The 64,011-nt window shown below is 36.8% G+C and overlaps 1 protein-coding gene across 1 annotated transcript; it reads left to right on the top strand.

Moving 5' to 3' along the window:
- Nucleotides 1-3,270: 3,270 nt before the first annotated feature.
- Nucleotides 3,271-56,232, top strand: LOC104613987 (calcineurin-binding protein cabin-1-like; the record flags this gene model as incomplete). The annotated part of the gene is given in 29 exon segments (XM_010290404.1): nt 3,271-3,363; nt 3,699-3,812; nt 3,988-4,122; nt 4,382-4,562; nt 5,507-5,636; nt 7,355-7,504; nt 8,605-8,897; nt 9,923-10,091; nt 10,526-10,662; nt 11,076-11,084; nt 11,087-11,286; nt 13,163-13,241; nt 13,495-13,682; nt 14,996-15,145; nt 15,905-16,099; nt 17,233-17,469; nt 18,947-19,100; nt 19,338-19,453; nt 26,105-26,266; nt 27,865-28,071; nt 28,454-28,599; nt 30,549-30,810; nt 32,935-33,195; nt 33,853-34,004; nt 34,557-34,735; nt 46,430-46,612; nt 48,649-48,986; nt 54,990-55,103; nt 56,092-56,232. Coding segments are annotated over 29 exon segments (4,875 nt in total), but the record flags the coding sequence as incomplete, so codon positions are not given.
- Between the last annotated feature and the right edge of the window lie 7,779 nt (nt 56,233-64,011).

Raw genomic sequence — 64,011 nt, 5'->3', positions numbered from 1 at the left:
TTGGCCCTGCCCCTGCGCAGGCCGTCGGTGAGGGCTGCGAGAGCCTGGCCCGCCGCGGCGGGGCCTCGCCTGCTTCCCTCCACAGAGCCACGGTCAGAGGCAAGCGTGGGCTCTCTCCCTCCCCCGCCTCCTCCCGGCCCTTTGTGCCACCCTGTGGGAAGTGGAGCCTGGCAAGCGGCGTGAGAGGCGTCCCTGCTCCTCTTGGTGGAAAGTTACCGTATTTCGGTAAAAACGGCTTTTGCTAAAATGCGGCGGAGGTGATCTTTGCAATGTTAAAGACAAAAACCCAAAACAAAACAAAAATAGATTTTTTTTTTTTTAACAAATGTGTATTTGCAGTGTATGGATCCCAAGTGTAGCAACAATAACAAAGGCCAGGAAAGCCCAAGTCACTCCCTTTGTTTCTTATTTTGAAGTTGAGAATCACACAACCTCTGCGAACAAGAGCTGATATTTGAAATTTTTACTTGAGTTTTAAGCTACAAAGATAAAGGGAGATAAGAATTTGAAGGCAAAATGCTTTAAAGATGTATTATTACCTTTTCAGGATGTGCTTACCTGTCATAGCTACGGGTTTACAACTGAGACACTCTTGTAACTGAAAAAATTCAAACCGGTTTGTAGTACTTTATGTTAAAGACTAATTCTTTTTTTCCTCCCTAATTGATGTAATTCCTCTGAAAGTGCTTGTAGTGATACACTTAATTCCTAGATGTTATGACACTGTTGTAACTCAGTCCACAGATAAGTTTGCAACCATGTACAGTACCCGGTTTAAAAAAAACAACCACAAAACAACCCCCCTGCCTGCCTGACACACAGTATAAAAGCTGTGTGGAGGCAATATCCTTCTGTTTTTCAAAAGCATTACACTGTTCTGTTCAGTTATGCTCTCTCAACTTGTGAACACCAGAGAGGAGAAGTGCTAACTATTTGTTACAAACTTTATGTCCAAATAAAAAGTAGAATTAAAATTGTTTCCCCACCTTTTATGTAGTTTCAGTTTCACTGGCAGTCTTAACCATGGAAGTAAACTCTTGATTGTAGTCTGTGTCCTGTCGACATCCTCTGCCACCTTAGGCAAGATTATGTGGATTCAGTAAAACACGTGAGCATATTTCTGAATATAGGCATATCTGTAAGTGAACTTAAAACCACTACATTTATATATGTAATTGGTTTGGGATCTTACTTATTTAGATGTCATAAGTATATGCACTTTCTGTCAAAACCTGGGGCGTTCAATATTTCTGAAAGAGATTACCATTAATCTCTGTGCATATATTTTCTCCATATGCAAAGTAGGCAAGGAATCCTTGTCTTGAAAGAGATTTGAGGTCTTATTAATGTTTATTTAGTGACTTAAGGAGAAGAGTGCTGTATTGCTATGCAGTTGTCAGTCTGGTTTATCTGCAAGTGAGGAAAGTAAGTGGTGCATGGGCAAGCAAAATACCATTGCTGCATGAATGAAATTCCTGTCAAAGCATTATTTTCTCTACATGCAGAACTAATCATGATGATGTTTGCATTAATTCAGCTTATAGGTTAAAACTCCCACTGCTTCCTGCTGTGGTTAATTTGGGACTTACTTTCTATTAATGTAGTCTTCAATATTAAAGACTGTTTTTAGCCTGTCTTGCATGTGTCATCTTTTTGTTTGAGTTGATGGGAAGATCTTATCATATAGCAGTGGAGCTTTTCTAAAAAAGCAGCACAGAAGTCTTACATATTTTTTGCCTTTACTAACATAATGTTTCAAGCAGCTAATAGAATACAAATTACGCGTTTAGTTATGAGGAAGTACGATTTACAGATTATAAATCTGTATTTTCCCCTTTAAACTTTTTATCAGTGGTAGAAAGACTGGAAATATCAGTATCCTTCCGTGAGAATGAAGAAACAGTAGTTAGGAAAAGCTCAGTTTCTTTTTTTTGTATAAATCTAATAGATCTAAGTGCATATGCAGTAGCTATAACTTGGTTTTGCATTAGAGGCAGTCTGTAGAAGTCAGTCAACATACTCAGAAAAGACAGCTGTTTTATAAACACTGGTTCTGTTCTAGCAGGGATAGCACTAAAGAAAACATTTTTTATCAGAGGAATTTCCAGGCACAGGCAGCATTTTGAGCAATGGGTTGACTAGCCACTAGCCACTGCCTGCTGCAGAGGCAATCTTACACAGATAGCCTTCCATTTTTTTTTCGTTTCCTGTTCTGTTAATATTCATAAGCGCTGTGGTTTCTAGACATGAAAGAGCACTCTGGTTTGTGCTATAGATAAAAGGTGCAGGAAAACTTCCATAATTTTTTTTTTTAAGTAACTGAAGATAAACTCATAAGCTATCATGATTCATGCTCATAAAATGTCAGAGTATTCAAGAAGGTTTTTTGAGTTTAGCTTCTATCATTAAAGGGATTAATATTGTAATGTTGTTAATATAATGTATGTTCATTAAATATTATACAGTAACCTTATAGCTGTAATTACATTGCCAATACTTCCACTCCCCCCTCATTGCCAGGACTAGAGTCTTGAAAGCCATCCTGAAGTAATGAATATGCTTAACTTCGTATTTTATTCTCTGTCCCTAGTTAAAATTCACTTTAATGTTACTGTTCCTATGTGGTAGGGCAGTTTATCTCTTGGCATGGGGTGGTGGGTGGTGACATAAAATTATTGACATATTGATTAAAGTATTCTCAGCCTGTCCTTTACTTCTGAATGCTTTCTTTATAGACAGAATAAATACTCTAATCCTGTTTGCTTTCCAGACCTGTTTGTATTTGGCTGTTCCTGCTAATCCTGGAGAAAGACAGTGTGAATAGCTGTGAACATGGTAAGGGCTTGCTGAGATCGATTTTGAGATGTTTTGGTAGAAATAAAATTGAAAATTTTCTCTTTCCCCAGAACTAAGAATAAATTGTCATAATGAGAATATTGGCTTTGAAGTGATTGTAGTTAGTGGTAAATTTAAGAATTTGAAAAAAATCACTGTGATGCATGCATCTATTCTAGGGAAGCTGCTGCTTGCAAGACACTTGAAATTTTGTTTTTTCATCTGATTTTGGAGGAGAAATGGTTTGGATATTTTATTATTTGCATAGTTATTGATGACTAAATTCATTATAGTTATTGCAACTTTATGTAGAGATCTCTTAGTATTGTCCATTTACCAAGTAAAGTTAAAAAAAAAAGAAAAATCCAGTTTGCAAGGGAAACTGTAACACATATAGATGTAATGTTTCTTGTCGCGACTCGACTGTCGTTCTAGATTCGAATAGCAGCACTGAATGCCAGCTCCACAATTGAGGATGACTATGAAGGTACCTTCAAAAGTCATAAGACACAGACAAAGGAAGCTCAAGTAAGTAAACCCACAATTTTCTTAATGAAGTTTTGTCTTGATGAGAGTTTTGTCCTCTCCTGCAGGAATTGTTCAACGGTAATTTGTCTTTAAGAAAGTTGTGTTACTATCTTATCTCTTGAACCCTCCTTTAAGAAGCTAAAACTTCACTCAAATGAGTTGTATTAGGTCAGTAAGGCCTAATGTTCTGCTATACAGTCTGGATGTGGACTGCTATATAGCAGAAAGTATTAAAAGTGTGAAACCACTGATATTCATAATAAATATAAGTATATTGGCATACATATATTTAATAAAGTTGCCTGCAAAATAGGTTCTAATTTTTTAAACCACAGGAAGCAGAAGCTTTTGCTTTGTACCACAAAGCTTTGGACCTTCAGAAACATGACCGATTTGAAGAATCTGCTAAAGCTTATCATGAGCTACTTGAGATTCGTCTTCTGCGAGAGGTCAGTGACCTTGAGAGAATGAAACTCTAGAAGCTATTTTTCTTGTATCTTGTATTACTTCATTTCTTATTGGCTAATTAGAAATAATCAGTGTTATAAACTGGCAAGTTGTTTGCTGTTCTTTTTACTTGTCTAATTCCTAATGCCCACGTTGTATTTATTTTATCATTTCTAGGCAGTTCTTTCTGGTGATGAGAAAGAAGGGCTGAAACATCCAGGCTTGATGTTAAAATATTCCACCTATAAAAACCTAGCACAACTGGCAGCACAACGGGATGACTTGGAGACAGCCATGGAGTTTTATTTGGAGGTACAGTGCAGCTGAAATAAAACACTGGAGCCGGAATGTTTGCAAAAACTTGCGAAAATATAGACGTACACCTTTCAGCATACATCATTTGAATGTATGTCTGAATTGTGTGTACTTTCTGACCTTGTATGCGATATAACTGGTGCACCGTTCAGTGGTGACCCTGCTGAAAACTAAAGCACTGTCAGTCTATAATGGCTGTAGAAAAGTGCATATACATGTCTGAAGTGTGAATAATGTTGTTTGTTATGCTTTCTAGGCTGTAATGCTAGACTCTACTGATGTCAACCTGTGGTATAAAATTGGTCGCGTGGCGATAAAACTAATCCGTCTACCTTTGGCTCGTCATGCTTTTGAAGAAGGTCTCAGGTGTAATCCTGATCACTGGCCTTGTTTAGATAACCTTATCACAATCCTGTACACACTCAGTGACTACACAAGTAAGTACAGTACACCAAAAAAATTCTGAAGATATGTGTAATTTTACATATCAATAAAAATTATAATGATGCAGTCATATAGGAGAAAGCGGACCTTCTGTAAGCAGTGCATTATGGTATGATAGAGGCTTTTACTTCATGATTGAGATTTTTTTTATTTCATGAACATATGATGGCTTGTATCAGTTCTGGTTACCCTAAAAATAAAGGCCTGTGGTCTCTTAGAGCCTCTGCGAGAAGTTTTCATGTAGACTGTTCTCCTGCCTTTCAGTGCATATTGATTTTGCCTTTCTAGTAATTTTCAACTGTGTAGTTCCAGGATTTGGGTATAAAATGACAGTCTAGTTCATAGCCTAGTATAATTAATTGTAGTTACAGCAGTTGATAGAACACACCCTAAGATTTTACATTTGAGTAATACCTGGTGGATGAACTGATTCCAAGAAAGTTTGGGAGAGAAGTTGCAAGATGGCAGAAATTTTGAATATGATCCCTTAGGTTTGTTCTACTGGGATGGTCCTAATTCTCTTCACATAATTGCCCATGCGAGCAAAAACCTGGTGGGATGCATTGCTTTTTACACTGATGGAATCTGCAGTTAAGATATTTGATAACATGAAAATGGTGAATGATTATGAATCTGCTTTATGATTCTAATTTCTTCTGTGCAGGAGTGGAGTCTTGAAAGAAAGTAAAAGATGTACTGCAAAAATCATTTAAACAAAATTAATGATATTCTTTTTCTGGATATAATACTTGGGAAGACATAATAGGTTGTTTTAACTGTATGCATGTAGTTATTTGACAAGTTATAAAGCTATTGGTCTAATTTATGTAAATGTCATTTTTAGTTGGAATTTGGTGGTGTATATGAAGCCCAGAAATGGGAGATTTTGAATGAACCAAAGCAGCGATTGACCACTTGATTTCTATTTCTCTGTCAGCATGTTTGTACTTTATCTGCAAAGCTCTGGAAAAAGACTGTCTATATAGCAAAGGATTGGTTCTGAAGGAGAAGATCTTTGAGGAGCAGCCTTGTCTCCGGAAAGATTCCTTAAGGATGTTCCTCAAATGGTGAATGTCATTTTATAGTATATACTGCATTTGGAGTGCAAATTTTGCGTTTGGGGTAGTTCAGAAAAGTTGGTGAGATATAATGCCTTAAACTATAACGGTATCTTGCTGACCTGCCTTCTAAATAGTAAATCAATGTTAAGTGTTGGTGCTGCTATAGAATGTTCTCCAGTAATTACTTTTGGAGGGAGGTAGAAAGCGGTAAAAAAATCTATTTGCTGCTGCTCACTTATTTTCATACCTAAATCATTTGTAATCATCTTCCTTTGTTTTATTTTACTTATTTGCAGCTGATATCTGCAGTATTCATTTTAGTTTTCTTTTCCTAATTAACAAAACCAACCAAAGAAAACCCCCAAACCTTCACATATTACTGCTTTTCCAAGTAGTTACAAATTTGAGACTTGATACAATTTTCTCGTATCAGTAGGTTTCAGGGAGTCTTACTGATTTTTATTGACAAATGAATACAGTCAGAAGACTGTATGTTTCATTAGTACCTGAGATGCAGAAATTCTTAGTTTGTTAAGCTTTCAGACCACTGCAACTCTGAAAATATTTTGCAATACTGTGTTTGAGATTTTAGTCCTTTATTATTACTTTTTTTTTATTGCAGCATGTAAAATTTTTTGGTGTTTGGTGTCATGTAGCTCTGCAAAGTAGACAACTGTCTCATTTCTGTGTGGATTTTATAGTATGAATGGGCAGGAAGAAAGTGGGAAAAGAAAGTACAAGTCTGTACAATTTACAGGATCTGTCTAATTTAACTGACCATTCACCATCAGAGCTGCTTCTGATACTGTAATATGTTGCTGTGATGGTCAGTAGAATTCAAGAAAGAAGTTAAGTTTTTAGTTTAATTATAGTTCAATCTTACCGAATATAGTAATCACTGCATGTGCAGATAACATCAGAACCCTATATAAGTTGTATGTGGTAAATGGAAGTGAAGTATGCATCCTTAAGTTATGCAATAAATCAGTTAAAAACATGTTTAACATTTTAGACTACTATAAAATGCAGAGTACTTAGTAGATATAGAAGAGAAAGGATAACTTAAATTTTAAGGCTCTAGGATTCTATGTATAGCAGTAGATGTTTAACAGAAAGTCCTGTTTAGTTGTAGAAACCCTGATTTATTAAGCTGCCTTAGGTCTGGCTCTTAAAATCAGTTACATGCTGAATTAAGGCAGGGCTTTTAGCCACTTGTTTTTTGTTTCTGGATTGTGATATCTCTGAAAAAGTGGATTATTTTTCACTTTCAAAAATTCAATCCTAGACTCAGACTATACAAGACAATTTTCAACTTCAAGTTTTATTTGTGATGACATGAATTCCTCAAAATAGCACTTCAGAATGAAAAGAATTTCATTTCAGCCATACAATTTTTTTCTGAACCAAAAACTTCTGTCCCAGAAAGAAAACAAAACCTCCTGCTTTGCTTTCATTTCTCAGTGTTTGGAAAACAGAATAGGACAATCTACCTTTATGTTTTGATTTTTAAGGCAGAACAAAGATTTTGGATGGTGAACACTTCTATATGCGTGTTACATAATTTGTAAAATAATGTTATTTGAATGCTTGTTTTAACACTGTGTATTTTTGCTACATTGTAGGAAGATATAAAATTAATCTCCCCAGGCTTCTAAAAAACCTAAACAACAAAAAAACCAATAAACAAACACTTTAACTTGCCTTCATTTCTTATTATTTCTTAGTGACATGTCTATCCATAATGTAAATGTGAGTGCAGCTGAAACAGGAAGAATCATAGGTGAAGCACTGGAGCTACGTAAGAAGAGACAAGCTTTGCTAGTGCGTGACCGAGAACCAGACCTCAGACTGGTCCAGCCGATTCCCTTTTTCACGTACGTCTTTGTATTTTCTCTTTTTAAAAGGTTTCTCTGAAGCTACTTTTGCTGACAACTGTGTTGCATTTCGGATTTCTTCGGAACATTTTTTTTCTTGTAAAAACAAACAAACAAACTCCTCAGTGTTTTCATATTTAATGAGTTTATACGTGGGTTTAGTGTGCTTATGATTTTAGCATAAACCCCATATCTATCAGTTTTCGACCTTTGAATTAAAACCGGTGATATATATATAAAAAAAAAAAACTTAACTAAGAAGAATTTGGCAGCCATTCTAACTGTATTATTGAATTTTTAATATATGGCTATTTTGTATATGAACTTCAAAGTAAGTTTTAGTTTTTAAAAGATGTTTTTACTATTGGGATAATGGAAACTCAGAAACAAACGACAGTTCTTTATTTGCAGCAAGATACAAGGATACTAGTAAGTTGTTATATATGTCTTTATTAAGGCATAAAGGATTGGGTTTTGCTTTGGTTTTTTTATTGCACATATTTTTCTGGAATGTTAATGGACTCTCCATGTACATCCTATTGCAGAGAAGTTGCTTGTACTTGTGGGTAAGGGTGAGATTTTTTTAAATATTTGTTGATTGAATACAGAACCTAAAAAAGGTTCCTTTGACACTACTTTTTTTAGGTTTTAGTATAGAGCAATTTCCTCAGCATCTGCTGCATAGACTTTTTTTTTGTTAGAGACGTTTTTTGAGATCAGGCACTTTATTGACTCCCATTTCCTTCCTACTGCAACCATGTCACCAGTTTCCTCTGAAAACTTTTACCTGCTGCCACATTTTGTTCTTGTTTTTGTAAGTGGTGTATTCTAGAAGAAAAGCTCCTGAGGACCTCTGTTCCAGGCTGGAAATTGTCAATGGTCCATATGACAGGAAACACAGAAAGATATTCTCCAGCTTTTCTAGTCATGGGACAGATTTTGACATGCAAATGTGTATTCCTCTCCCACTGAAGAGCTGCTCTTGCTACCTCTAAGCTATTGGAGAAAATGTTGAATGTTGTTAGGTTTCTAAATATAATTTAGAAAATAATGTGACAATAATTAAGGAAGTTGTGATGCCATTGTGTTTCCACATGCAGGTGGAAGTGTTTAGGAGAAGCTTTACTTGCCATGTATCACCACCTCACAACATGTGATCCTCCTCGACCCAGTCTGGGAAAGAGAATTGATCTCTCAGAATACCGAGACCCAGTTCAACATTTAATTCTTTCTCCTACCTCTACTCCTGTCAGTGTTATTCAGCCAACTCCTGTCAGCACTAATCCAGTGGTGACAATGCCAGATCCTGTATTACCTTATACTCCAACGACACCCAACTTTCCAAGTCACAGTCAGAATTCGTTGGAACCAGGAGCTACTGTAGGTGAGCAAGGTACTTCAGTCTAAGATTCAAGATATCTTTCCTACCTATCTGGGTATTAAAAGCACTACAGAATTCATTGGCAAATGCTGTCTTTAAACTGCATGTTGGTGGATTCAGAACCCTTTCAGCATGTGTATAACATCTGGTAGAAAAGTGAAGTTGAGGTCTATAAAATTAAGTTCTGTTAACCCTTCACATTAGAAAAGGAAGGCCACCTAAACTGCCTTAAAATCATTGATTCTTGACTAAGACATAGGAGCAGTGTTCAGCAAAGTGGACTTACTTTCCTATCTGATGGAATGGAGAGTCATGTTGATTTGTTGTTCTTAATTGTTACTCCAGCACAGGAGTATCTAACCTCTTCTGGTTTTGTGCTATTGACTCATACTTCAGTTTTTTCAGTCTTTAAGATTAGAAGAATCATGACTCTGTTCCAACAGTGATGCATATTAAGCTTTTAATGTTGTGAAGAGTCTTGAGCTCCTTCGAATGAACGAGCTGTTAGAGAAAAAGATGACTGGATTATTCTTGTGCTTATGTGTAACTTTAAGAACATGAGAGAACCAAGCTGTCAGGTATATTTATTTGAAATTTGTAGCAAGAGGTTTGAATATTTTATACTGTAGCTGTATATGTATTTACATATCTAAAAATATTGAGGAATTATCAGTACTTTGTTGATATTCATGGGAATTTACAGGTGTTTCTGGAGTTAAAGGTAGACTCCTCTGATTCCCATTTCAGAAACTTCTTGAAGACTAAAATAATGAATTCTAATGAATAATGAAATGCAGAATTTTCAGTAAGTCCACTTGTTGCCATAGCCACTTTATATTAAAGTGATTTTCAAAAAATTATTTTAAAATTTTTGGCACTGTCTTCAGAAGGAAACCAGTGAATCTCAAGTGTTGCTGTAGAATAAAATAAAGTGCCAGCCACAAATAACTTTTTTTTAAAAATGTGAACAATTATCTACTTTTTATTTGGCAATTTTCAGTATCTTTTTCTTTTTTTTTTTTTAATTCTGTTTCTAGGTGACATATCTGCAGGTGATAAATCGAAGAAAGGTGTGAAGCGAAGGAGAATTACAGAAGATAATGGTGAAACAGCAAAAAGGAGATCTGCCAGAGTCCGGAACACCAAGTGTAAAAAAGAGGAGAAGGTTGACTTTCAAGAGCTGTTGGTGAAATTCCTTCCTTCCAGGTACTGTACAGCAATAACTTTCATTATGAGAGTATCAAGAGCTAATTGGGGTTTTGTTTGATTGATATGCCCCAACCTTAAAACCACTGGATCCATGTTATTTTTTGAAGCAGGAGTGATGCATTGTCTTCTCATAAATTTAATGAAACTGTTATTAGTGAAGATTACTAAAAAACTAATTGAAAAATAAGAAAGCCTTTATTAATGTGAAAGTGCATTAGAGGACAATGCAGATGTCAAAGTGGATAAGATAAACAAGATAATCTTGGTTTGGGCAAAATTTGAGAACTGGATGTAAATCTCTGAATTTGCTTCAGTTAACGCACTTTCATTGTTTCAATACAGACAACGTACCATGTTCAGGTTTCGCTTACTAGTGAAAGAAAGAATGAGGATTTTGCTGGTATTGTCATTTTTGCGCCCCTTTCACACAGATTAAGGAAATTAGATCCGGAGGAGGAGGAGGACCCTTTCAATAACTATGAGGTGCAGTCAGAGATCAAAGAGGAGAATTTCCAGCATGTTGGACCCCATAGGATGTCATTTGATTCTACAACATTTATGGAATCTGGTAAGGGTTTCGTTATAGCCCCCACTTTTTCTCTGTTGTTTCTTACATATTGTATGCTTTATTTTCTGTATTTTTCTGCCATACCTAGAAGACACAGAAGTATATGTTATTTTAAAAAGTATAATTTTATGGCATAGAAATATCTCAGTGTGTAACAGGTGTGGTGGTGTGATTTTTTTTTTTTTTTTTTTTTGGAAGTCTTGGGGACTGCTTAATTACTGTGTGCAAGAGCTCTATTGTGTGGAGTTTCCCATTTAAACAGATTGGAATACAGTAACTTAATTCTGCATGTATGCAGCACAGGAGAACTGCTGCAACATTAGTGCATAAAACACTGTTGAAACTTACTTGTTTCAAGTTATGGTCTGCCTTGACCTTAAACATCTATGTCTTTGTGTTTATTTGATTTCTAGAAAAGCAGGATTTTTCCTGCTGGATAACCTGAACAATGGTGGGATCTTGGAGCTGATGATGAGATATTTAAAAGTCATCAGCCAAAAGTTCCTAGTGAAATGGCCTCCTGGCTTGTGTGAGGTGGTCCTTAGTATCTATAATAGCTGGAGAAAGCACAGTAGCAGTCTTCCCAATCCATTACTGAGGGACTCAAGTAATCAGCATATCAAGGTAATGAAACACTTTTCCTTAGACTTCTGTTTGCTGCTGTGTTGGTCTCTGTGTACCAAAAGTACCAAACTGAAATCCAGCAATGAGACGCAGGTTTTGCTTAGCCCTGTCTGGGAGCTGCTGGTCCTAGCTGTTGCATCTTTCATAAACTGTGATACGCTGCAGATCACGTACCTGTTTGTTCCTGAGCTCCTGAACATACCTGGGTGATGCTGTATGCAGGTATACCCTGTACATAACGTGTGTGTGCATATGTATACACACACATATGCATATAGATGTAATAGAAATACTATAGGCGTAAATATATTTTACTCCTTTACTCTGTTGTTGCTCTTTCTCTTCCCTCCCTTTGCTTCTGATATGACACAAAGTTTTGTTTTGTCATCAGGTGAGTAGAGAGGCTGCTCTGTTCCCACTGACTGATTGACGGTCAGCATTTCTGCTCTAAATAGAGTAAATGCAGTTTAGTTTTAAAATAACCTGCAATTTACAGTAAAAACAAACAAACAAACCCACAACACAAACTAAAACCAACCCTACCCCCCAGCATCAGCATTTTGTTACCTTTATAAATCTGTAGATTTCACAAATGCGAATAGAAAAAATGGCAAGTTCACTAAATTAATGTTAAACTGGCTTAGTGACACAAGGTGATATTTCTTGAATTATAAAACCAGTACCGATACTTCTTGTCCACTGAGCCTCCCTGTCTTATCTTTTCAATGCTAGCAATGTGTATTCATTTGGGAAATTATTTGCATTTGGTATGACTGCAGTTTGAAATTTTTTTTTTTTCAGGTTAACGGTGTATCTGCTTTTTTGCAAATGAAAAATGAATTCTGAAAATTATGTTTCATTGACTTAGTTTACAAGCAAACAAAAGTATCACTATGTAGCAGATGCTAATTTTTTCTACATCCTATGACTCTTGTATTTCTGTATATTTTTCATATATATATACACACACACCCTTTTTTAAACAAATATAAACATATATATAAATGTATTCCCTTGGATCTCATTATGACTGCTTAACTGCTTGCTTGTATGTAAAATTTAAAAAGTCAAGACTTTGTAGCTATACTATCCCCATCCTCATGCTTGTCTATTCTTTTTCATCCTTGAATTTATTTTAAACTTGATCTGCAAGCTATCCTGAGTGTAATAAGTTCAGGTTTCTAAGATTGTAAAGGGTTATTCTGGTAACACATATGGACTTTTGAACCTTTTCACAAGTACCTGGTTTTTAGAGCTGGACCTGTAGCCCGTATTCCTGTGAATTTAATCAGAAAACAGTATATTCTTCATTGCACAGAAGTACCTAGCAGAGATCTATGGTGATGTGATTTTTAATCTACTCCTGAACTTTATCCAGCAAGCATTAATAATCTGGTAAGATTAGAGTACACACTCAGTCTCATGGAGATAAATACTGAAAAAATTATAGGCTATAGACTTTTTGTTTCTCAAGTATCAGTACTTCTACTATATTCTGGAAACATGCTTTTAGCAGGATTTAGCAAGTTAATATAGTTTTATTCCAGCCAGATACAAAAATAAGGATGTCACTTTTTTCTAACGTCAGGCAATACTGTTCTGACTACCTTCTTTTATGAGCTGAGATTTTCTTTTTTTTTAATGCTCCTTCCAAGTATTGTTTTGTGCCTGTTGATTTGTAAATCCTATTATACACTTTTAGATGGAGGAAGAAGTAGTTATAGCTAGGGAATAGAAATCCCAAGAGGACAAGTTGGAAGTTTTCTTTGAAGTAAATTGCAAATTTAGTGGTGTGTCTTTTTTTTTTTAATTAATTCTTCTTTTAATGTATTTCTTCCTGTATACTCTTTTTTCGTACCTCCATACTTTTCTGAAGGATATGATGTTGATGAGCCTTTCTTGCATGGAACTGCAATTAGATCAGTGGCTACTGACGAAAGGGAAGAGTTCTACAGGTGAGAACCAGATGTTACTTTCTTCAGACTCTAAAAACACTCAAGTTATATGAAGAAATGTTTCCAGGAATTCATTGGATTTTGGAGCTATTTTTTCTTGATGAATACCTTTCAGATCTGTATTTTATTGGTCTGTCAACTGTTTGCCTTAAAGTAGATCAGAACTTTTGAAATACTCTTTTGAATAGTATGTGGGACTCTTTTCATGGGATGCTAGTAACTTTATGATAAAATGTAATTAATTGATTTGCAGTTTCTCCACGAAATTGCCCTGCTGCCTCTGTGAATGGAAAGTTTGGTCCTGACTTCCCAGGAACTCATTTTTTAGGAGACCTGTTGCAGCTGTCATTTGCATCCTCACAACGAGATTTATTTGAGGAAGGCTGGATGGAGTTTGTCACTCGGGTATATTGGCTGAAAGCTCGCTTTCTGGCACTGCAGGTTTGTTTTACTTCTGATTTAACAAATAAAACTTTTCCCAAATTAAAATCAATGTTCAGAGACTCTACAGCTGATTCTGGAGTCTCAGCTCATTTAAATGTGTGGATAAATCAGCTCAAAACATAGTGATTTCGTTTTACTTTTTAATAGTATTAACTATTATATTAAACAGTTAATTTAGATAATTAAATAGTTAATTATAATTAACTATTATATTATATAGTTAATAGTTAAGGGTAGAGGTGGAAATGAAGTAAGAGGTCTCACATGCCAAGCTAATATTCCGATATGTTTAATATGTAAGTCTTTGTTTAAATTAGCCTGTGTTCAGCTTAAAAAAATACATTTGGACCGAAGTTATTTGGAGTAGTATTGTGTAGCTGCAGAACATGAATTTTTTTGAAACCTGGACTATTGGATGCTATCGAAGTCCCAGACAGTCCAAAATGCAGCTTTTCATGAAGCAGACTGTATGTTTACACTCCCCTTTGCTTTTTCAAGGTAGCATGATTCTTCTTTTGGAGATGTTTAATTTAATATGCAGATTTTGAAGCAGAGGGTTTTAAACCTATCACTAGGGGAGTAATTTGGAAGAAATGTTGTTTGATCCCAGACTTTTTTTTTTCCCCTCCAAGCGTTGCTTCCTCAGGATATCAAAGAGTTTGTTTATGCATCGATTATGTTTAAGTCAATTGTCAACTAATAATGTGAGTCAGCTTCATAATTGTGAACTAACCAGTTCCTTCCATTTTTATTTTTTGCATCTATGCATTCCTTTCTAATAAAGTTACTTTAGAAAAATAAGAGTTCCTATATAGCTACTGCCATTTTTTCTTTAGATATACAGAGTTATATTTTGCCTGTGCAGCTTGCATTCCTCTCCTGACGACTCAACTTCATTATCTACTTCGGTTGGACAGAGCGAGTAGAATGTATTCACTTTGAGTCAAGACACATTCTCACATTCTGCAATGTTTTTATTTGCACAAATGGAAGAGCTATTTCTACTGTTTTACTCTTCCGTGTTTTTAAAGGAAGGGGATTTTAGCAGTCTAATCTTTCGAATTTATGCAAGCTGAATTCTATTTCTCTGATTTGTTTTACCTGTTATTAAAGTTACTGGTAAAATATACTGCCTTTTTTTTTTTTTTTAATTTGAGATTGTCATTTGGATTTGTTTTTTATTTGTGAGGATGCACAGTAATCACCACGGCAGTGCCTGCACTGAATTTAAACATTTCCTACATGCTTTAGAAACCCTTGCTGCAGACAGAACTCTAGGGTTTTTTGTTTTCTCTGATCTGTTTCTGTAGGGAGACATGGAACAGGCACTTGAAAACTATGATATCTGCACTGAAATGCTACAGAGCTCCACTACAATGCAAGCTAAAGCTGGCAATGAAAGCAGTATTGTAATACGGTTACCTAATCTACATGTTGATTCTGTTGTTTCTTTAGAAGAGGTAAGAATTAATTTGTAGGTGTATTCTCCCCGCTCCATCCCTCCCAGTTTCAAAGGTCATCTATTAATTGTCTCTTTTGTGATGGAAGTTTACCGTATCTGTCCCAGAATTTTTCTAAGAGTGAAAGGACAGGTTCATAGTTTAATGATGATGTCAGGGCTATCATCTCCTTTCCAAAAATACACCTTTTGGATCTGTTGGTCTTGTACAGCTTAACATTGCCTTTATGCAAAGTAAAAATATTAGAGCAGCTGTATGTAGAACAGTGGATTATTAGATTAGTGTTTTATTTTCTGTTTGTAAACATAAATTTCACCTTTGCTTAAATGAGCTCTTTACTTCAGCAGTCTCTTTCCTGATTTATGTTATTACATAACACCTTTAAACAAAGGGGTGTCCATCTTCTAGTCTTTCTATTGCTGTTTTGGGGGATGAACTCCAACAAAGGAGAAGCCATCTTCACTTTGAAGTCCATCTGATGGATCTATTCTTGCAGTGTAAAAAAGTGTGTTCTTTTGGGATTTGAGCCAAAAAAGTTTAAAGTCATTGTAGCACTAAAGTCATGTACTATGTAATAATTAAAAATCTGTGGAATGGGTGAAGTGTTACATAGTAGGTGTTTTCTTCCTGGTTTATATTCCTGGATGGAGCTGTAGAGTTCACATAGCTTTACAGCTAAACTGCTAGGAGAAATGTCAGTAATCAAATGTATGTGAAGACAAAATGAAAGTTGGATTGTGCCATCTGTGATATTTGCAGATTGAAAAGAACCTGAAATCTCTGGAGAGATGCCAGTCTTTGGAAGAGATCCAGCGACTGTATGAGGCAGGGGATTATAATGCAGTGGTACACCTGCTTCGTCCAACGTTATGCTTTAATGGTTATGGCAGAGCAAAACACCTGGAATTTGTAACATCCATACCAGAGAGACCAGCACAGCTGCTTCTCCTACAGGTTTGTTTTGTTTCTTAAAAAATCTTTTTTAGTAAGGGATTAAGACTTATTCCTGAAAACAGGATGAAAGGCTTTCTGGAGTGGGTGTTAATGGTTAACAACTCTTAGTTACAGAGCACAATGTGTAACCAAATCTGTAAATGATCTGAACAGCATAGCTTCATCGTCATCGTTAGCAATGTGCCAGCTTTTGCTGAGAACATGTCTAAAGATACAAGATGTCGGAGACCTACATGAAATGTTCAGAAAAATTGTAAATTCAAATAAACTTGAATGATTTGCAGAGATGACTTATGGATGGATTCATGCTATCTGCATCTGCTGTAAATACTTCCTGCTTTTTCTGATACTGGTTATTGATATGGTTATTTACAACAACAAATAAATATGATTATTTACAACCATTCTGAAACTTAAAAGTTATCTAGGATATGAATGATTTTTGTGATGTAGTGTATCTGTCCTGCATGAAGGACAAACTGTTGTTAGATATATCTAGTACAATTGCTATAGATTTAGTCCATTTGACACTGAAAATAAGTATACAAATTACCTCAGCTATAGGAACAATTTCAGCCTATCAGGTTCTCATGAGGGGAAAAAAAGGCTGCACAAAAAAAGACTGATGCTCTTTTAACTGTACTGAACCAAATCCTACAGCCTCTATGCCATCCTGTGACCCAAAATTGGCAGAGTAGAAAGAAGCAGGAGGATGTTGCTATAATGCTAGCCTTATAGTTGCTGTTTTGTTATTTATGAAGTAATAAACTGTTAGCATAAGATTATAAAGATCCAAACCCTGTTTCTGTAGGGCCTCTATTCAACTGCATATCATAAGAATTTTAGACCTACAGACATCCCTTTCCTGAATTTTTTTTTTCTTGCATCTCATTAAAGCATGAAGATTCAGTGATGATTTTTTTAAAATTTAGATCTTACTTGTATATTTGTCATCCAGGGTCCATGCATCTTCTGTTGTCCTTTTTAAATGTCCTATATAAAGGTGTTCTGTTAGCGTTTCTTTAAAGTAACCATATTAACTGTGTATTGCTTTGCCCTACTGTGAATTCATGGTTTAAAATAAACCCTTCATCCTTATAATAGATTTTTTTTTTCATATTTACATTCCCTAGGACTCCCTGCTCAAACTCAAAGATTACAAGCAATGCTTTGAACACTCAGAAGTTGCCTTGAATGAAGCAATTCAACAGACGATTAATATGACAGCAACCTCTGCTAAAGAAGAGTGGGTTGCTACGGTAACACAGCTGCTCACAGGAATAGATACTTCATTATCATCAGTCAACAGCATCCTGAAAGACTCTTCTGTAACACCAAGCCTTGTTCGATTAACAAACAACTTGATTCAGGTAACTTCTTCACTTGCACTAGGGAAGAGCTCTTGCATGCTACAGACCTTCAGACATGATACAGCTGCGGTCTGAATTGCCACCCACTTGCAATGACGTTTTGTGTTACATTTTTGTTGGGGGAAGATGAGCGTTACCTTCATAGTCTTTATCTTCATTTCAGTATGTTAGAGATGCACTGAGAACACCTGTGCTAGGATCAGTAACAGCGGCTACCTTCAAACACCAAACTGCCTAAAATAATCAAAGAATGGTAGTAGATAACCCAAGGAACAACACTATTTTCTTATGCTGTTTGAAATTGTGATAATGTGAAGACTAACTTGGCTGGGTGCAGTTCATAAGTTATGGCACTGATCTTGGTTGTATATGCTTTGAGCTAGACGACAAGATCCTGTAAGCTTTACTACGTGGTAGAGTTGCTTGCAAGTGCTGGCCAAGCTAATGTTTTTTTCCCGTAAAAACAGAGAGGCTCACAAGAAGAGGGCAGGAAAAAAAGTAATGTGCAGACCGTTTCTAGCATTACACATACAGCTAATTTTAGCCTTTTAGAAGAAGGTGCTTTCAAACCTTAAAACTACTAAATGAATATTTTTCAGTCCAAGTAACAAATGGCAAACTCTCAGTTCTGTTAAGGAGCTAGTCTAGTTAATGTCAAAATCCAGTGTGCTTGCAACTCTCAAATCTCCATTTACTTCATTAAAAGCCAAGGACCTTCACTAGTCACAAAATCATACTCTCATTGTGTAAAGTTGTATGTGTGTCACCATGTTACGGAGTGTAATGGAATTTTGGAGAACAGAGTATTCATTCTAATGTCCTAAATGGTTTCTGTAGTAAGAATAAATATGATTCTTTGTCTATATAAATACCAATAGAAAAACTTGTATGTGTGAAAGAATGTGAGAAAAGTGTAGGAATTCAGAAATTTCTGGCACCGTGGCAATAAAAAGGGCAGTTGTCCATGAGAAATGCTAGGACAACGGTTCCATGACACAGCATTGTGTTGCTCAGAATTTATTCAGTTATATCACTTATATAGCACCTGTTAATGATTCTTTAAATGGTCTTTAACAGTTGTTGTAAGACCTGGTAAAGAATTCAGGAATTCTTTTAACTAAGTTCCTCTTCCTTGCTGATTTGTAGATAAACTTCTTGTATAGTTATGAGGCCTGCTAACACCAAGAATTTATGCTGCGCATTTGCTTACTTTGAATTGTTTGTATGTGGTATTAACAGAGAAATAACTGGTTGGAAAATGATGATGCAAGAGGAATGTCAGGCTAGGGGAAATACCTTTCCCCATACCAGCTGATCTTATTTGTAGGACTTTTACTACTACTCGTTGTGACAAGCTGAGACTCAACTTTAGATTATTTCCTTAAGTGCATTACCAGCTTTGGATTCTTTGGAAAGTATTTACATCTGACATTTATTTTGTATCACTTTGTCTGTATAATGTCTGTTTCTTTATTAGATCATAGACTGCAGCATGGCAATCCAGGATGAACCAAAAGAACCATACATCTCCTCAGTGCTTCCATGGATTATCCTGCACAGGATCATCCAGCATGAGGAAGATGCTTTTCGATCCCTTTGCTGCCAGCAGCAGCAGAACCAGGGAGAAGAAGGTGGGTTAATTATTCACTTTCACTTATTGAAGCTGAGCTCCTTACCATCTAGCTCTGGAATATAAATAAGAAAATACTTGTGTGTTGCCTTATCTTGCTGGCTGGAGGGTGTAGAGAGGTATGCAAACATCACTTTCTTTTCACTGAGGAAACTTCTTTTTGCCTGATGAAGCATTGGCTAGTTGATTTTAACTCAGTTCTGTGCTACTTAAATATTTACCAACTTCTTTCTTCCAGTGAGTCCCGATACCCCTATGTTGCCTTCTTCACTCATGCTGCTGAACACTGCTCACGAGTATTTGGGAAGAAGATCCTGGTGTTGCAATTCAGATGGTGCTCTTCTCAAGTTCTATGTAAGTGGTAGCATTGTAGAATAGTTTAGGTTGGAAGGGACCTCTGAAAGTCGGTCTGGCCAACCCCCATCTCAAAGTAGGGAACAACTTCAAAGTTATATTAGATTGTTTATTGCCTTGTCTTCATGTTAAAAATACACTTTTAAATCCACTTTCCTTCTTCTAGACAAACGCATGAACATTTCAGTCTGTTTAATCTGAATAGCAAAAGCTTGTTATTCCAGACCCCTGTCCATTGGTATGCTTTCTAAGCAGAACTTTTTGTCAGTTAAGAGATGCCTTTGGATAACCGACTTGGTACTGTAAAAACATCTTAAATGGGAATTAGTAAATGATCAACCGTGCCTTGAAAGAGAAAGCACTGGAGAATTGTTATTATTCTGAGTACTTAGGAGAAATGTGGACCTGTATCAGCCACTGATCATGGTAAAACATCAGTTGAATGACTTGAATTTTGTGGTGCTTAGCTTCAGAAGATGCATCTTCTACTCTTTTTAAAAATAAACAGAGGCAATGTTTGAAGCTAGTAAAAATTTCTGGCACTCATCAGCATTCATCCAGATGACTGGTAATATGGTAATTTGTCATTGTTGTATATTCTTTCCTGTGGTAAAGTCAGAGGTTGTTTGGGTTTTATTTTTGGTAAGGAATGTATAAAACTGGTTGCAGCTTGTGACCTGTGGAAAGGGAATACCTGAATACTGAATCTATATCCAGTTTTATCTTCTCCTTCCGTGTCTGGTAGCTCAGCCACACCCCTGTCTTGCTTGCAGCAAAGGTTTACTCTGATGTAAATTCAAAATTTTATTTTAGATATTCAAATAACATTTTGCTTGGTAATAACTCTTAATTTTCAGCTGTCCTCTGAGAATTAAGGGCAACAATTCTAAATTCACAACTGAAGGTGAATGATCACCCCAACTCTATCTCCCAAAGAGAGGGAGAGGGAGCATGAGGAATGTCAGGAAAAATAACAGACAAAACAGAAAATCCCTTCTTTCCTGCTTATCGCTCAAATGTCTTGCTAGACGGTGAGCTGTATGTGTGGATGGAGCATCCTTCCTGCTCCAGTAGTCCAGCAGTGACTGTGGCTTTTGTCCCCCAAACAGGAGGTAAGTTAGGTAGGATAGAAATGGCAAACTTTGGGCAAGAGGCATGTGTCATCTCAGCAGTGCATTCTCGTGGGTGCGTACTTCAGTCTTTTAGACAGGAAAGCAAGCAAGTGGGCTTAGCAGAGTTTGCTGTAGGAGCAGAAAACCCTGGTTCCCCACAAGGAGTGTGATGCCAGAAAGTAACCAAACCATAGCATGGAGAATGAGCCAGTTAATTTGCCAGAAATGAGTACCGAATATCTTGAGTGGAAAAATGCTGTTAAAGTGATTGCCAGTAATGTTGCATAGCTCTTCTTCCTGAGAGAGACCAGTTTTCTTGTATACCATGCCTTTATTTCCTCAGAGCTCAAATACTTGATAACGATTTTGCAGTTAAGTAGATTTGACATTCATAATTGATATTAGAAAGAGAATTCTACTCAATTATGCATAGGTGAGGCAGACATGACATGACAATGTAAACTTTTGTTTCCTCCCATGTACTGTTAATCAGCCACAATTATATTCAGGTCTACTTTTCTTTTTTTTCCCCAGTCCAATAACACATGGATAAAAGGGATTTAAAATAATGGACTGAAGGAGGAAAGGGAAAGGGAAATACTTTGTGTCATATGTAGCCACTTTAGATGTTTTCTGTTGAACAATGCCGAGTTCATCATGATTTCATTATAATGTATAGTACCTCTGAAGATATGCAAAATTTAGATACCACCAAAGATAACCATCTTGTGCTTTGAAGGATAATCTAATCATTCATATGAAGTAAAAATGCAGAAAAGACTTCTTTCAAAGCTTTTGTAAAGCATTGCATAACTCATTTTGTTAATTGTAGGTTTTTTCCTAGGTTTTGATTCTTGTTCTGTTGTTCTCCAGAACATGTTGCTAGTTCAAGATACAGAAGGAACTTGGGTGTAAGTCTTATTTTGTGCTGAAACCTTATTGTGTTGTCAAAGATATTAGATATAAAGATGGATGCAGCAGAGATGTGGATAGTTGGTAGTAGAGACATGGATAGCTGTCAGCTACTCAGTACGTGGACTTTTTTTTTTTTTAACCAAAGATGAAGCTTGAATTGTTTTAAATTCGTATAAAGCAAAATTAAATTTTTAAGGACATTTTTCTGTCATCACAGACTGTGAGACCAAGTTTCAAGTATTAGGGACCTTTAAGTGGAAGAATGTGGGTGTAGTCTTTGCTTTTAAAAATATGTTGAAGGGTGGTTTCTTCTCAAAAAGACAAGAAGTCAAGAATCGTGCTCATTTATGTTCAGTAATCAAAATTATATTCAAAAGCCTTAATTGTGAGAACTCTTATGTTAAAGAAAAGAAAAATAAAGATTAGTCAATGTGAGAAGAATTACAGCATACCTAAGCATTAGAATAAAGAAGTTACATTCGCTGTTTGGAAATCAGTTTTCTAAAATCTGGTGAGTAATAGAAATGAATAAAAATGAAAATAAACCTGAGAACAGTTTATTTCCTGTCATAATTCCCATTGTTCTGTGGACTTACCTTGCTGAGGAGAATAACTGTTTTCTCTGATTTTCTCCTCTGTTTTGCTTCTTGCACTAGTATTTTATTTTGTTCCTAGGATTTGAAAGAGAAGTAGGAATAACCAAGCGGTCTGATAGTACTGTACATCATTCACAAGCTGAGAAAAACTGTAGTGTTGCTTCTTTAAAATTGCTGCTAAAATAACCCAGTGGGATTCCATATTCATCTTGTCTCAGTGATTCTAAATAAGTTGCTCACTTCACAGAACTGAATTTGTCAAGTGTTATGTAAAGTTTTCACATTTTCGATATAGGTAAATACTATTTAACATGTTAAAAAGAGCATATTTAACTGTCATCCAGGAAAATTCAGGTTTGAATTTTGCAGCTAAACTTGGTTATTTATGTCTTCCAATTCACAAGAGCAAAGATTTGCAGGCCATCGTCTGTCCTCAGTTACACATCTGGAATGCTATTGATCCTTCACAGACTGTGTGGTGTTACCCAGATTTGGTCCTGAAGCTGTGATGTACTTGGCTGTTCTGCTATTGATTAACTTGACTTGTTTGATTATACCTGCCTTGATTTTTATACCACAGACTGGGGAAAAAAAAAAAGTAATTCTATTGTTTTCATGTTATTAACTAAATGTAACTTCAAATATACATATAAAGTTCATCTATTGAACAAAGAGGATGAGAATGAAGAATTACTTCAGTCCTTCACTGCCCTCTGTCTGAAGGCTGTTCTTTGCTCTGTTCAGATGGGTGTGTTAGAAGATCTAATATGCTCCAGAAATGGGTGATCTGGGCAGTAATACTGTAGCATTATTAAATGAAAGGAGTTACCCATTCATCGTTGACCTTTTTAAAGATTCCTTGAGGTCTAGTTGTTACACCAGAAAAGTAATTTCCCATGGTTGAAGGAGAATATTTTTATGTTTATTTCTGTTTCCTCACTTTATCCTTAGCTTAGAAACTGAAGAGCAGTCAGCTTCTCACTGTGCAGAGTACTGACAGTCTGGGATAGCCTGGCTGTTGGCAAGACACCAGGTAATTCGGTGTTGTGGCATTCACTGCGCAGTGCTCTACAGGGATATTTAAGTGGCACCTTACAGATTCAGCTTGGCTTCATCGAGGTTTATTACCTTCCGCCAAGAGAAAATCGTGATTAGTTCTGCATAGAGCTACTCAGGAATCTCTTAATTTCCCTTCTCAGCACTCCCCGGAGCTTATTAACCACAGCTCAGTGCCAGACCCCATCTACCTCTGCATTTGAGCAGCAGTGTGTCTCAGGTGGTAATTTAGACAGCTAGGAAGGATGGCGGGGAAAGCCTGAGGGGTTCTGCAGGAGTCTGCTCACCCTGGTAGGACTGGAGCTAACGAACAGTGTTTGAAATGAGGCTGATTCAGGGTAGGACCGTTAGACTATCTCTGCATCCTACTCTCCTCAGTCTCCCTGGTATTAGGAGCATAATGCTGATACACCTGAGTTTCCTCTGCATGGATCTGCCTTGGGTCCAGAGGGCTTACTAGCTCAGGCACTGTGCTTCATGAAAATAGCCTGTTTCCAAACTTGAGCTTGCCCTCAGATGCAGTGCTCCAAAGTGATGAATCTAAATTGTGTCTGTATCCACAGCCTGGGGAGTCTGATAGTATGCCCTGTGAGCCTGGATAAACTACAGATGATTGAGAGCTGTGAATGTATTTACAGCTAGATCTTTGCAAATGTCATCAGGTACTTTGAACAAAATCTTCGATTTTCAGTCACAGAATTTCCCACTTCTTAAACTAAAATATAATGTGGTATTGAGCACAAGAATTCAATTTTCAGAGACAAGAGGGTGTTGGAAGGGTAAAGAAAGACAAAGATAAAATGGGATGAATTGTTTTAAGAGAAAGACAGCTTCAAGAATATTAGACAAAAGTGTGTTTTATAGACTAGTATTAAACAATGACCTTCTGTAGGTAAACTGTCTGCTCAAGTACATTGTATTGCTTGTGTCTGAAGGTGGTGTGCAAGAGAATATGTTAATCTGTAGTTAAGTCCTTTAGCAGTAGTCAAAGTCTGAATTATTAAGAACAATTCTGGGCTACTGCCAAGAATTTAAAAGCTGAGTAAGAAGACAGGAGATTGTTTTGAACACTGTTCAAGTGAGAATTCTGTTTCTGGTGTTAGTTGTGATTTTGTTTGCAGCAGTAGCACTAGCATGCTTTTGTTACAGTATCCTGTGATGCTTACATCTTCCTTTCAACTTATTTATCTACACTTTTTGTAAATTTCAGAATTCACAAAATTTTACAGGAAAAGTACTGGAAATAACGTATCTGCTGTGACTTAAAATTTAATTGAAACACCTTCTAAGAATTGTCTTCACTTTATATTTTTCAGGTTTTGTCTCTTAATAAATGATACTTTGTTCTTAGTACAGATCTTTTAAGTAGAAGAGGATTAACATCTTATAGTTAATCCCAGCACTTGCACATGAGGTAGAATGACAGAATTTTGCCTTGTGAGGATGTGCAGTGTTTGTAGTGTCAGGAAAACCAATCAGTATGAGAAGCTTCTTGTAGCATGCATTGTATGCGTAAATAATTGAGATTACAGTCCTAGATGTTGAAAAATTATAAATGATGATAAACAGGCAGCTGAAGTACTGTAAAAGTAATATGATGAGCTTTTATATGAATTGCGTGGTGAATGTTTTGCATTTTCAATTTATGACTGCAAAATTTCAGTTGAGGAAAATCCTAAGTTAACCAGTGTGTTGAGGAATGAGTGTGGCTGGCTTGGAGAAGTCAGATCTTACTAAAATGAATAAGTAAAAGTTGATGCTTTCTATCAGAGGAAAAATGTTAAAGGAAATTAATTATCAGCTAATAGAACTCTCCTGGTAGTATACAGCTTTCTGAAACTTGAGAGGCAAATCACAGTGGAGAACTTGGTATTTTTCTGTACCCTTCAATCTCCCAAATGACAATTACAGTAGAAGCATTTCTCTTTTACCACCTCAAATGAGTTTTTTCTTTAGACATAACAGGTGCACTCTGATACTGGGGACACACACACGACACTGCTGTTAGATGTGTAAGATATTATGAATGTAATTTCTACTTACACATTTCAATTTAAATTTCATAGTGGAACACATTGGAATTGATTATTAAACCTCTGTGATTAAGTGTGGGTTTTGTTTTGGTTTTGAAATGAAGATCCAAAATCCCACCACTACACAGATTATTCTTGGTGAACATGTTTTTATTGACTTTGAAATGTCTTTCTGGAATGTGTTCTTTTTTTGGTTTGCTTTTTAAGGAAGCCTAAGGAAAATTTTTGAAGAATTACCTTTTGTCTTTCAGCATTCAGCTGCAGTTTTCTTTAATGAATGTTTTAGAGTAATGGCATCTTCCAGAATATGCTACTGATGGGTACTTTTTCTTGTAATGTGGACGTTAAAGATAACAACTTGCTACCATGTTTCATCATTTAGGATTAATCCAGTCACGTTCCTTGGTGTGTAGCCATCTGCATAATACTACTAATGTTGTGCAACTCTATATCCCTTTTAGCCAGATTTTCATTAGCCATCCCTTCTTTTTCTGCAAAGTCCTCTCCATCCCCCTTTGTCCATGCAGAGGAAATTGATCTTTGTGAATTAGGGCAGAAATTCTTCTGTGTCTTTTCCTTATTCATAGAGTTGACAAACTGTAGTGTTTATATTCACAAAAGCAACTTGGTGTGTAGTGGAAAACTTTGAATGGTCTTAAATTTGACACATTAAGCTGATATCTGATCTCATTGATTAAAGACAGGAGTTCATGAATTAACATAGGAAAAAAAGTTAAAGCACTTTATTGCAGTTACAGTGCCATTGAAATTACTTGTGTAAGACTAGTTTACAGAAATATTGGTAATATTTGGTTGTAATTGGGGAAAAATGCACATAGTTCCTTAATGTCGCTTTCATCATCTGCCCTCAGACAACTAGGTAACAATGCAATCTTCAGCTTGCAGACAACTCTTTCATTGATATTTGTGGTGTTGTAGGTTCAGGTACTACAAAAAGAACTTGCAGCATCCACTTCTGAAGATACTCATCCATACAAAGAAGAGCTGGAAACAGCCTTGGAACAGTGTTTTTATTGTTTATATGGTTTCCCTAGCAAAAAAAGCAAAGCAAGGTACCTAGAAGAACATTCAGTACAGCAGGTAAGATATGTATTATTTAATATCAGTGGAATATCCTGAAGTGATGAAAGATACACACTTGTTTGATTTTAATGCTCCTTAATATACTTTGGAGGAAGATTTTATTTCTGTGTAAAATTTATGTATTTTACATATTGTAGAAAATAAACTGATTTAAAAAATGTGGCAGACTTTATGAATGTAGAGGGTCAGATATTTGAAATGAAATGCTAGTATAGTCTTATTCACAGTAGTCTGCCGTTTTGAAACTATTGACAAATCAATTTTATTGAGCCATGACTTTCCTGTTTTCAACAGAGAAGAAGTTCGAGTTTGAGGAAAATTAGAGAGGAAAAAAAATCAGCTTGAGAGAAGAAAACTTTAGCAGCCAACCTTGCAGTTTATGAAAGTGAAAAATGTCACTGTTAAAAATTATGCAAGTAAATGATATTATAGCTTATTTTGAAATTTACGATGGTAAAATATCTGGTAGCTGTTTATGAGAAATGTGTAATTGAGTTTTGGAGAACAGCAATGGAGTGACTTGGGAAGAGGGGTGTAGTATGACATATGTAGTATGAAAGAAGGGACAGAAAAAGCAAGTCAGAAAAAGCAATCCTCTGCCTTGAAAAATCACTGATGTTCAGAAACCTCAGATTACTTTTGCATTTACCAAATGCAAGTGATCATAGAATTATAAATGGAAAACAGTTTCATACGAGTAAAACAATTGTCTGGCTCCTTTGAACAGACCTTTTCAAATACACAAATCATGTTATGTTATTACTCATGGAAAATTTGTAAAATCTGTGTCTCAAACTTACCTGTTAGAAAATTAAGATAATGAGAAAATGGGAATAAGTAAGAAAAAGGGAAGTATACGGAGATGATTACCTTCTGCCACTCTTGCAGATCTGTTAAATTTGGACAATTCTGGATAAAAAAGTTCTTATTGAAATCATTGAGAAATTGAGTTTTAGTAATGCAACTTCCCTGTTTCCAGTACAGAAGCAAAATTTACTGTAAGGAATAAGATGAATAATAAAAGGAGAAAAACTTAGTCTAGCAGAAGAGAACTGTAAATTCTTTCCTTTTTTTTTTACTGTTTTCAAGAAAGAAAAGTGAAGGGACAATGAGGAACAAATTCTGAAAGTACCTTTCTGTAGAGAGTTTGGAGATTTCTGAGTTTCAGAATTTTGTCCAATTCCCATTTCATTTATTCTTCTTACTTGAGTTTGAAATTAAAGGTGTGGAGTTTTTCTCCTCCATATCATACCCATGATCTCAGTGTCACTTGAGGTGCTTGCAGTTGATTCTTGCTTATAAACAACTTTTCTGAGCAACTCTTCTAAACAAGTAGAATGACTTTATTTTTCAGTGACATACACTAAGTTACAGCTCAATACCTTAGCCTTTTAAATCAATGAGCAGTATGCTAAATTTGTGAGCAGCACAAATTAACGGCACCTTTAGTTGTTCTGTTCTTGGGAGGTTTAATTTGTTTCCTGCTAGAGTAATATGTTTCTTCTTATGAACTAGAAAAGCCATAAAAACTCATACACTTTTGAATTTGGAATTTGAAATAATTTTTTTCCGCTTTCATCTACCTCCTTCTTCAGGTTGATCTGACATGGGAAGATGCTTTGTTCATGTTTGAATATTTTAAGCCTAAAGCTCTTCCGGAATTTGATAGTTACAAAACCAGTACTGTGTCTGCTGATTTGGCCAATCTTTTGAAGAAGACTGCTACAATTGTTCCTCGAACAGACAAGCCTATGCTGAGCCTAGATACTGTATCTGCCTATATTGAAGGAACATGCAGCAAGGTATAATTAATTACTTTAAAAAAAGTTGAAAGGAGTAAAAATTATTGTTGTTATTTTTATGTTGACATTGGGATAGTTAGGGGAATGATTTATTCCATGATATTGGATTTTTTTAGGTAATTGCATTTAAATGAAGGACATCACCAAAGTTTTCAGTCTTGCAATGGCAAGATGTAATATTGATTATGGAGACAGTATGAGATGTTCATTAGTGTTTGTGAGTGGTCTTTGTATCTGTGGAATGCTTTCACAGTCTTCATATTCAATACCTTCATACTCTGTGATGAAAAGGCTACTTTGACTACAAGGAAGAAACAAGTGTGCAGCTCATTTAATATGAACACTTTTTTTTAATATGAACCATTACTTTTTTTATTTTCAGGCACCGTCTCTCCCGGATGGTGCAGACTATTCTCCACCAGTGGTGACTGAGTTGTACTATCTACTGGCAGACTATCATTTCAAGAATAAAGAACAGTCTAAGGCCATTAAATTTTACATGCATGACATTTGTATTTGTCCAAACAGGTCAGTATTATTGTATCCTGCTGCACATCATTCATTCTTCTCACTTCTTTCAGTACTGAAAAGCAGACGACAAAAGATATTTGTTCTGATTTCAGGAATTAAAAAAAAACAACAAATAACCAACAACTGAAAAACCCACCTGCAATCTGTTATCATAGGTTGATTGTGTAATTAAGGGTATCTCTAAAACAACCCAACAAGCAAAACAAAACCCCAAACCTAGTGTTAAATATTTGATTGTTTTGAAATTAAAACCAAAAAATGAAAGGGTGGTGAAGCTAAATGAAAATCAAGAGTAACTGGGGAGGGCAAGGACCAAATCCATATTTTTCTTGTGCACCTTTTGTTCTTTGTTTTGGCATGTTCATGCATGACAAGGAATGAAAAATATCCCTGTTAATAGCATAGCTATAGCACAAATAGCATTCTCTAGTGGGTTAACTGCTTAGGCTGACCTCTTCCTAAAAGTATTGATCTTGCTGCTGGAGAACTACTCGGAGAATAAAAGCTCAAGTAAAGTATTTAAGTGATACTTAAACCACCTTGTTTCTTGATAATTTACAATTTACTGAAATACCACCAAGATTAAGCTCTTTTGTCTGAAAAGTAAAGCATGTTTTGAATAAGTCTCTGAAATGAAATTAAATAATTTTTAAATTTGCTGATTAAAGATATTGTTTGCGTATTAGATGTTAGCTATCATTTTAATTCTCCTTGAAGTTGATACATCAGGGTCAGTGCCAAAAACCATAGTGTCATTTGAGACAAGAAGACTATTTCTAAATCCAGTCACATGACAGAGACAAAAGGGAAAGTAAAGGCACAGAGAATTTTACGTGTGAAATCTATGGAGGGACTAGCTGTAGTTTTAATGTTATTGAATCTTCTAGTCTGGGAACTGTTATTAGCAGATTGCTAAAACTTCTGTTTGAAGCCTGATAAAGAAATTACCACCACCCTCCCTCCGTTTTTCTGTAGTTTTGATACTTCAAAACCTAAATTCATAAGTAAATGAGTGGAATGCATTTTTACTTTAATGTGTGACATTTGGTTGCTCAGAAGATGCTTTATGTGGTAGCATAGTATTTTTACCACAGTCATATGAGATGTTACTTTTTCAAATGTCTATATTACAGTTCCCCTTTCATTCCCCTCAGGAATCTGACTGTTGAGGTCAGTTGACCCAGATACATGGGTTTTCAATTGAAATCAGCAAGTAATTACAAGCAAAAATGTGAGAACATTATGGTTATTCCTTCGGTGTTAGAATCATGGTAAAATTGAAAAATTCCAGAGCCATTGACCCCAGATGTTAATGTGAGATTATAGAGTACGGCAACTACCCTTCAGACTGTATTGTCAATCATCTAAACAACACAGGACTAGATTCTGAACAGTCTCCTCAGTAAGCAATCTTTATTGTTCATCAGATTTTTCCTACATGAGTACATTTTGGGTTTTGTGATGTTTTTAATGTCAGAAAATGATGATGATGATGGATACCATTCACAGTTCAGTCCAGCAATACAAAATGTCATAATGGCTGTCTGCTGGCCTACAGAAATAAAGGGTGACAGTGTTTGGACGGGACAGGATGATTGCTGAGTAAAGAAATCAATGGGATTGCTGCCATTAGAAGTATAGATACGCTATTTTTGCATGGCAAGTAAATCTTGTTGTTTCATCTGTTTTTCATGTGTGACAGTTACTGAGGACAGTGCTTTATTTGGAAACTATTTTTGATAAAATCAATATGAATTAAGGTATACAGCCTCTGTTCCACTTCGAGGGGAGGAGGAGATGGAGAAATCTGTTTCGAGAGAACGTGTGATGAACAGAAGAGAAAGTTGTGGATATAACAAACTGAATCTTGTCTGTGCCACTCAGTGTAAAGTTTAGGGGGGAAATTGTTCATATGTTATATTGTACATGTGTTCTTGCTTGCATAGGTTTGATTCGTGGGCTGGCATGGCTCTGGCTCGAGCAAGTCGTATTCAGGACAAGTTGAACTCTAATGAATTGAAAAGCGATGGCCCAATCTGGAAGCACTCTACTCCAGTCTTGAATTGCTTCAAGCGAGCCCTAGAGATTGACAGCTCTAATCTCTCCTTGTGGATAGAATACGGCACCATTTCCTATGCCCTACATTCTTTTGCATCCCGACAGCTTAAGCAGTGGAAATCAGAACTCCCCCCTGAAGTTGTGCAGCAGGTGGGATCTAACTGAGAGTAGTATGAAATTTTAAATATTTTAAGAATTAAGAAAATATTTTTCTAACATAATAACTTTTTAAATTAAATATTTACATGCTGTATACCACATATTAGATTGTGTGGTTACTTATGTTGGAAATTCTAATACTAATTAGTATAAGCTGCTGGGGTCAAGCGGTATTTAAAGAGTTGGTTTTTTTCCTTTTTCCTGTGTAAAATTAGTTTGAGCCTGATCTTTGAACTATCTTTTGAAGGTGACACAAAATTATTGTAACCTTCTGGAAAGGGGAATTATATTTACCTTACCTTTCTGTAAATGTCATACAATGTTTCCAGGAAAAGGTGAAATATATACATATGTAAATAGTGAAAAGATCAGGAACTACTCTGATATCTGTGTCCGTATGTCATTTCTTGTATCTAAAGACATCTTCCCCCTTTTCTATGTTTCTAGGCTATTTACTTAAACAAAAGATCAAAATGAGGAGATTTGATAGAATTTTCCTAGAAAAAGTTGTTGTAAATTCCTTAGCTCTTTAACAGTGATGATGATGAAGAAGTTAGAGTGGTTTTAAAGTTTATTGCTAAGTCAAAATGAGGAATTCAAAATACTCTCTGACAGTGGTAAGAGTTGCTAGGGGAAATGTTTTATCTGTCCTTTTGGACCAGTAAACTCTATTTCTGATTTAACTGTATTCTGACTTACAAATATTATGTAGTCCACAAGTGGAAGCAGAATGAAAAAAAGAAGTGCTGCTCCTGACCATCTGCTGTAATTTGTAAAAACTTTTAGTGTTTGAACTGTAGAGAAAGGTGTTGGGAACATCCTTTGTTTCCAGGAGAACATATATACAGCAAGGTGATGGGTCTTGCATCTGAGATAGAGTATAGAACATATTAACATTGCACCTTCCCATAGACACTTACACAGTATTTGACCCTCTAAGAAGAAAGATCATGTAATATGCATATTAAAGGAGAACAAATGGTTTATCTGAATGTCATTTGAAATGACAACTAACAATAGAGTTTTCTTTCTGAGGGTTATTACATCCAAGAACTCAAAAACTAACTACTCAGAAAATGAATTTATTATGTTTTATGCCTTTGATCTATCAAAATCTACTGTCTTGCAGCCTTTCGGCTATGAGGGGCTTGCTGAAGAATTCCAGGCATAATGCTGGAGTTATTTTGTGTTATCAGATAAAGGGTACTATGCAGAGGAGCCATCTTAAGTTATGGATTAAATCAGAATGTTTCTTTAGGACTACTTGAATCTTCCTTTTTTAAAGTGACTATATTAAAGATGCATCATTTACTAAGAAAAGCTCTATTATAATGAAAGATAAATTACAACAGTGTAATTTCCCTTCCAGAGATATGTCTCTTCAAGAATGTGTTTCTCTTCTCCTTACAAAATATTTCGGAAAGGAAAGGCTATGTTATAGTTCTTGAAGTGCCACAAGTGCTTAGGATACTGTTATAGCCCAACAATTTAAATATAAAAACCTCTTTTTCAAAGAGAGAAAACTACATTAATGCATCTTTTGACTTAGTTTTTATGTGATTTTTATTAGCATTTAACTAATTCATGCTGCTGGTTTTAATTTCTTTGGGGGGGGGGGCGATGAGAGTATTCTTGACATATTTGGCCCGAAATTAAGATGCATTGCAAGCAAGATGAAATACATTTCTTTGCAAATGATAGTGGTCCGTAGTGGCTCTAGTAGACTTAGTTGCAGAACAAAACAAATTTTTCTTCTTTGAAGAGTTAAGATAATTAGAGCTCTGAAAAAGTGGTAAAATTTTTGTAGGCATGTATATTGGTTTGTTATTTTTCAGATTTATATTTATACACATATTCTTACCCTTCTGTCTTACTGTTTTGTTTTGGTTATTTGTGTCAGCAGTTACTGGAATGAACAAAAATCTATTCATAAACACATTTTGTGGGTCGTCAGGATGTATTTGATCACTTGGATATGTTCTATGTCTTTTAGGTTGAAAGTGTTTTAAATGATGTACCTTGTTTATGCACTTACATATGCAGGAATGTATTTTTAGAATTTTTTATCCCAGCCACAGTGAATTAATGTATTCTCAACACTTTGTCCGATCACAGATGGAAGGGCGTCGAGACAGTATGTTGGAGACAGCCAAATTGTGTTTTACGTCAGCATCTCGCTGTGAGGGAGATGGCGATGAAGAGGAGTGGCTTATTCACTACATGCTGGGAAAGATTGCAGAGAAGCAGAAACAGCCTCCTGTTGTCTATCTACTTCATTACAAACAGGCAGGTCATTACCTGCATGAGGAGGCTGCCCGATATCCAAAGAAGATTCACTACCATAATCCACCAGAACTTGCCATGGAAGCGTTGGAGGTAAAAGAAAGTTAAATACATCGGCTTGAAAACCTTGTTCTCTACAGGTAATGGACTCCCAGTTATTATTAGGCATATGTACATGGTGCTCTGCATCTGAGAACATTTAGAAGACTAACTTGGAGAATAAAATGGAGCGTGTTATTCAGGCTGGTTTTGTTTTAAAGACAGTTTACATGTACAGTCTCAGTATTGGATAGACAAGCAGAAATTCCACTTCTAGATTTTGCTGCACACAGTTCATTAGTTAGTTTTTATCAAAATCAAACAGGGATAGGTTTCACAAGTGTCTCATACCTGTGAAAGCCTAAGTTCATGCATGAGTTGGAATAGTGGCTGTAACACCTTTGCTTTCACTGCGATGTCTGGTAAAAATAGTGGATCTAGAACATACCCAGTGATGACTTGCTTCCAAGGAGACCAGGTCTGCTTTCACTGTTGTATTCCATAGGGTGCAGTTATACAATTTTTACAGTATTCAGATTGTGTAATTTACAAACAACTTTCAAAGGCAGGAAAAGTCCCATTCAGGTAAGTTTAGGTAACAGATGACTGTCCTATATTAACTCCTGTGGTTTCTACAAAGAAGAGACTATTTGTAATAGGTTGCAGAGCTATGAATTCTGTACTGACCAAATGGATTTCGGTGTTTTCTAGGTATACTTTCGACTTCATGCTTCCATTTTGAAACTTGTGGGGAAACCAGACTCTGGAATAGATGCAGAGATACTAGTTAGTTTCATGAAAGAAGCTTCTGAGGGACCATTTGCCAGGGGTGAGGAGAAGAACACCCCAAAAGTTGCAGAAAAGTGAGTAATTTCCAGGAGTATCCTTTGAAACATACTTAGAAACTACTGTATAATAGAAGCTGAATGAAATACAAACAAAAGTAAGTGATGAGAATTAATTCTAATGTTTGCAGTTTTCAGGTATCATGAGCAGTAAGATTATACGCTACTCTGACATCTTCTCAATAATTGGCACAGTGTAGATGGGAAGGGAACAAAATAGAACCATTTTGATCTTGTGATCCATTTTGAAGCCATTTTTATTTATTAATAAAACTGATTTTTTTAAAAAATCAACTATTAACAAATGCAAAACAAATGGCCTTTTTTTTAAAGGATAAGAGACTTTAGTCCTCATAACTTGTGTCATTAACAACTACAAAATAAAGAATGTTTTACTATTGACCAGTGACAGGGGAGGAATATAACCTGTACTAAAAATCCATTATTTAGAATTTATTAGAAAGATTTGATGGCTGTATTGGAAATGTTGTAAGAACATGTAGTCTCCTTTTGGTTTTTGTGTATGTTCCTAGTATGTTTACATTTAATTTTTTTTCTTGCCCCTCCCAGGGAAAAAGCTTGCATGATTGATGAAGACTCTCACTCTTCAGCTGGAACAGTGCCGGGCCCTGGGACTTCCCTCCCCTCATCCTCCGGTCCAGGTCTGACATCCCCACCTTACACAGCCACTCCAGTTGACCACGATTACGTCAAATGTAAAAAACCCCGTCAGCAGGCAACGCCGGACGGTACAGTCCCTGTTCTCAATACTGGCAGCACAGGGAGGTGCTCTAATCATGGGGGGTTTGACCAGGAATGATCAAACTGCTCATTTCAAGGAGGGTGATGGGTCTGTGGTAACACGGGCAATATTGAAGCTCATTACCTTTATAAATTCAGTGCTTTAAATAGAATCAATGTACAGTCAGAGCTTTAAATACAAAATTCAAAGTTGTCACCTGCCACCTATCACTTAGTCAAAATGGGAATGTCGATAGAAGGAGTATGTAGCTAACTGCATTTTCAGTGATTTTTTTTTTTTTTTTTTTCTTCCCCCTCCAGAGCTAAATATCTGTCTGAGCTTATTAGGAGAGATATGGGTTCAGTCTTTAGAAGACTGGACACTATTTCAGTGCCTGTGTGAAATGACCAGGTGAAAATTTGAACTGTGGCTGAAACAAGACGAATTGTTAAAATGGCAAAACAAAACAGTGTTATCCTTTTTTGAAGGAGGCAGGTGGCAACTGTTTTGAATATATTGTGTATCAGCATGAATTGACTTGCATGACAGTCCAGTAGACTTCATCTTTTAATTTTTCTTTATCATTTACAATGACTGGTTAGCAGCTCATCTCTATAGAATATATAGTGATATAATAAATAATTGGCTTATAAATGCAGAAGGTAGGGTGCTATCACCATGTTATTGAAGATCTTGCAATATACATATATAGTAGAAATTAAGTTTCTGTTCAAGTAACCTGCCATTATTACTTGGCTAGTACTGTTATTTTGATTCTACTCTTCCAGCCATTTGTTTATCCATCTGGATCTATGAGTATCACACTCAAGAAGGAGTAAAATAGCTGCAATATATAGCATAATGTTGATAGGATGTGTCAGGCCCCACAGAAATGCTCTGCTTGATATGAATTTATTTCTGGAGGGTGGGCGGCTTCCTATTGTCATTTCCTGAAGAATGATAATTTGTAAATTTGTTGACATAGTTTTGAAACAAATGTTCATATGCCAGGAAACTCTGCAAGGTGAATTTATTCCTTTTCCCCATCAAATAATTCCTGATGAAATTGACAGAAGATCCTTCATCTCTTTCACTAAATTGAATAGAAAAATGTTCATTTTATTCATGCTGACATTTCAATCAGTAGTAAATCAGTGGGTTGTTTTGATACCATGTGTAGCGTGTTAGTGTGAATGGATTATGTAGTGATCAAGCTCTTACGTTAGCCTTTTGATATCTTTTGACACAGCAAACAGAGGAGAGAGAAAATATTTAAATATTTCCTAAATAATGTTCCCTGCAAGAAGTGATTCTGCCTAAGACTACATCTCTTAGGTCCTAAAGACTGTTGAAATGTTCTCAGGAGATACATAAGTTAGATAAATATTCCAGTATGTATTGTTAGTATATTGACTCGAAGATATTATGGGCTGTGGCATGCTAATTGCTTGATGGGAGCAAAGTTGGCTGCTTAGCAAGGCTGGAAGGTGCAAGCTAAGGAACGTCCATCTCTGCCAGGGCTGAAGTAGCAGTTCTCGGGTCTGCTAGCTTAGCCTAGCTAGGACTAAGCTTTGCTGCTGTCAAAGCAATTAAAAATGTCAGCCGCTGAAAGAAGTGGAGTTAGGGCGATCTTTAGGAAGGCTGTGTGTAACCATGACAAGTAGAATTGCAAAGTGCTTCATCATTCATAATGTTTTGTAAGTTGCTGGCACAACTAAACTCTGGATCTGGATACAGCATATTGAAGAGCCACAGGAAACTGAAATATTTGCCTTGGGGCTGTTACAGATGGAAGGAGAGATAACAGGCTGAGCAATGCTCAGAAGTCTTCCATTTTTATATTATTACATATACTGCGCTTCTCTGCATGCATTTGCATTTTACTTTTAATAAAATATATACTTTTGAAGTGAAATGCTCTTGCAATCTTACATGTAATCACATCTGCATTTCCATTGTACCATTCCTAAAAATAGCAAGAAAATATCCATCACTTGACTACTCTTTAGATATTTTTTTTTTACTATTCTGTCAGCAAACACAACTCTATAATGTTGTTCACAGAATAAATAATTTGGCCTAAATTCAGCCTAGATACTTATTCTTTTTGAGGCCTGATAGTACTCTTATTTACTTTTACTGCTGGATCAGTGTTTTTGATCATCTATGACATAAACAAAATAAGAGCGTTATACAGTGTCTTACCTGCAAAGTTCTTTTCATGTGTTACCACAAGCAAACCTGCTAGTTGGGATCCCTATCGTTGCTGACCTGTGAGACCTCTTTTGACTATTTTTGTGTGCTATGCTTCAAGAAAACATGACATATGAAGAAAAAGAGAAGGAATTGGGATGGTTTATCTATGGAGGAGAAGTATAAGGGGAGACATGACAGCAGTGTAACCTAAATAGTGTTGAAGGCTATACAGTTAGAGGCAAAAAACAGGATTTCCATGTCCATGGGAGACAGAACAGACGCTATTAGACTTAAATTGGTATTTTCAATCTGGACATTAGAAAATAGTGTTAGAGTAGTATTAGGAAATACTATTTAGCAAAAAAAAAAAAAAAAAAAAAAGTGAAACTCTATAATACAGTTCTGGTGACAGTATAACACTGCAACACTTCAGCACTGGAAGTCTTTAAAAAGTAGTGATACAGCCATCTGCCAGCAATGATGGAAATGTAATTTATCCTGATGGAAAAAGGAATGGACTACATGAACTCTTGTGGTTCCTTCTGAGCCCTACTTTTTCTGTTAATTTTTTGTGGAGTTTTAGGTTGGTTTTTAGTTTTGGTTTTGTTTTTTTTTTTAACAAAGTATCAAACAATGTGCCTTCTAGCGCAGCAAATTACCTCATTACAAGCAGGAGAGAATTACTGTACAGCCAGACATCTTTTCTTCAAAATATTGGGACTCTGATCTTCAAGCATTCATCTGTAGATAGGTAAAGTTTTTGGGGCAAACTTATTTCAGATACATTATATTTGAAAGTGTCGTTATAGTTCTGTTACTCTCCAGCATGTGTTGCTGGTGGAAAAAGACAACGAGGATATGCAGAAATCACTGTTAAATTTGAGAGAATCGAAAAGCTTTATATCCAGTGAATGCTGTTGATATTAGTTTCTAGTCATATTTTAATGGAAATGGGAGAAAGGAACCAGTAAATATGGCTTGTAATGCAACTAAACTTCTTTTTCCTCGTGGCAGCTGCTAGCATGTATCTCCTTCAAGGAGACAGAAGTATTGCTGAGTGGCAGCTGTTATTTGCTGGCTGACTAGCTGCTGTCGTGTGTAAAACAGGCAACTTCCTTTCTCTTTTCTTGTCCTTCCATTCAGCAACATCTTTTCCTTCCTTCTGTTAATCCTCTTTCCTGTCATCACCTCTGCCTCTTGCTGTTTTATAACCCTTCAAAATGAAAACCTGCATTTGATAGTAGAAGCTTGATGTTTAGACTCTTTTTTTAATTTTCCAAGAGCAAAGTAGGAAATAAGAAAAAAAGGGAACTCAGCAGGGACCAAGACTATCATTACTTGGGATGTCACCATATTTACGCAGCTAAATAGCCAGTGTTATATACCAAAACAGACATGCTCATTGTCCTCCTTTGTACAGGCTGAATGTATGTAGTCAGTAAAGACCAGTCACAGTAGAGACTCCAAGCAGTTTAAATTTACCTAGATTTTGTGATAAGCATTAAAGTTAGTTCAGAAAGCAGTAAAAGGATTAAAATAAAAAAAAAAAAAAAAGAGAAATCTGTTTCCCAAACAGTGGACTGAGAGATTGTTGTGAGGTCTTTTTTGCTGTAATATGCCTTTGTTACGTTGATATTCAGTGCCATATTACTGTGGTCGTATGCAGATGATGTTTTCAGTATCCATTGCTATGGCAGTGTTAAAATGTCGTATTGTTTAAGTCCTTCATCCACGTCATGTAGTATGTTGTGTGTAGTTAGATGTAATTGTCCTTTTTTGTGTTTGTCTTTGCCTGATTGCTTTTGCAACCAATATTGCCCGTGCTGCCTCTAACCTTTATACAAATCTCTGTTCCCCAGGCATTCTCTTCCTGCTTTTACCTGTCACGGCTTGCTTTTAATAATTGGCAAAACCTGCATGATAAGCTCACTGGGAAAGGCTACTTGCTTCATGCTGTGAGAGAAGCCTCGCTTCATAGTTTGTTGGTCCGTAATTCTGCAAATGTTATGAAGATGCACAGTTTTTTGTAAACAGGGGTTCTCAATATCCTGATGAGACAAAGGTGATCTCTGAGAAACTTTTTGCACCACACTGCCACACATGCCAAACTCAATGAGCTTCTAAGATGGAGTGGTTATTTCTGTGCATAAAAAGAACATCCACATTGCATTTTGGAAGACTAAAATCTTACCCTTAAAAATTCTCTCTCCAGCAGTTTAAAATGAAATCTTTCAGTCTGCAGTACGTATCTGGCACATGGTACTGAATGTTCGTGGGGGCTGCATACTGGACTACGTGAATAATTAAGTAGATCCAGTTTATTGCAGTACGCTCCATTTTTACCTTTCCCCAGTTTAACTGCTCTCCGATAACTAAAAGTATCACACTGACATTTAGTGCGAAATGATGTAAAAAGGATTTGACTAAATAAATGGAACACTAATGAGATGCTCTGTTGCTCTGCACTTGAAGACAGAAGAACAGCAATACAGGACTGCAAGTTACCAAATCACATTCAGTGTTTGTTGCAGCCAGATAAAACATAGATTCTCATCTTTGACTCATAAGAGAACTCCCTTTAAACATTCAGAGGACTTGCTGTCTTCAAGAAATTAATCTGCTCCCATGCAAATCTCTGCAATTCTTTCATTTTTAATAATGTGGAAGTGCCTTTTGATACAGAGCTGAATGTTGTCTTCCATTATGGGTGGAATCTGTTTCAAGACTGAGAATTTTGTGATATATCATGTGTCTGACTACAGACTGATGAAGAAAAATGCTCATACATAAAAGTAAAGAGGGAAGATACGGTGCCAGGCAGGCAGGACAAAGAGAGAGGGTCTGTACCTCCACAGCCTATGAACAGCCCACCTTTATTGCATGAGACAGGATTTTTTTTTTTAATAATATGTAGTTAGTTGTTCATAAGCTCTGAACTTTGCAGCAGTATTTTTCTTTACTGTAAATTGAATTTTAGCATATATATATAGCTCTTTAGAAAAGCTTTCTGTGCCATTTTTTCTGATTTTTGACTAGTAGCTGATAGTTTATCACATTTCAGATACCTTCTTGTAGTAACTGGGCATACATTTTCCTTCATTTAAGACAGAAAAATACATTATTCAGAAAAAGTGAACTATACCCTGTTGGCTTTCTGAGCCTGTTACCTACCCCCACATACAGATGTTTCAGAGGTCTTCTGCCTCCTCCTTTTAATTTCCAAAAAGTTTCAAAGGGTGGAGGGCAGACAACATGATTACTGAGCTGCATAGTAATTAATTGACAAAGGCAGAATATCTCATTTGTATTGGCACCATGAAGCTGTACTTCAGCTCCCCTGAGAATAAATTATGTAAGCTTGTACCGTGAGAGATGTTACCTCGTCAGCATACTTAGCAGTAGGAGCTCTGTCATTAGGATTGTATGTCTGCTAGTTCAGATCACTTACATTTTTAACACATCACTGTCTCTTCCCCCCCTTCAGACCGGTGAGTGAACACAGTTTAGGTAACAAGGCTTACGGCATATGGTCCACAGGGCTTATGGTGCATGTGGGAGAATGCTGGCACAGAGTAGTGGCTAGTGAAGTATTGAGCCTTTTTTTTCCTGATGCATTTTAAAATTAAATCATCATTTAGATTCCCCAAAGTTTAAAACAACTTTTTACTGTTAATTGGTAGGCATGCAGGTGTTGTCACTGCTCCACTAGCATTCAGGCACAAGTGATGTGCTAATGGCTTTTCCTGCTATGGAAGAATAGCGTGGAATAGGGATTTTTTTGAAGTCAACCTGGTAAACCTGTTTCATTCAGGATAAGATTAATCTTGAAATGCTCTTAAAGCATAGAATTAAGTCAAATGGACTACAGATAGTTTTCTAATATCCAAGACAGATGTATTTCAGTAATGATAGTTACATAATTATCCAAGTGACCGACAGGATGTCACTGTGATACAATAAAGGTTTTGGCAGTACCAATGAACATACAAGTTCTTTCTTCCCAGTGACATCTATCCAATAATGATTAATATTTTTTTACTAATGCCTTGGAAAGTTAACAAGATTCTTCTTTTTGACCGTTTTACATCTTCTATCCAGAGCTGCTCTTTTTCATCGTTGACAAAGTAGGTGATATAGTCTGACATAGAAATCCATGAAATGTCACAAGTTGAGTACGTTATGAGGAATAAGTTAGAAAAAAAAAAAAGAAGAAATTTGCTCTGAAGTGCCATTTCCTTAAGCTTTAGAAATAAACATGAAATACTTAACTTTACATTAAATAGAGATTGCAGCTCATTAGGTGGTCTGAAATCTTCATAAAACTTAGGAGTGATGCAACAGGGTAATGAAAGAAAATATAATAATACTAAAGAGAGAATCTGGTATCAGAACATATTTTTAATAGTGGTTTTGTTGCAGTTACTTATGCACAATTTAGTAGACCTTTTTCCCTATTCTCTTCATTCCCACTACAGATGATAATTTTGGGACATTAATACCCAATTTTTTTTTATCTTAGCTTTTGAAATAATAGGAAACTTTACAGGAAGTGACCTCAAAAGAATAGTTAGTCCTTGATTTGTCATATGCTTATAACTGAAGGATCGCTTCAGCTTTTTGGGAAAGCTTGCTTTATTGCTGTTGCCAGGTGGGAGAACTAAGAAAATACCTTACGTAAACAAAATAACTCTTAAATTACACTGAGTTGCATTAAATTGTCTTTAATTATAGCAGAAATTTTTAAAAAGCACTAAATATTCTCCTTGGATTTGCATCTTTCAAAAGAACGGGTATCAATAGCAGTTGGGAATTTGGAATTAATTCTCATGTTTCACAGAGTGCAGTGGTCTTTGGCATGTAGGTTGAGTAACACTAATGACTGTCTCAACTACAGTCAAATCTTATCAGATGAAAGAAAATATTTATGACAATGAATGTAAAAATACATGCTGTGTGTCTGTCTAGTATATATAAGATACATTTGTGAGTTAGGCTAGAAAAGCATAGTATTTTCATCTATGAAAAATATGTAGGGTTTTTTTTTTAAAGCTTAGAACCATAGAATAGTTTAGGTTGGAAAAGACCTTTAAGATCATCAAGTCCAACTGTTAATCTAGCACTGCCGAGTCCACCACTAAACCATGTCCTTAAGCACCACATCTACACGTCTTTTAAATACCTCCAGGGATGGTGACTCAACCACTTCCCTGGACAGCCTGGTCCAATGTTCGACAACACTTTCTGTGAAGATATTTTTTCTAATATCCAATCTAAACCTCCCATGGCGCAACTTAAGGCCGTTTCGTCTTGTCTTATCGCTTGTTACTTGGGAGAAGAGACCAACACCCACCTTGCTACAACCTCCTTTCAGGTGGTTGTAGAGAGCGATAAGGTCTGCTTTGAGCCTCCTTTTCTCCATGCTAAACACCACCAGTTCCCTCAGCCACACCTCATAAGACTCATCCTCTAGACCCTTCACCAGCTTTGTTGCCCTTCTTTGGACATGCTCCAGCACCTCAATGTCTTTCTTGTGGTGAAGGGCCTAAAAGTGAACACAGTATTTGAGGTGTGGTCTCACCAGTGCCAAGTACAGGGGCACGATCACTTCCCTACTCCTGCTGGCCACACTATTTCTGATACAGGCCAGGACGCTGTTGGCCTTCTTGGCCACCTGGGCACACTACTGGCTCATGTTCAGCCAGATGTCAACCAGCACCCCCAGGTCCTTTTCCACTGGGCAGCTTTCCAGCCACTATTCCCCAAGCCTGCAGTGTTGCATGGGGTTGTTGTGACCCAGGTGCAGGACCTGGCATTTGGCCTTGTTGAACCTCATATAGGTGGCCTCGGCCCTTCAAGTGGCCTGTCCAGAATGCTCTGTAGAGCCTTCCTAGCCTCAAGCAGATCAACAATCCTGTCCAACTTGGTCCATTTGCAAACTTACTGAGGGTGCATTTGATCCCCTCATCCAGATCATTGATAAAGAGATTAAACAGAACTGGCCCCAGTTCCACTGGGGAACACCACTTGTGACTGGCCGCCAACTGGCTTTAACTCTATGATATTGATATATACTATTGATCCCACCACGTTTTTATTGGGGATAAGCCCTAATTCCTATGTGACCATTCTCAGGCGCTTCTGTGGTTTATGACACATCAATATCCCTTGTGTCTTTGCTGCATCATGGATCTCCATCCTCTACCTCCACTGAAACGGCTGACCGAAGGACCTCGCTAGCACGCTGTCCGTCAGGCGCTGGCGTGCCTCCCCCAGGGTTATCTCTAGCAAGCCTGGCTTTATCCCGTTCCCACTTTAAAGCTAGTTTAAGCTCTTTCAGTGAGCCCTGCAGACTCCTGGGCAAAGATCCTTTGGTGCAGGTGCCAGGAGTTCTGCACTACATACTGCAGCATTTAGGTATTGACAGAGTTTTTTTATTGTATTAAGGTACATCTTAGGTAACCTAACAAATAATAGCTATTTGTCTACCTGGCCTTGAAAACCTCCAGCGATTTAAGTTCTCTATATAATTTTTTAACTGTATGTAATAATTGAGCTAGAGATTAGGGAAAAAAAAAAGGCAGTTTTCTTGCTGCAATTAGAACCTATTGCCTCTTGCTCTGTACTTAGTGAATATGAAGAGCAATTACTCTATTTGTATTTTCGTTAATTGTATGTATTTGGAAATTCTCCCTCATGTTTTTGAAGATAAGTCCAATTCTCCGAATGTTTTTCTTATATGCCATCTCATTAATCACTCATCATTTTTTTTCCTCTCCTCTGAATTCATTCTAGTTATTCAGTGTATTTTTTAAAATGTAGGTCCCAAATACAGACACCATAATTAAGCTTAATTTTCATTAGTGCTCAGTAGAACAGGAAGACTTTTATGTATTTTTTCTGTGAAGTTACTGATTATACATTCAAGTGTGCTAGTTTGCTGAATTGCTTTTACAAAAGCATGACATTTTGGCCATTTCTGGTTTGAGAATCACTAATTCTTTACGGGCACATGTGAATGTATTAGCTGGGATACATGCACATTTTCTACTACTGATCTTGTTATCTTTTAGGTGCTTATAGATGGATTGATTTATTTATGCTCAAATAATTCTGTGGAAGATGAAGGCTGGCTGGCTAATAGCTTTGACCTTTCAACCTTTGTAAAGATAGGTACTACACTTTGTTTTCCATTCCCTGGAACTTTACGCATTCTCTGTGACTTCGGAGAAATTAATACTAATAAATGGTGTCTGCTGCTAATTTCTGTAGTTCTCCAGAGGTTTTCATCAGGCCCACTTAGTTTGACAGCATCTACTGCATTCAAGAAGTATCTAAAATAATAGGAAGTTGTCTGAATAGTAGTATTCCTCTGTTTTTCAGTGATTAAGGAGCCCAGTGTTAATATCATTAAGATTATTTTAGACTAATTTTATACTCATTTTAGTAGAAATTTCAAACCAAAATAGCTAGCTAATAGCAAGGAGGTATTTACATTTGTTCCCCATAGGGAGAAGCTTCCTTGTCATGCATACATTTGAAATTTAACATGCTAAATCATTGTCTATCTTCGCATGCTGATTAAGTTACTGTAATTTCCTAGTGATGTGATACCACTTTTGTGTATGCTCTAGCAGTTCTTGATTTACATTCTAATGCTTCATCTGTCATAACCCACACATCAGAACTGACCTCCAGGCTTTTGGCAACATTTTGGAATTTGCAACTTGTTTTTCTTCCCTAGATGAGTAATTCAGCCCCTTTGCCACAGATGCAGAAACTTCCTTTGAAAAAAATGTCAAGGGAGCTGCTGTAAATGTTTTTTTCTGATGCCAACTGGGAGTTCAATAGTATCCATTTGTACCACAGAAGGTTATTAAAGCTTTATAAATGAGTCATTTAAAGCTTGACTGACCTCTCTTCAGAATCCTTCTCGTCCCATTCTTTATAATTATAGTCTTTCTGTATAAAACTTGTCATCATTAACTAACTATATAACTTCCAATTAGGAAGCAAATACTGTTCCCCATTCTTTTTCAAGATATAGTCTTATTAAGATCTGTTCACTGAAAGGGAAGGTTTTCTTTGTGTGGTAGTGAAAAGCCTATGGAGTGCATCAAATTTGGTTTAAATTTGTTGGAATCCTAATAAGCAGAACCTGATCTGCAAGCTGAAGGTTTGCAGAGGGATTTATCGTGATAAAATAAATTCATAGGAGGCCCTTAGCTCTCTCCTGAACAAGTGCAATTCGGATGGAACAGAAGAAATTTAATTAAATTATCATCTCATCTCAAAGCGAGGGCTTTTGCTTTTTTAATTTTCTTTCTTGATCTTATCAAGAAAATTAATGAATAAGAATGCGGTGGAACTAGCTCGAGAATGGATGTAACATGCCTCTTGGTTAAGCCATTCCTGTATCTTGAGCAAAAACTGGAAATTAATCTTTTGGGCTACAGATTTGGAGAGAATTGCCTGTATTGGAATTTTGTGTTGGACATGGAATTATGTTGGCACAATATTACAGAAAAATGCCAATTTCCCATCGCAGTGGGAATATGCAGGCATCTTTCTGTTGTAGATACTAAGCTGCGTTTTTTAGTCATGCAGGGTTGCCTCTAATAACCCTTAATGTAGAAAAACTCAGGTTATACCAGGCAGGTTTCAGACATGGGTGGAAGGTTTTCACTTGCCTGTGTTGTTCTGAGGTGTGAATTTTATCCCCCATGATAAAGTCACGATCCTGTACAACTTTCCTGTGCTGTAACAGCCATCTGCAGTTTAACAATTTAGTTGTGACTGTAATGTAGCCAGCAGCCAATGTACACTATTCTGCCAAGGCAAAGTCACTTCTCCTAGTCTTCTGTCTACTGCCTTGAAGTCCAGGAGTTTTCCTGTCTAATTGTAGACCCAGTTCTTTGATAGATTGTTTATTTGCCATATCAAATCACCTTTCAGCATCTAACACCTGCAGGATAGATGGCGTCAGTGATCACTGCTGTAAGTCTTTGCCCTCTAATGGTACTGATTTTTCTGTCTTTTTCTCTTGTCAATTGAGCTTTGCTTGTGTCAGGCTCAAAATTATACTGGGTACTTTTCAAGGTAAATGGCACAGTAAACCTGGGAAATTTTATAGGACCATACTAGCTGAAATATTGCGTCCTCAGCCTAACTGCTTTTGAAAGTTGAGCATCATTACTTTTGAATCAAACTCCAGGTTTATATTCTAGACAGAAATGTGGTGGGGCAGGGAGCTCTCTGTTACATTAGTGTTAAATAATACCTAACGAAAGACGACTGAGGGTTTAATTTCTTAGCACAAAGAGGTGAGATGAAAATGATAAGTTGAAGTAGACAAAAGAAAATAAATACCTTTTAGACAACAGAATTGGTTGTTAAGGATCCTGTATTGCACTTGTAAGAGGTTTGCAGAGTGGTTGCTGTTACCAAGATGCAAGTTAACAGCTTGATGAGTATGAACTGGTCCATTCCTTCTTTATCTCTTTTGCAGAAAGGAGTCAGGATAGCACTGCAGCGGTGCTGTCTGACTCCAGTTCCACACAGGATATATTTAATGAGCCTGCCAGTTCTCAAGACAGCCTCAAGAAGACTTACACAGAGAAGAGGATTTCTACTGCCTGTGCGGATACACTGATGCCTAGCAAAGACACCCTGGGATCAACAGAGGAAAAGAGTATGCCCGATTTAATAGATAATGTCAGCTGGTAAATTCTCATTAAAATGTGTCTTCTGGCATGCAGAAGCACTGAAATATGCTGCTCTGTGACTGAGAATTTTAACTAGGTGTTATTGCTGCATGTAGCTTAAAATTGAAACTGCTTTGCTTCTGTGACCATCATCCCTATTTGTACTACCTGTTAAACCTTACAAAGAAAAGAATAATGATAAACTGCTGTCTCTGGTGGCCCTTTGACTGGTTTTTCTTCTTTCAGGTTATTATTTACTCTTTCTTCAATGTTTCAAATCTCTAAATAATTTAAGGAGTATTTTTTCTTTTTGTTTATTTCTTATAATTTCTATTTATTTCTTCTCCTTTTTGGCCCAGTAGCAGCTTGATATTCAGTACACAGAAGAGCACAAGTAGTGGGATTAGATGTTTTATTCCATTGGATACTTTATTTCCGTGGAGAAGTGGAATTGCTCTCTACCAAATGTTTCCATGTATAATAGTACTAAGTGTTCTGTATTCCTGGAAAAATTGTTTCAAAGTCCATTAGCTGGATTTTCCCTTTGTCTGATATTTGTACAGTTGGATGTGGCAGTAGATAGAGAGGCTGGACTTCAGCAGGGAAAGACAAACAGGACCAATGTATAAATTTTTCCCACCTTTCCGGGTTGTGGCCCTTTAGGGGATGTTAAGTCTTTTTTCCCAGTTCACACTATGCTTTAGTCTTTTCCAGTTTCATAGATCCAGAAACCATGGTATGTGGATAGCCTTGAATCACTTCACTGATCTCACTAGGAACAACTGCTGACTAGTCATCTTTTTGTTCACAGACTTGGATTAGCTTGGTTTGTTGTCTTTAAGAATATGTTACTTCAGTCTTGCCTAAGCTAGGGAAGTCTGTGGTGATGTTTGCATAAATATGGTGAAATAGATGCCAGTTCCTAGTTCTGTAAAATAGTACTCACATAACCACTAAATCCAGTAATCTTTTGGGTACTAGACTGAAAACATGGCTCTTTTTCAGGCTTGCAGAAAGTTGTGTTATTGTTATCAATTGTCTGTCAGAAAAACCGTGTTGAATGCATTCTTACATTACTGACATTTGTTAGAACAAATGTGGTATTTTTCCATACAGCTATCTGTAGAGTAAATTTGTAATGGATACATAGATTGTGCAAGCAAATTTTGAAAAATTTCTGTTCTGGAAAACATGTTTGACTCAAAGTTCAGCCTGATCGGAGAAAGATTTAAGGAGCAGCTTCATACTTGAGGATGAAGTATACTTTAGTGTGTCTCTAGCTTGCTAGGAGATAAGATCTAATATTAGAGGCTCTTTATCCTAGCAAAGATGAAGACACAGTAAACTTCCATGACTAAAAATCAAAGTTAAAAAAATTAATCTGCATGTAGCATGCATGTTTTCAGCAATAATGACTAGCTAAAAGGAAATGTGGATGTCACAGATGTTTTCTGAAGTGAGATTTGGTATCCTTCAAGGAAAGATGGATCAATTTAATTACGAGTTGCCAAGTTAATCACAAAAATATTTTTATGGAACTGTAGGTCCTACATCAACCAGAAGGCCAGGTTAGCTGCTGCTAATCATTCTGTCTGAGCCTAAATTGAATTGTGGAGTTGAGTTCTAGGTAGATTGCTAAGAATACTACATTTCACTTGGCAGGATGACTTTAATTTTCTGTTCCTTCTTCCTTTCTTTGCAATAGAATTTTACTGAATTTACACTTTTATTTTACAAGAGTATATAAAAATCCTGCATTGTTTAAGGTGTGCTGAATTCTTACTACTGCTCAGGGAAAAGCCCAAATAAAGGCAATGGAGAGATCAGTGTGTGGCTCTGTTTGTTAATGAGCTGGAGATTATTTATTCATTAAACATCAGGAATAGTCATAATTTTTCAAGAACTACTCAATAATTCTGGCTATACTTTAATGAAGAAAAGCATTTAATTTTTGTCATTTTGTGTATTTCATTTGCCATTTTGTAATTTTGATTGTCACTTTTGTCTTCTCTTAATGTCCCAGTTGCAGGAAAATCAGAAGAGCTGCTGGAGAGCTCAGAATCTTACCATCCTGCTGGACCTACTGGCCAAAAAATTCTGGTGGATCCTCAGTCTGCTTCTGGCAATCCCATCAAGGCTGCAATCCCCCCACCCACACAGTGGGACTGCAAAAAGAAAGCTGAACCTTGTGGAGATGCATCTGAATTTCCTCATGGGCTTCCAGCAGACCTTGAGGAACAGCGGAAGTTCCTGACAGAGCAGTGTATTGCCTCCTTCTGTTTGTGTCTCAGCCGCTTTCCCCAGCACTACAAGAGCCTCTACAGATTGGCATATCTGTACACATACAGCAAAACACACAAGGTGAGCAGACCACTATACAATAGCTGACTAGCTGTGTTTATCGCCTGAGTAAACAAAATGTGTTGTCATTTTTACTAATTCAGAAGTCTCAGTGTTAAAATGCAGTAGGTAAGTTTGTTTAATGCAGCTTGGATTGGAGCTATGCTTTGGAAGTCTTCAACTCCTAGATGTCCAATTCATGTGTGTGAGGCCAGTTGAGTAGAAAATTTATTTTTTTAATACTGGATTAAATAATTTTTTGTCATTCAACAGAGAATTACCTTTTAGATATGTAACATAAATTAAGATATTCTCGTAAAAATGACAACAATTATTTATTTTACTGAATTAAGTGCACTGAAAAGTGACTTGGAAACAGAAATTCATCAGTATTGGTGTAAACACATCATGTGACACGGGTAGACTTTCTGGCTATCTCGAGTCTTTGTAGAATGAAAGTTTTCCTACTGTCAGAGCATAGAGGTCATCTTGAGTAAGACAAAATTATTTGCTGTTTAGAAATCACAGAGTGATTTCACCAAGTGTCAGTCACAGATCCTACTGCTCATGAGCCAGTGATTTTGGATTAAACAGGAATAACAATGTCTTGGTGGCTGTAATAGTATCAGTTCTTATTTGAGGTGGAGCAAAATAACTTGCTTCCTCCAGCATGACCCTTGGGTATTCTTCATAATAAAATTAATTTCAAAAGCCTTCTGCTATGTATGATCATTGTTTTGGTTTTAAAATTATGTCATTCTTTATTTTACTTCTGCATACCTCTGTTGTTATAATCCTTTGTCTTTCTAAAGTATCAGTAAAATGTGTCTGAATAGTAGGTTGAAATTATCTGAGTTATTTTACTAATTATCATAATCAAGGTTTGAACTCACAGATTTTGTATTTGGAAGTCTTGTGTTATGTCATACGCTGCACTGCATGGTTTCCTAAATTCTCTCCCGGACCAGTACTGAAGCTTCTGTGAATAACAGGGAAGGGGGAAGGTAATGGAAACAAATCATACCCCTTGCCTCATAGTAGAAAACATATCAACAGTACTGCTGCGAATTGGGCAGTAGCATGTCTTACCAATCTACTGAAAGGTGTTGAATATTCCATATTCCTGTATAGTGATTATCCAGAAAAATATTACCATTTTTTTAAAGATAGCTTGTTTTGAAAACATTCTTACGCTGTTTATGTGGAACAGTTGTTAATTTTTCCATGGAGCTAATCATTAATAGGAGCCGTAGATTCCTGCAATCTGTCATTACTGTTGCTGACAAATGATTTTGTATCAACATTCAACAAAAAAGGCTGCCTGTTTTCAATTTATTGGTTCAGATAGCATGTCCTTGCCTGAGGAACTACTTGCAAAATATTTTCTTCTATTTTTTTCCCTGATGAAGCATTCTCTTTTGGTTTTTTCGTCTCTCTCCCTATATAAATATAAACTTAGTGATTTGTATTTTTTAATGTATGATTATATACAGATTGTTGTCTAAATCTGCCTTGTCTTGGAACTCAGAAAAATTGAATCCTGCCTGTTTGAACCTAGTAGTTACCAGGTTGGCTTCAAGTAGCATTGTTGGGTTTTACTGTCCTTTTTTTATTGCTTCTCTGCATAACAAACAACTACTTAACAGTGCAAAAAAAAAAATCTTCCTATTGATATATGTATACTACATACTTTCATGAGGTTGTAATTTTCTTTCTTTGATGACTCATTCAGGTTCTTTTGTAGAGCAATGCCAAATGTCCATGTTTTAATGGTACACTTATAAGTCTCTAGTGGAAGTTACACTCATGAACAAATTTAAAACACAAAATGTGTCTATGCATTTTCAGCAGTAACTGGAGTAAGAAGAATGCTTAGATATACTGATGATAAGCCTGGTTTTTAAAATGACATAAATTACATCAGGTTGAGTTGCTGTGGGGGCAGAGTGGATTACTGGTAAATTTTAGAAAGCTGAAATTAATTTTTAAATGCATATAACCATCTTGGAAAATTCAGTGTTTATGTACCAGGAATTTGTGCCAGGAATTTGTATGAAGAATTTAGACTGATGGCCAAAATTCATGGTTGGCTGGGAAAGGAGAAGGTTGGCAGGTCTCCATAGTGCACAGAAAAACAAGTTTTCCATATGCAATCTGTTTTCTCCCATTTTGCAGTATTACTGGTTTTGCTGTTGTGAGATGAGTAAAAATAGTTGTTGAGTGATTTTTTTAAAAATCCTTTTCAAAATCTTTCAACATTTTGTTTGGCTATGTGTTCCCTTCACCCCCACCCCCTGCAAAATCCTGCTTACTGTTTGGAGGCTATTTCTCTTTGGTTTATTCTGTTATCAGAGCAAATTTGTACATATCTGTTTTTTGTTGAAATAAATTTGCAAGAAAGGATGAATTTTCAGAAGTAACTTCATTGCCAGTTTGGGCAGTAGTTTTAGTTTCCCATTCACCTTGTCTCTGTCTGGAAGTAAAGTCTTCATCTGTTGTCATTTTTACCTCCAAAATGAGTGTTGGCACAGTTTGGAAGAAGATAGGGCTTGGCAAGATGTTGTTTGCCAGTTATAACTGAAATATTTTCTGAAAAGTATTTGCCTTATGGTCCCTATGAATGAGTATGTAGAACTGGTCTGATACTCTGCAACCAGCAGATTGTCAGGAAATAAAAATATTTACTTCTGTGCTTTTTTGTCTTTAAAATAAAAAATACTCTGTAAATCTCAGAAGAATCTGCTCACAGATTATGTCTGTATGACTTAGAAGATACAAACTTAAAAAAACTATGATGTCCATTATTAACAGAGCCCTTAATGGGGAAATTAATGTCAGATATAACATACTGTCAGTAGCATGACAATTTAGTCAAACTAGGCATAATACATGCATATAAAAATTACAATATTATATATATGTGGGTTTAATACATACTTTGAGACAGGCATAATCTGTAAGTATAACAGATGTAAGCATTTCAAGTAGCAGCAGTTTGGTAATAACAGTTCATTCAAAAGGTTACCCTTCAGGGTCAGTAGTCTTTTTATTTGATGCAGTAGAACTAGGGTTTTTTTTAAACAAAGCCTTCTAACAGACTATAAAAGAAAATAGCAGGAAGGATTAAGCAGGATGTTTTGTACACCTCTCTGCAACACTTCGTGGAGTTTCCAAGTTAGGTAAAGGTGGCTTCTGACACCGAGTTAAGGGGTAACCATCTCAGGTGACTCAGATTTCCACTTGGCTGACCATAAGAGATTTTCCTTTTCCACTTTAACAATGCTGGTAAACTTTTTTGCAAGTTATTGTACCCTGTCAGTCATCTTGTCTTTGAATCTTGGGGTGATGAAGATGTGGGAGGCAACAGCTGAACTGGAAAGAGTACTTCATAATTGCCCTGAGTCAGACAGCTAAATCCAGCATTTCAGGCTGGCAAGCAGTGTGCCAAGAAGAATAAATCCTTTTTGCTATGTCCTAGATCCCGTCACCCACTCCTAATAACTTCATCAGCTAAAAACTAAGCAGAGCAGACTCTGAAATCTAATGAGTTGAGACCTGCTCAGGCATATTTACTGGGAATAACTGATCATGCTGATTTAAGGAGAAGGGTAGTGGAAAATCTGTAACTACATCTTTTGTTCCTATTAGTTTTGATTGTGTGAAGTTACCGTGTAATTGCCCCATTTGTCTGAATGATCTTTTTTCCTCCTAGCTAGGTTATTGTCATCATCTCGTTCAATAAAAGCCTATGAAATATGTGTACCAAATACAAGCCTATGGATGGTCAGTGTAACGTGCCCAGCAGATCACCAGAGCATGACACTCCACTTAATGATCTCTTAGTATTTTCATTGTAAAACTTAGATTCAGGAATACATCCATGGCTAAAATTTGTTTACGCTGGGATTTTATATTTAAGCTTTGTGGTGGTAGCTTTCTTAAGGGTTTTGTTTTCCTTTAATTTTTATGTAATAGTTTTAAGTGTAAGATTCAGATTGCCATACGTTAGGCAATTTTTTGTTTCATTTTCACACTTGGAATTTACTTAAGTTTCTGATGACTATGATTGGTATAAAATAAAGCATTTATGTGCCTGGTCTTGGATGTTATGATAGGCTTATTTCTGCTGGATTCTGATTTTATTCAAAACAGGATGATTTTCATGGAAGACCAGATTTTTGTAGGTTCTCTTCTGTGTTGTATTTTCTTCTGTATGTATTTCAAAGTATTTTGCAGGCTTGGGTTAATAGGATTGCAGAAATACATATTACAAAAGAAGTACCATAGGAAAAAGTTAGTATACAGTTAAGTTTACATACTTTGATTTCTTCAATCTTAATTAAATTTGACACTCAGTGATAATAATTAAATTTACTGGTTCTCCTGACTAGCCAGAAAGTACCTTGTGATGTTTATGAGTGAACACGTTACTTGTTCCATACCAAGAGAAAAGCTATCCAAATCCCCTCATCTGTCTTACATTATAATCATGAAGGTCCTGTATAAGTACCTATATCAGCTCTCCGAATGAAGGATTTTTGACATCCGTAAATATCTGGTTAGTATTTCCAGTGTTTAGCTCTCTTGCACATGAATCTGTAATCAGCAATTTGCTAGAGGGGATGCTCCAATTCTGGTAAGACATTGGAGACTTCTGCGTGATTACTGTCATTAGGGCAAAAGCACTTACGATTGAGCAGGGCTTTTACTGTTTCACCAGAGTCTTGTAGCGACAATAATCTGGAAGACAGGATAAGAACTTTGCTAATAATGCTCTCCCTGCTTTCCCCCAAGATGTTACAAATGGAATATACTTCTTGGATGGACATGATTTAATAACATTTATGATTCACAGAAGCGTATTTCAAGCCCACAGAACACAAATCAGAATTCAACATTCTTACTTGTCTCTATGAACTAAACCTTTTTCCCTCTTTCTTTTATCTGCGCCATAGTGAAGTTGTCTCTAAAAAAGCCAGTCTAATGCGACTCGAATGCTACTTTCTAATACTGAAATAAAAAAATGAAGTAAAGCAAGACTTCCATCAGTGAAACCTTACCATTAATAATGGTCCCATCTGTTAGTAATGTGCTGCCTGGAGCCAACAGCTGTCCCTAGTTCTCAACTACGGAAGAGATGTTCACGCATTGAACTCTCAGAGGGGTAGTGCTTTTATGAGGTTTTGGTGGTTGTCTATCATTTAGCCTCCTACCGATACTTGTTAACTCGCTGAGCACTGTTAACCACATTCGATGGCAGGCATGGAATTTTCCGGAGAGGTTAAGTGAAATTACCTGGAGGGCAATGGCTGGGTAGAGGTAAAAGGCCTGAATTCACCACCCGGCTAAAAGAAGGCTGCAGGTTAAGCCTAATGGTTGCCTCTTGTGCTAGGCCTGGCGCTGGCAGGGACGCCTGGCAGCTGGGTAGCCCTGGGGCGGAGCTGAGGGGCCGCCACCAGAGTGTGGGGGGAGCTGGAGGGACTGAGGGCCGGGGAGGACGGGGGCAGTGAGGGGGCTGGTGTGTGGAGGGGGGCTGCAGGATACCCAGGACAGTGAGTTCCACTGTTTGCTGAGAAACTTTATGTTTTTATATATAAATTACTTTATATTGAGCATTAAAATTCAGCTTTTAACAAAAAAATTAAGGTGTTTTAATATAGCTACGGTTCAGGTTTCTGTAGGTGATTGGAGGGTGGATCTCAGTGAAATGAAGGCTGGTTTAAAAAAAAAGGCAAGAAAGCAAAACTCGGTGATGCGAGGCTGGCTTCAGCAGCTGTAGGGGACTGACGAGTCTGCTGGGGCTGAGCACTCCGAACGCTCGCTCTGAGAGGCTTCCCTCTCCTGAGGCGTGCGTGTCTTCTCCAAATCACACGCTTCTAAAATAGTGTCAGAACAGCAGCTACGTGGAAAATGAGAAATGACAATACAGGTTGATAAATAGAGACAAGTGAGCACTTTGTACTTAGACCTGTGGTGTCGTTTTCATCCCCTGCCTGCAACTCACCTGCCCCATTTTGTCCCCAGAACCTGCAGTGGGCCCGCGACGTGCTGCTGGGCAGCGGGGTCCCCTGGCAGCAGCTGAAGCACATGCCCGCGCAGGGCCTCTTCTGCGAGAGGAACAAGACGAATTTCTTCAATGTAAGTTTATACAGCTGATAAACACACCCGTACTTTCTCAGCCATCATTTTAACACCTGTTTCTCATTGGAAAGGTTTGCGAAGGGACGGTAATATGAAATTCAGCAAAGGTGCATTAAACAAGCCACACAAGTGGCTAAAGGAAAGGCAGAATTGTATTATAGCGATATTTACTGGGTATTTCCTCTCTTGAAGGAACCACATTAGAGGGATTATTTCTGACGAGCTTGAAAACATGGAGAGAGAAGCACCAACATTTCTCAGTTATGCATAATTTACCATATACTTGATGGTTGATCCCTCTATAAAAATTCTTAATTCTGTTGATTTTAATTATCCTCTTGTTTACTGTTTCTTAACTAGACTTGCACTTCTCATGACAAAAAAATACTGCTAGTTGCTCTAAGAAATCTCCCGAGTTGGAAGGAGCTTTCTTTTATTCAGCTTTTGTAGCATGCCTCAGCAGAAAGAGTATTTCCAAGTCCTACAGTGTAGTAGCAGCACTGTCATATGGACTGTCCCTGTGTCTGTGGTATCTTCTAGTCCACAGGGGTGTCTGTGCCTCTCAGTAACATGGGACACAGAATATTTCTGAGATTTACATGAGCATTTATCTATCAAATTCCCTGCTGTGATTGTGACTTAACATATTGCCGTTGTCTTCAGTATCTCTGGCTTTTCTGTGGTATGTTCGAGGTTATTGTTCCATCTGCTCTTCTGGATAGGATTCTGTAGCTGTTTTGTGGCTTGCAACATGTGGCAAGAACCTGGAGATGTTCTGTTTGTCTTTCTGGACTATGTTATATGATTGCCTGTGATTGTAGTGACAGAATTTTAGGTCTCTGCTTTCCCATCCAGCGATTCTGTTTTAATATTTTAATTGTTGTGAAATTTATTTGCATTTTAATATTTGCTGTATGTTGTGTTGATTAGCACCTCTGTGCAAGCTTCTGTTAAGTATAAGGTAAGTGCTCTTCTCTGATTATAGTCCTTCGGCTTGGTTGAACAACTAAGGAATACTGACAGTGGTTCAAAATTGTGTCATGGATCAGATTGCAAAGAGAGCTTCTATGTCATTCCATCTTTCCGGACAGAAGTTTTGATTAACAAATACCGTCAACTTGATAGGGTATAGACCAAACAATTGTGACATGATTGATGACTATATGGCTTTGTTCTGGTTATTTCCCTGCAATATCTGCCTGCTTTTCCTACAAGTATCCTGCAATGTGATTAACTCTTCAAGCTGGTGAATACTTTGGCTCAGATCCAGCTAACATAATACTGTCATAGAAGTTAATGACATTATTCAACATGCTTTGAGTCAAGTGTGAACTTTGCATGATCAAGGCTGACTTGTTCATCATTGCAGTCAAGAGTATTCTATGTTTTCATGCATGAGGAAGATGAGCAGTAGGGAATTGAGCAGTGTGCTTCTACTTGAAAACGTGAATTACCACATTAAGAGAGATCAGTGGTTGACCTAAGTCATGTCTAGATTTTGAATGCTAATGATAGAAAATTTTATTTAAAGATAAATTCCATTGTATCCCTAGGTGGATGTTCCAATGTTACTTCAAAAAACATTCTTTATTCCATATATTGGTATTTTTATACTCTGAAGGATGAAAAGTGCTAGTACAGATACTAGACAGATATATAATAATTCTGTTTTGTAAATCAACAAAACTTAATTCCCATAATTTAGTATTATTAATTTTCTTTAATAAGAACTTAAAGACACTTTGAAATAAAAGATAACCTTCAGCAAAAGGTATATGCTAGCCTGGTGCAGTATACCGGCAATACTGTTACAAAAGAGAGAAGATGTGTGAAAATGATGTTCTCAGCTTGAACTTGGGTCTGCTGACAGATAAAGGCAACGTTAGTCTCGAGTCCTCCATGTAGACCGCTGCCTCCAGGCTTGAGAAATTTCAGTCTGGGGACTCAACTCCAGTGTGTCTCAGCTGTGGTGATAGTGTAACTAGTACATGGTGTGCCTCAGACAGCAAAACAACTTGTTGAGGCCTTTGTGAATCTGCGCTAACGTCTTGACTTATTCCTGCAAGCATGTAGCTTAGTCTTGCTGTTAAGAGGTACAGTGGACATTATGAGTTTAGCATGATAAAATATTTTGGTGGTCTTATTTTCTACCCAGCTATATTTTCAAAATCCTCTTCCAGTAACACTCTGTGTGGAACACGTGGCAGTAATCCAGTACAGATGACACAGACATAGCACAGTGAGAAAATCCAGATCCGAGAGAGAAATGGCTACAAGTGCCCATGAAAAAAAGCTGTTAGTGTCATCTGACATTCCAGAATTGGACAAACCTAAATCTGTGAACAACTTGGAAAAAATCTCTCAACACTGCGTTGACCTTGTCTGGGTTAAACCTCAACTAGTTTCTTCACATGCAAAGCTCCTAGCCAGGCAGCGGGTAAGCAAATGTGCTGCACCATCTGGGTGGGTGCTCAGAATATAGACTTGTGTGTCATCCATCGCATACAGATGGTGTTACAGCCCACTGTCCCAGCTAGTGTCTTCACATAGAGAGTCAGATGGTAAAACAGAAATTACAGAGCTCTACAGTAGTAAGTAGTTGCATCTAATCTTAGAAATTAAATGGCCAACCGTAAAATTTTCTAAGCTTACTAATGCCCTCCAGGGTTATTTTCAACAGAAACACTTTGCTTAAAGTGTTTATTTGCTTCTATGTAATGCATTTGGTTTTTTGAGAACTCTTTGGCCTTCATGATACAAAAGAGTTAAATGAACGTCCAAGTGGATGTCTGTAGATACTTTGCTATTGAAATACCTTTTTCTTCTGGAGCAAGTAGCACTAGTGTTTTTAATTTCTTGTACAGAAGATTCAGAGTTGTTGAAATTATAGCTGACTCAATTTTACAAGTACAAACAACAGTGTGCAAGAGAGAAAGCTAGCAGCTCAAAGGCAAGTAGGGACTATGCCAGCCTGCTCCTCCCAGACATTTTATAAATCATGCATAGTCCTAGTAGAATTACTTATGAAATGTTTATGACAGCACTGTATGAAAAGAAATAAACCTGGGTAAAGCTGTCTCCTGTTAAATTTTACTGCAGACTGCTGGTCTGAATCTGTGTGTCATGGTTTGTTGTCTGATTTGTTAGCTGTCACTCAGCGCAACTGAAATCTCTTTCAGAATGAGCAAAAAAGGCATGTTCACTTAGCCCTGATTTCTTCTCATTTAACATATTAGAATAATGTCAGGATGCACAGAACTTCCCTTTTCAGTTATAAGAAAAAAAAAAAAAACTTATTGCATTATTGTACCTATTTATTTCCCAAACAGAAAAGAATGCCCCTGATTTTCTGGGACCAGAGGTTTGTGCACATTCATGGCCCTGCTAGTGATGGCAACTATTGTATGAATGCTTATTGCAGTTAGACTTAAGGGAGTTTTAGCTGTGTTTCCATAAATGAATACCAAGTCTTTTTGTTTAGCCAGTTACACATTTCTCTATAACCTGCATATACAGGTTAAAAGCACTCTAGCTTTTCTCCTCTCCTTTAGCTCTGTGTGTGTGTAAATATGTAGAGATACTTTTTTTTCTTTCAAAGAGGGCTCCAGGATGGTTTCTATAGTAACTAAATTAGAAATCAATTCACCAGGAGAAAAAAGAAATCCCAAAACATTGCTTTATATAGTAGGGCACTTTTTTTATATATTCAGACTTCATGCCACTATTAACAAAGCAAAGTTAAACTTTGTGCACAGATGATGGGTATTCATCAGTCTGTGGGTGGGTGGTGATTGCGGAAGAAGCATTTTGATGGTTGAGCTCAGTGTATTCGAAACTTCTCCATATGGTTTAATATACAGTATTTGTATTTTCCTGGCACATCATCTGTGGTCATAATAATCTGTTGTAATAAAGATCTTGATGTCCATCTTTGGTAACTGTTCCTCCACATATGAAAGATGTGCATGCACACAATATACTGTAATGCATTCACATGCATGAAGTCTTGCTGCAAACTGCTAAGGGTAATTGTTCTATTTTTAATTCCAGAAGAAACACCGTATGTTTATACTCTGCTGTATTCCTGAAGCTCTTCATTCTGTGGTCTGAGTAAGCAGGGTCAAATTAAGGTAGCAGCACCTACTGGGAGCCAGAAGCTGAGAGATAGTGATGATTTCACTTTAATTTGTTGTTGTTCGTACCAGGTGTGACTGGGCACTGGCAGGACACCTCTGCTGTGCAGAACTGCAAGTTCTGGACAATGAGCAGTTGAAGAATAAAGTCTAATAAAGCTGCAAGTTTCTAGAGGTAGTTCTTACTTCAGCGTGGTGATAACCAGCGGACGCTTTCTCTGTTATTCATAGGGGGTCCTTTTCCCTAGTTGTGTTTTATGTTGAGAGTTATGTCTCTCTGTCTTACCAGAGGAAAGTTGATTCTGAAAACGAAAGCAAGGTGCAAGGGCTGACTCTGTTTTGGGATTCTGTACAACTGAAGCCATACAGGTGATTTTGAGATGTAGGAAAGAAGGCTGTTACAAAGTCCCTAATACAGGGCACTGTCGAGGGGAAAAAAAGGCAACATGCCTCAGCTTTCCTGAAAGCTGGGCAGTCATATCAAGGAAGTTTCGTTATATGCCTCAATCGTTTTTATACCTTCCCTTAGACATACGTTACTGGTCACTGTCAGAAATGTGGCACCGAGTGAATATATGGGATTTTCTTTTGATCTATACAGCCGCCTTTTGTTTCTCTCCCAGATCCTGAAGCCTAACCTCAGCATTAGTGGTTCCTGTGACTTGAATTAAAATGAAACATTTGTTACAGAATTTAATGTCTCTGTTAGAGATAATTGGCTATATATCATCTAAGGGAAGAGGGGAAATCCATTAGGGTGGTCTGAATCTATTCTATACATTTGTTCTGCCCAGTCCGAGGTTGCTACTAATGTTGACCTGAAGAACCACCAAATAACCACTCAGAGGCAAGGGCAGCTCTTCAAGGCTGATTGTGGCAACTTGACTGAAGCCTCAGGTTCACTGTTTCCTACCTAAAAGCCTCTTGCCATGAAACTGGAGGCGACAGCAGACTAAAATCACTTCCCTAGAACTTTTACTGCTCTGCTTTCCTTCCTGTCCCTGGCTGGTGATGGATCTGGGTTACTCTCCTCCTGCTCATAGTTGGTGTGTGTCTTTTCAGTTGGCAAGTGTGCTTCCAGCTCCTAGACATCTGCTATGTGGAACATGAGTCTTCTGAGAAAAATAGCGCCATTTGCATCAGATTGGGGGGAAAAGGGAAAGAACTTGAAGAAAATTACTGTGCATCCATGTGAGTTGAGATTGTATCTCAGCGTGGTGAGAGTTTGAGTTTAATTGTGTATGGATGGTCTAAGAGAATTAATGGTTATATTTTAGCTTGATCATAATTGGTTGCAACTTTTTGAAAAAATGTTGGTCTTTTCAGTGCCTCTAATACTTATGTGAAAATGAGTATGAGAGGATGCCAACTCAAGTTTGTTTTTTTTTTTAAAAAATCACAAGTGGCATCCCAGAAGTCACAAGGGTTTAGTTATTCGATTTTGCCCTTCTTGCTTCTTCGTGTTTTGGATGCCGTTTTTATGCAACTACAAGAGAATAGGAACCATAAAGGAATCATTTAGAAGAAAACCCTTTTTGATTACAGCAGCTAGATAACGCTTGAAACAAGTTATTAGACTTGTACCATTTAATAGGTGGTACACAAAAAAAGTGTCTAGAAAAGGTGACCTCCACCATTAACACTGACCTTCTGTGTAGTTGCATAAAACAAAACTATAATGATACCATAACGACAACACATGTTAATAGTCTAATATTTTTATGCCTCTTTTTTTCTTTTGTATGCTTATGGTAGGCAGATAGAGGCATCTGGTTAGAGGATGGTTAAATCCCCCACCTACTTTAAAAGATAGAATTGTCTTTAATCTTTTCAGGACATGGCCACATTGTAGCCATGAAATATCTATTTTTAAACTGTGCAGGAAATAGTCCCTAAAAGAGCGAGCTTTCTGCTTTGTAAAAGTGCTATTCACCAAATGCAAGTTCTTACTGCCAGCTTTCGACTGACTATGAAGTATTCAGCTGTTAAGTAAGAGACATACACCCGCTACATATTTTCTTCATGTGCTAGGAAGAGCAAGCTACTTTATAAAATGGTTTGACAGTTGAGAAACTAGGACTGTCAGGCTGTGGTGTGCTGTTAGGAGGCACTATGCCGCAGGGAATCTTTGCTGCAGAGGCGCTTGTGTGAGCTGAGGCTGTACGGGTCATCCAGTATCTCTCCTTAAGAAGAGATAATGGAGACCTTGCTGTGCTGCATTGGAGATATCTTTGAGCTAACATGCTGCCTGCCTGGCTTGCTTCCTCAGTAATTTCAACAAGCATTTCATAGCTTTTCCTACATTCCTGAATAATGTAATTATAAAGCTATTGTTCTTCATCTCTGTGAGGAAACCATTTCTGGTGTGGTGAAGAGATACTTGTGTGGAAAGCTGCTGAGGAATAAATAAAAAACCCTTCAGGAGTCCCTTCTGAGCCAAATGATTGTATAATCCTATGCCTTAATTTGTAAATATAGTCAGCTGTATAAATAACAGCTATTTTATGGTTACAGTATAAGCTAAAGTTTGGAAGATGAAAGAGGGAAACCAAATCAGTGTTTTCTCATCCTCTGTTCCTTGTTTTTCTTCGTTTTTGATCTTTATTAATTTCCTCAGTTTCCCTTACCTTCTGTGGAGCAACACCATGTTACAGGAACGGTGCTCCCAGCACCCATCATTGAATGTCCATTGAGCCACAGGATAGAGGAACTCATACTAAAAATCATTGTCCTACCTGCTTGCAGATTCAGGAAGGCATGTTTGCATTGGTTAACAATAATACATATTTACAAGGTTATTTTTGCATCAAGTCGAGAAACTTTTTTTTTTGTAATGAACACTTGGATTTTGGATAATTTGGCTCATTAAAATACATAATGAGGTGATAGCTTGGCCCTTCTCTTAAAGCATGACTGAAAGTAAATTTTATTAAAGTGAATGTATAGAAGAGAATTAGTGTTTTCTCTGACTCCGTTAAATTTACTGATATTAATATCTATATTTGAAGAAGGCAGACATTTTCTATGTGAAAAAAGGTAGCTTTAGAGAATCCATATCTTTTAGTCAAGTAAACATATTAATTTCCGTTTTTTTGTATAGCATGGCAAATGGCTCCCAGTGAGGGAAGGGAAAGTGGGAAATTGTGATACTAGTTGACCCTATAATGAGAGTTAAGATTTCATTATTTCTTTTCTGCTTTGCCCTTGACAGTTGTTCTTTTGCCAGTAGCAAGCTGTTTTCCTTTTTTGCCCCATTTTTTCACTTGTAACGCTAATGTAATTCTACTCATACATCTCATGTCCACATTTTCTAACATTTTAATTGGAAGAATGCTTTTAGAGGGTGCACAGGAGTTTGTTCTCTCATTCTCTCTCACTTGCTCTCATGTATGCTCGCCCTCTTATGCAGTCTTATTAGCAACTCTCAAAACAAAGGTAAGCAAGGAGTTAATTCTGCAAGTGAAACCTTCATAGTGATTGGATTAAGACCAGAAACCCAGTAAGCAATGAAGTCTTAAAGTTGCCTATAAAAAGCTAGATAACTTTTTCAACCTCTGCCCAACATGTTATTTACAGTTCTTCACTCCATCCTCTTGGAAAAACAGAACTCATCAGTGAAAAATGTCCGTCGTTCACAGAGTTTTCTGTCTCAATATATACACGCTGTTCTTTCTAGCTAACTTTGCAGGCTTCCAAGACCCAGCTAGTAAAGATGCCAATAAATCTAACTCCCTGGAGATACAAGCATCGGTTTTTGAACTGTCGTTTCTGCCAGTGGATATTAAACAGCTATTTTTTTCCATTCTGTTTCCCTAGGAAAAGTTTCTTCTTTTGTTGAGTAGATGAATTTCTAGACAAAGGTAAGCTAGGGAACAAATAACCCTGATATAAATGAAGATATGTCTTTGTAGAAGAGAGATTGTCATGGAGGTTGTAGTGTATTACAGGATATAAAGCAATTAGTTATAAAGCTGGATCTTACAAGTCTAACAATAACCATTTCACCCACTCTAAACAATATTTGAAAGATGCAGGCTTACTGGAATACTGTGTGATGAGTGTCCTTTTACAAATGTGCAATGAATAAATCCATAATTTGATTTTTCCATCTGCCAGCTGTGTATCAGATATGGATGGGAGAGCTACCTTTAGACACTTAATGGGGTTAGTTTTAAACTTAGGCTATGTTCTTTCCTTTTAAAAAAAATCTAAACAGGATTTTTTAAAAACTAAATAGGTTTTTAAATACAGTAGGAGAGTAGAGTTTTAAAGGTGATGGTCCATCAAAGGTCTTTAAAATACTTGTTTTTATTTTCTGCATCTGCTTTCCAGTTATCAGAGTAATTTTTGCAGCTTCTTACTATGAGTTATTTATCCTAGTTCTATCATAGAAACAAATGGCAAGAAGGGTTATGCCAGTGTACACTGCTGCATAAACAAAACAAAGCAAACAAAACCAAAAAAGAGTAAACTTGCATCTTAGAAGCAAATCTAAGACATAAAATTGAATCTTTCTGATTAGTTTGCATTAGCATTTTCCTTTCCTCTCCAAATTCCTATAGCCCCTGACTGAAAGCTTTGACTCTTAATATCAATGTGTAGAATTCACACAAGAGTGTTGCACAGGCAAGTAGTGTGTATGTGTCTGAAGTCATACCTTGTTGCCTTTAAATACCCTCTCCTTTTGTTCTACAATTGATAGCGTTACACTGAGGAACATAAGTTTAATGGATGTATAGCCATAATCAAGACCAACTCAGAGCAATTTTCTT

The sequence above is a fragment of the Phaethon lepturus genome, unplaced genomic scaffold (assembly GCF_000687285.1).
Source record: "Phaethon lepturus isolate BGI_N335 unplaced genomic scaffold, ASM68728v1 scaffold15727, whole genome shotgun sequence".
Lineage (NCBI taxonomy): Eukaryota > Metazoa > Chordata > Aves > Phaethontiformes > Phaethontidae > Phaethon > Phaethon lepturus.
The sequence above is the reverse complement of the archived record's forward strand: the minus strand, read 5'-3'. Positions and strand labels throughout refer to the sequence as shown.